This window comes from Durio zibethinus, chromosome 16 (assembly GCF_047325235.1).
Source record: "Durio zibethinus cultivar Kanyao isolate XHJ-2024 chromosome 16, ASM4732523v1, whole genome shotgun sequence".
Classification (NCBI taxonomy): domain Eukaryota; kingdom Viridiplantae; phylum Streptophyta; class Magnoliopsida; order Malvales; family Malvaceae; genus Durio; species Durio zibethinus.
The window spans coordinates 3,456,537-3,528,625 of NC_143177.1; the positions used below are offsets into that span (position 1 = coordinate 3,456,537).

Here is a 72,089-nt window from a genome sequence, read left to right on the forward strand (position 1 = left end):
ATTTTAAGAGATTAAAAAAATTAGCTTTTTTTGTAATTTAAGATTATGAAAATTTAAAAATTCATCTTACTTTAGAAAATTTTCATTTCACTATACTCTTTCGTTAAATATGGGTATTGAATGGAAATGATTTAATTATAATATATATATATATATATTTATAGATTTTTGCTTTTAAAAGGAAAAAAGATACAAAAAGGAAAAGTGAAAATGATAATATTAAATACATATAGGATTTATAAATTTTACAATTTAATTTATTTATTTTACTATTTTTAAATTTAATATTTTTATCAAGACAATAACTTAACTTAATTAATAAAAATGAATATATATTTTTTTCTTGTACAATAATTGCTTAAAACATGGGCTTGAAGGGATGATTAATAATAGAATTTTTGTATAGTTTTTTTCTTTTAAAAAGATAAAAGACACATAAAAACTATTTAAAAAAGTGTTCTTATAAGATATGAATTTGAATGGAAACTAGGGGTTTAATATAACATTGATAAATATTATAAAACCCGAAATAAATCTTATTTAGGTTTTGAGTATCTTTGAAATTTATTAGTCATATAAAACATTTTAACTTAGTTAATAAATGTTTATATTTGTCTTCTTATACATCTATTGTTTAATTAAAATATGGGTTAGAATGATTATTTATATAGTAAAAATTTTTATAAGCAAAACAGAATGTGGATAGTGTTTATATTATATTATATTATATAAACTCGAATGGATTTTAAGAGTTTAATGTCAATTTTAGAATTTTTTGGTTAATTAAATTTATTTATTTATTTTCATATTTCATTTGTAAATAAATTCTTTTCAAAACAACTTAAATAGTTCTTTTACTTTTTTCATTTGCACTTATAGTTAAAAACATGAATTAGAGCAATAACTTATAATAATAGAATTTTCATTTGAATTCTTCCTTTAAAAAAATATAAAGAAGGAACACATTAAAATATTAATATTTTAAATATATGTGAACTTGGATCAATTATTGGGGTTTAATGCTAAATAACAAAATCCACACTTCCTAAGATAAAGTACCTTTTAACGGTGGCATTGATTAGTGAGCATAAAATCATGTTAAAGTTCTTACATTATTAGACAATTTATGTTTTTATTAATTAGCAAAAAAGATAATTGTTTTTTATATTTTTTTAATCCACATTTATAACTTAAAACTTGGTTTGAACTATAAATTTTCGTTTATAAAAGGCATAAGTATAATTGAAAAGAAAGAAAATTTTCATATTAAATAAATTTGAAGTTAAATGAACACTAGAGATTAAATGCCAAATTCATAAATTTCATCATTTAAGTTTTATAATTTTATTTAGAGTAAAATAAAATATAGTGTGAAAAAGTACTCTAAGAAACTTTTCTACCTACTAGGGGCTGATATTTGCGTTCTTATAAGATTGATATGTTCATTAAAAGGATTATTTTTTTTAAAAGATAAATAAATCTAATAATTGAATATTAAATTTTTTACCTTTTCACATTATTTAAGTATAGTTAATTATTAAAATCTCTTATACCTTTTTTTTTAAAAAATTTGTTTGTATCTCATTATTTTAGAAATTGATAAATCTTCAAGTTTAATTGCAATATTGGTAATTTTCAACAAACCACTAGAATTTCTTAAAGAAAATTTAATTTATAACAAATAAAAATATATACCATGTAAAAAATACTTTAATGATATTCTAATGTTATAAATGTTTTTCATTATCCAACTAAGTTTTTTTAACCAAGTGTTGCAATATCAATTTTTTAATGTATCATTTAAAATTAAAATTGAATATATCTTTGCAAAATTTTAAAACGATATGTTAAATAAATTATTATAATGAAATTAATATTTGTAGGACTACTATTGTAAATATATCTCTTCACCAATTAGAAATTTATTATTAATTACACAATTGATTGGGGTAATTTAATTGATTGTGTTTTTCTTTGTTTTTAATTGTGTATTATGTTTTTGTGGTAATTTATTAGTAATGGTAATTTATCAATTATATTTACAATCAAATTAATTGTGGTAATTATGTATTAATAAATTACCATAATTAATTTATTAATAATCAAATTAATTGTGTTTTTAATTAAAAAAATTAATAAATTACCACAATTAATAGATAAATATTATTTGAAAAAAAAGTAAAGCCAAAAGGTTAAAAAAATAATACACAATCAATTTAATATATATCTATTTAAAATGGTGAAAATCAAAAGATAAAAAAATCAATTATCATAAATACATGTTGTTTTTATTAAAATCGAAAAAATTAAAAGGTAAATAAAGCTTAAAAAACATGGTTAGAGATCACAATTAATCAAATTTCAAATAAGTGAATATTTTCTTCAATACTATAAAAAACCATTAGACAAGAAAACCCAAAAGGCAAAATCAATGATCATAATTAATAGCTAAATATTATTTTTAAAATAGAAAAAATTGAAAAGATAAATAAAGCAAAAAATACATAAATAATTGTTACAATTAATAGATAAATATTATTTTTAAAACTTAAAAAACAAAAAGGTGAAGAAAGCTAAAAACACCAATTATTACAATTAATTATTAAAATTTAATTGATATATATTGTCCAATTAATTTTATGGTCATTAATGAACATATTTATTGATAACTTCAATTTAAGATATGTTTTTAAAAGTATAAGTAATTTGCTTGTCCCTTAAAATTTTAAAAATTTTATTTTGTGGAATAAGTTATTTGAATTTTTATGCCATATTAAAATATTAAAGAAGTTCTGTTATAACAAATATTTAATTAAAATTTCTATATATTCTAATTTTATCCTCTAATAATTCATAAAATTATAATAAGAATTATTTTTTTACATTTATTATTGTTTTAATTGGATAATCAAATTTAATTTTTTTTTATTTGGTTAATTTATTTACAAATAATTATAAGTGCTCTTTAGCTTCTACTATTTATTTTTTTCACTTTAAAACTTTTTATGGGATTTGATAAAGTTGAGTCTCACATTTTGTTAATTAAAATAAAAAATATTTTATCTAAGTTTTAAAACTAATTATTTAGTAACATGTCTTTTTAGCATTAAAATTGCAAATTAATCAATATGATTTACAAGATCAATTTTTATGTAAGGTGTAGTGAATTTTTATTTTGAATAAATTTTTAGATGCAATTATATTAAAACTTAGAAACATGTTATTTTCTTAATGTTTGTGTGTTCTTGTTTCATGTAGAAGATGTAATTTGATTAAAAATTTCATAAATAACATTTAGATTAAATTTTAATAGAGCAAAATCACTCAAATGTAATTAATATAAACCAATTTAAAGAATTTTAATCCTAATATTTTTATAATGAATTTCAACTGCAATATGATTAGATTCAACTCCTCAAAAGTAAATTGTTTTAAAAAATATAAATTTTAATGCAATTATAAATTCTAGGAATTTATAATCCATCTTATTATTCAAATTAACGAGATAGCATGCGAACGCATGATATTTTCATTAACATTTTCCACACTTAATTTCGGATTTGTATTTTTCAATATATAGTTTGTACCTTTTGAAATAGTAATAAAGTATTCTTTTCTCTTTAAATAAATAAAACATGTCGTTTATCTAAAGAATAAAATTTAAATAGAACAAATATGTGATACAAATAATATTTTTTTCATACATCAAATAAATAAAAAATAATAAAACTAGCATTTGTATTCAAATTGTTATGACAAAGGAAACAATTTAATCCATCTTTCTATTAAGATTTACATATTTATATTTAAAATTCAAGTACAATTGTTTTCATCTTAATCCCGTGTGTATTCCATTATCATACATAACCAAAACTCTTTTCATTAATTTAAAATGCAAGTTCAATTTTATTTGAAATCATATAATATTATTATATTAATAATTAATATAAAATTAAAAAAAATATGTTTTTAAAATTTTAATAATAAACATGACTAAATGGATAGTTCGGATCAATCAAAATTTTCAAGGTGTTCATTAAATGGGCTTAGTTTTTATATAATTTTTCTTAGATATCTCAATAAAAAAAGAAGTTATCTACATATTTTATAATTATTGATTCAGGTATTTAGACTTGGGATTAATTTTTTTTGTGGTGGAATTAACAATTCAGTCTCTAACAAGAAACCTGAATTAAAAAAAAAATTATTATTTTCCTTTAAAAGTGTATCTTGATAAAAGGAAAAAAAAACATGGAAATATACTTTCTCTGGATTATATAAGTTTATATTAAAACATAATAAGGATCAGTAGAAAAAAAAAACATAACTGAAACTGCAGCAATATGTTTGAACTTACAGAAATTAATCATTGTTTTGATCCTAATAATGTCATAATTTTAACACTGAATGGAAGATCCCAGTGACAGGATAATCATTGAAAATACAGCAGCTAACAAGGTAACAGATGATTGAATACTGGCCTCGTCCTTCTTGAAAAGACAGTAAATTTATACATGTGTTTCATTAAGAACCCAACCGGTGAATGGAAAAGAGAGGCGTTTAATATTTATATCGTGAGCATGACTGAACCTGAGAAACTCAGACCTCAAATACAAAGAAAAAAACTAACAATTTCTGGTTCAGCCAAAAAAATCCTGATTTGGGTCGGCTGCGGGGTGTTATAGTCATTGGTTTTAGCCTTTCTAGGTCTAAGCCCGATTCAGTGGACTATACAGAATAGACCAATGGCCATCATGTATGTTTCGGGTCATCAGCATGAGAACGCAAGATACTAAATTGGATTCTCACCCCAAAAAATTTAGTATGCTCGGGCATAAGCCAGTTTTTACTGATAATTTATATATGAAATGAAAATTCTGAGACTTGTAGCTCGTTCTTCAGGTATCAAAGAACATAGAATTATGCATAAAGAATGTCAAAAGTATCCATAATCTTTCAATTTCTTCCATTAGATGAAATCAAATATAGCCTATTTGGCATGTCCCTAATTCCCAACTATCTTAAGGCGCACATATTTGCACTAGTGATTCGTGTGATACACTATATGGACTCAAATCACAAAAAAAAAAAAAACTAGACTGAAATTTCACTCAATGTTCCAAATCTTCAACCAACTCGCAAATGTTGTAGTTGGGACGGGTAAGCCTCAATTATTTTCATCAGTGTTGGATGGACCAGAAGTCTGCATTCTGAGCATCTCTAATTGCATCTCCAATTCAAAGTTCTTTTGCCTTTCATGCTCCAACTCCAACCTCAACTTCTCAATCAACTGCACCAATTGATCTTCCCTGTTGATCACTTCCCCTCCAAGCAGGCTAATCATATATGTCACCTTCTGCATTTGATCATCCAAACTCTTTTTCAATGTCATCAGGTAACCCACTACTGTTTCTGCATTAAAAGTACTGTCAACTCCAGACTCATTCCCTGCAATTCGCTCAATGCCAGACTCTTCTTCACCATGAGAACCATCATTTACCCCCTCCCCAACACCCCCTGGTGAACTAATCAAACTTGACTCAGCCTCTGGTAAATTCAAATTTGATCCCCCAGGATTAGCCGATCCATCCGAGTCACCTGCCTTTACTGGAATGATCGTTTCGCCACCAAAACGAACCTGTTTCCCAATTGGATCGTCTTTGGACTCGCTGGTGAATACAGGGTCAAGCTCGAACGCATCTTCATTGAAGTTCCACCCACTAATCCTTCTATGTTTAACAAGCTGAGACCCTGATTCCCCATCAACATCTTCATAATCTACTCCAACATCAACACCCTCCCTAAGAATCTTGCTTACCCTGAACCGCTCTTCAACACTGGGCAATCCATGCAACACATGCTCGACAAGAAAATCCAAACCTTTGCAACTTTTAAAAAAGGAATGTTTCAAAAGCTTCTCTGCCGAGGGTCGCTTCCCAGGATCTTGATCAAGACAAGAAGCAACCATATCTTTAAAGGCCTTTGAAAAGTTTTTGGTCTTACCTTTCTTGCTATTATTTTCAGAATCAGGAAATGTAAACCGCTTGGTAATCTTCATGATCAAAGACTTTGAAGGAGGTAGATAAGATAAAGGAGGCCTTCCATGGGCTAATTCTAGCGCGGTTATACCAAAAGACCATATATCAGCCTTAAAACTATACCCTGTATTTGAGTGTATCACCTCTGGTGCCATCCAATATGGGGTTCCCGACTCATCAGTAATAACCAACGGTGATGAAGATGTCGATGAACACGATTCGTGACCTGAACTCAACTCATAAGTCGAAGCTGAAAACCCAAAATCCGCAAGCTTAACACACCCAATTGAGTCCATCAAAATATTGCCAGCCTTTATATCTCTATGCAAATGCCCTTGGATGTGAAGATATGACAATGCATTGAGGGTTTCTTTGAGAACAATGGCAATGCATTGCTCTGACAAACCGTCGGGGAAAGAAGATGAGATTATGGATTGTAAAGAACCGCCAGACATAAATGGCATCACCACCCAGAGACGTCTGTCAACGGTGAAGGAGCAATGAGCATTGAGGATGTTGTGGTGTGAAAGAAGTGACATGTTGTTGCTTTCACGTCGAATGTTGTCGAAATCAGCCGTGGGCTGATCAAGATCAATGGCTTTGATGGCAACAACAATTGAATTCATGGGAACACATTCGGCTTTGTAAACTACGGCACTAACGCCAGCCCCGATTTCATCAATAATCTTGTAAGACTCCGAATCTAATGGAAATTGAAGCTTGGGATGACCTTCTTCTTCACAGGCCATGAGGTTCTTTGGATCTTTTCCCTTCTTTTTTGAGTGAAAGGCTTTGAGAATTCTTGATGTTGTTGTTGTTTGGGATACGGTTTTCTTGCAGGATTCTTGAAGAATAAAGAAAGACGAGAGAAAGAGAAAGGAAAAAAATGGGGTTTTAGGCGGTTTTCTTGTGAGGTTTGAAAAGGAATGACTTTGTTATAGCTAGCAATGATTTATATATCCTCGAGAGGGTAAAGAAGATGCATGTGAATTTAGATTTATAGCTGCTTCACCTAAGAGAAAGAGAGTGAAATTCAGGCTTCCGGCATTCAACACAATACAAAGGGGCAAAGGCCGAAGGTCATAGCCCAAAGGCGATGGGATTTTGGTTGTTTTGGGCATTCGGAGTAATCTGTGTATTAGCCTAGCAGAGCAGGAGGCATTTTGTAGTTTACAAGAATGGGTCTCGCGCTACATTGTAGTTTTCTTTTTTTTAATTAAAAATTATAAAAATGGTAATTTATTATAAATAAATTATTCAATTACAAATAATTTATTAAAAATATTATAAAATATATCATCCATATACACTTCTATTTCTTTATGGATCATCTCTTGAAAGAGAGTCACCATTGCTCTTTGATAAGTAGCACCAGCATTTTTCAACCCAAAAGGCATGATTTTGTAACAGAATGTCTCTCACATGGTCACAAATGTGGTTTTCTGTATATCATCTTGAGCTATCTTGATCTGATTATAGCCTGAGAAACCATCCATAAAGGAAAATGTGGAGTGCCTAGCAGTATTATCTACTAGAGTATCGATATGTGGTAGAGGAAAGTTATCTTTGGGACTTGCCCTATTTAGGTCTCGATAATCGACACACATTCTCACTTTTTCATCCTTCTTGAGAACTGATACTATGTTGGCTACCCTATCAGGATATTTTGCCACATCCAAAAATCCTTCATCAAATTACTTTTTTACCTCCTCTTTAATTTTCAGCAGCATCTCTGATTATATGCGCCTTAGTTTTTACTGTACTGGTTTAAATTCTAGTTTTAAAGGCAACTTGTGTTCTATAATATCAGTACTGAGTCTTGGCATATCCTGGTAAGACCATGTGAACACATCCACATATTCTTGGAGCAACTCTTCTAGCTTCTTCCTTTCAATTGGTAAAAGAGATGTGCCAACTTTGACCTCTCTTTTGTTCTCACCATTTTTCAAATTTACTGATTCGATAATTTTCTAGTGGGGTTCAATTGGCTTATCTTCATGTTTCATTAATTTTAATAAATCAGGAGGCAATGTGTAATTATCTGAATCTTTTTCATTATCAAGTTCATCAACATGAATTAAGTTTTCAAAATCAAATCTAAGATTATTGCCATGATTATCTTCATGTTCATTATTTAGGACCCTGCAAAAGGGTAAAATGAAGAGAATATTGGCACACAAAAATAGAATGGCTAGAAAATGATAAAAAAGCAAATGGAAAGCAAAATGAATATGAAAATAATAGAAGAAATGTGGATGCATCTTCAAAGTCTTTTATTAAAACAACAAACATAAAGACACCACAAAAGATCACCCAATGCTTATAAAAGCAATTAGAGATTTAAAGTTTCACATTACTTTTCAGAAGTTTTAAAGACAACATGCAGCTCTACTACTTTCTAGTTATTTAGCTCGAAATTTGTAGGATAAAGGTGCATGAACAATTCTTCATCTCAACTCTTCTTTTCTTTGTCATCCACCATTTGAATGGCTAGCTCAAAAACTTTTCCATGAATCCTACATTTATGGCTGTAGGTAGATCTGGGTAAATATATCCTTCCGAACGAAAAGAATCATAGAGGTATGGAATGACCATGGGCTCTAACTCCGGCTCATATCCCTTAAGATTAGCCATCCTTTTATTTTTCTTTTCATTCACCATTCTCACTTTGTCCCCTCTTATTGGCTTATACCTTAAGCCAAATCTGTCTTTCTTGTCATGTATGATCGATGGCTTCATGATTCATTGTAGGTTCTTCCCAAGTCCGACTTCAGGTCACCATCCCATATTGGTAAGCTGTTTGACAACCATTTAAGTTATCGTAGACAAGTGTGACGAATATAGTTTAGATCTCTCAGCCACTTATGCTGCGTTAGCAATCTTGAAAGATCTATATAAGCATTCTAGTGCTTCATCTACTGCTTCTACATAAAGAGTATTTACTGGTTGGGTGACCAATAAATCTTTTTCTCCTACTACACATATCAATTTTCCATCAACAATGAATTTGATTTTTTGATGTAATGAGGATGGAACAACACTTACCATATGGATCCATGGTCTACCTAATAAGCAACTGTATGAAGGAGAAATATCCATAACTTGGAATTTCACATTGAAAGTGCATGGGCCAATCTGCAATGACATTTTTATGTCTCCCAATACCTCTCTTCGAGTCTTGTCGAAGGCTCAAACTATCATATGACTATGTTTCATATAAGATTCATCAACATGGAGTTTTGCTAGAGTAGTCATAGGCATAACATTGATGGATGAGCTATTATCAATCAAAACCTTAGCCATTATATGACTCTTACATTTAACAGTAAAGTGGAGAGCCTTAGTATTTCCACGGCCTTCAAGAGGAATCATTTCATCACTAAAAGAGATATATTTTGTAATTGTCAGATTGCTAACAAGCTATTCCATATATTCTCAGAAGCATTGTGAGACACATATGCCTGAGTTAACACTTTCAACAGAGCATTATGGTGTGACTCTGAGCTGAGCAATAACGATAGTAGCGAAATTCTAGCTAGCATCTTGTTCAACTGTTCTATCATGCTATACTCGCTATGTTTTATTAGCTTTAAGAAATCACAAGCTTCACTCTTACAAACTGGCTTCTAAAATTCTTTTTCTGGGGCTGTGATAGGATTATTTTGACTTTTCTCTTCTTTTCCTACCTTTGCTTTCTCTTTCTTGGCTTTCTCTAAATCTTTTGGAGTATAACATCTCCCACTTCGGGTCATGCCTCCTACGTCCGTTATGTTTGCAGTATTTGGATTGACTATGACATTACAAATATACTTCCACGGTACTGCTTTATCATTTTGATATGGAAAAAGACTAAAAATTTTAATTGTCACCACTAGTCGGGGACTAACTTTTCTAGCTTTAATGTTGGCTTTTCATCATAATAGATAGTTATCGGTCTATGCACAAACTTATTCTTTGAATCAATGGTAGACACTTCAGTTTTCCCTAACTCTTTTTTTTCTTCGTAAAACTCTATCTAGCCTATATCCATCAACTTGTGCACCTTTTGATGAAATTGGTGACAACTCTCGATAGAATGCCCCAAAGCACCATTGTGATAATTACAGCTCTTAGTTGAGTTAATTGCTGTAGAGTAATTCTGAGATTCTATTGGCTTCAATATGTTAGCTTTAACTAAGGTTTCAAATACTTTAGCCATAAGAGTTTTGACCTCTTATATTCTTCTTTTCACATAGCTTGTTTACCTATCAACAAAACATTTATTGATGGCCTAGTATGATTCGGTAGAAGGTTCCTATTAACATTTGGAGTCCCTTGTTGGTTGGTATTATCGTAACGATTTTGGGACCGTCAGACGTAAATGAGTTTTAAAAATCGAAGTAAATGGGAGAGTCGCTACCAATCTTTGTTAGGGTGTGATTGGCCACCCAAAAGTTTATCTTTTTAATAAAACTGTAAAAGCGAGTTTAAAGTTTATCGAAAAGATGAATTTTGGTCTACGAAAATCAGGTTGGGTTTAGGAGTCGGTTACGTGAGGGAAGGATTAGCACCTCCACAATGCCCATAAATTGGTACCATTTAAGTACGCTCTATTTTTGATGTTGGATAAAAATTGTTTTAATTTGAAATTTAATATTAATTCCCTTTATTTGTAAAAATAAAATTTTACTAAAGCTCTTTATTTAGGAATATCGAGAAAATCTTGAAGTTAAATAATTATTTTAAAATTCTCCAACATCTTGACAGAATTTAAAATAATTCTTTTCGCTTAAGATTTAACACAATAATCCTTAAAATGAAATAACAGTCTTTATGGAAGATAATTGTTAGTGACTTTCCAACATCTAAGCAAAGTACCAAGAATTATTTCCTTCAGAATGTTATTTTTATTTTATTTTATAATATCACAAAAAAATTCTTTTTTTATTATAAAATATTTTATCATCGAACAGTCAATTGAAGAGAGAATAATGCAGACAATTATCGATGATAACATGTTAACGTATGTACGCTAATGAATGTTATGTAAGATGAGATGCAATTTAAAAGTTAGATTCTTAAGTATAATGAAACCACCCTGACTCTCTAACATCTAGGCAGAGCTTAGGTGCGACTGTTTATATTTAAGATCCTAATTTACTATTGTACTTTTTATTTATTAATCTTATTATTAATGTGAATTGAGAACTCGTGTGAAAAACTTAATGAAATGGAGTTTCCTGAATACCCCATCATTTATGCAGCATTCGGGAACAAATCATTTCATGTGAGATTTTCACACGTATCCTTAAAGTTTTAAAATAGATTTAGGGTAAAATTTTAGGGTTTAAGTTTAGGGTTTGGGGTCTAATTAAAACGTGAACATCTTTAAAAATCTTCATCATCTAGGTGGACTTTCGGAGCAAGTTCAATTTTTTATAATTTTTGAAAACTAATTAAAAATTTCTTATATATATATATTTTGAAAATTTATTAATAATAATTCTCTAACTTCTAGGCGAAATTATTTGTTTGAAAAAATATTTTTTATTCCCTCCAACATCTAGGCAAGAAAAATAAAAAGCTTATTCCATTATTATTACTATTTAAACATTTTTAATACATATATATTTCTTAGTTATTATCTTCATTTTATTATTATTAATAACAATTAGATATTTATCCTAATAAATTTAAACATTTATCATGCATAAATATAAAATAACAAAAATAATAATACATAAAAAAAAGTAAAAAAAAATTTTTTTTTACCTCAACCGGACCGGTCAATGCTGGTCTGGGTCAGTGTGACCGGTTCGACGGTTCAATTGGTGGTTCGGGTGACCAACGATTCAAACCGGTTCACTTGCGATTTGCTGGTGGTTCGTCTTAACCAGTTTAAGGCTGGCTGAGCGGGTCGTCGGGTCAGGTTGTGCGAATCTCGAGTCGGGTTCGATCCATGCGCGGATCCTCTATGCTTGAAAGGACGTTGTTTTGGTCCTATACTCAAAACGACGTCATTTTGCCCTAATGTTTTCTATAAAAGTTAGATTTTTTTTGCGTCAGTTTGTTTCATTCACCGAAAAAAATGGGTTCTGGGTTCTCTGGGTTCATCAAAATCTAGTGTCGGGGCTGCGTCGACCGTCGTACGGATCGTTGTCGACGATGGTTGCCGGTGATCGAAAAATGGTCAAAAAGTCACCAGAACTTCCTCTCGACGCCCTCTTTCCAGATCTGAGGTCCGTTCGGCTTGAAAGTGCCTTGACCGTCATGAATCTGCCTTCGAAGTTTTTTATCTCTTTTTTTTTTTTACTTTTTTTTGGACGACTTAAACTGATGATTTCTCCTTCTTGTTTCAAACGGCTGTGGCGCTGAGGTTTTTCCCTGCGGGGAGGACTGTGTTGTTTTTTTTTTATGTTTCTGTTTTCTTTGGTTAGATTTATTTGGGTATTTAGGGGGTGAGTTTTTTTTTCTGTCTGAGAGATTTTTGGTATGGTAGTGTGTTTCTACTGTTCTAGTGAGGGGATCCAAGAGTTTTAGCCAGATTTGAAATAAGGGAGAAGCTAGTGTTTTATATGGTTGAAACGGTGGTTGCGTGTGTTGATCGAGTGAAAGGACTTGACGAGGGGGTGTTATGATGGCTGGGGTGTGGCAGGCGTAGGTGGTCAACGGTGCCGTGCACGGCACCCGTTGGTACCACCCATTTCTTCTTCTGTTTATCTTCTTTCCTTTTTTTAAAAATTTTTTTAAATTTTTTAAATTTTTTAAATTTTTTAAATTTTTTAAATTTTTTAAAATTTTAATCTTTTTTAAATTTTTAATTAATTAATTTTTTAATTATAGAAATGTAGACCCAGATAAAATTCGATGTCTACAGCTGTCTCTCTTTGCACATTACTGAAAATCAGTAATAGGGCAAAGATAAAGACAACGATTTTGTCCGAAGCTAACTAACTAAATAAAAATGATTAAAATTAAACCATGAGTTGAGAAACTATAGGAATGACTGGAATTAAACCGCAAGTTAGAAGATGACGTTAACTTGGATTGAATCACAAGTCTGAAATAAGAAGACCGGGATTGGACCACGAGTCAGAAGATAATAACAATCGAGATTAAACTACGATTTTAAATTAAAGAGATCGGGATTGAATCACGAATCGAAAGATAAAGCGACTGGGATTAAATCACAAGTTAGAAAATAATGTTAACTTCGATTGAATCACAAGTCTGAAAATAAGAAGACCAGGATTGAACCACGAGTCAGAGGATAACAATAATCGATGTTAAACTATGATTTTAGATTAAAAAGATCGGGATTGAATCGTAAATTAGAGGATAAAGAGACCGGGATTAAACCGCAAGTCAAAAAATGACATTAACTTGGATTGAATCATAAGTCCGAAAATAAGAAGACTGGGATTGAACCACGAGTAAGAGGATAACAATAATCGAGATTAAACTACGATTTTAGATTAAAGAGATCGGGATTAAACCACGAATCAAAAGATAAAGAGATCGAGATTAAACCGTAAGTAAGAAAATGACAACAATCGAGATTAAACTGTGACTTTGAATTAAAGAGATCGGGATTAAACTGTAAATCGAAGAGATAAAAGATCAAGATTAAATCGCGAGTCAAAGGATAACAACAATTGAGATTAAACTATGACTTTGAATTAAAAAGATCGAGATTGAATCACGAATCAAAAAATATAAGATCGAGATTAAACTGCGAGTCAATGGATAACAACAATCGAGATTAAACTATGATTTTAAATTAAAGAAATTGGGATTGAATCACGAATCGAAGAATAAAAAGATCGGAAACAAATCGTGAGTCAAAGATTAAGGATGACTAGGACTGAACTGCAAGTCAGGAAAATATATAAGAATGAGTTGTGGTTGAGAAATAAGAGATTGGGTACTTCATAGACCAATAATTTTGATTTTAAAATTATGCTAACATACCATCTTCAAGGCCATCATTTTTGTTTCCAAAAAGAAACATATTGATTCTTCCTGATGTCTCATAAATAAACTTTCTATGCAACTTATCAAGAGGTATGTAATGCGTGTGATGATTATGATGAATGAAAAAGCTAAGATGCCTTCAACGAATTATATCATGCATTTTCATCCAAGTTATTTCAACTTTTGGTTTTTTCAAACTTTTAAAATCAGCTTCCAATAATCTCATCTTTTCAACTTTTGACCAGAATTCCCTATTTCATGATGGACCCATTTGGCTTTTAATCGCTCAAAAATCCCTTTTTTATTCTTTATCCCCTTTCTCTTCTTTGTCTTCAGTAGTCAATCAATTTTATTTCATTCTTTCTACCCCCACATTATTATTTTTGTCATCCTTATATTGCATTCTCTTTTTGAGCGGTGCATTGGTCTATTATGAACTTTATCAATCATTATTATAATTTTAAATGACAAATGCAATGATTTCAGGTTCAAAATTAAGTGTGAAACAAAGTCAATAATGGGGTATTTTAGGTTTAAAAAGATAAGGATAAGCCTTTCGGGACACAAAGAACAGTTAACTCAAAAGTATTTCAAGAACCAAATTATCAATTCTCTAGATAATGAACATTTGAATGACCTTGGCCTGCTCAGACCAAGTCTTTTCTAAAAACTCATTACATTTATGATCTTGTCGCCTGTGATTTCATATGACCAATCATTGCCCTACATCTTTGACTAATGAGAACTCATCCCCTAAAAGTCATCTCTTTTAATTTTGGTGACAATTCATCCATTCGGTGCCACCCTTTCATTCTCTGAAAAACTTTATTCGAGCTCCACCTTCATTCAAGCTGCCTTTTCAAGTTTTAAGCTCAAATGACCCCCATTTGATTCAAATTGCCCTTTTCGGGTTTTCAATTTGAATCACTTCTTTTTTTTTGTTTTTTTGTTTTTTTAAGCAAAATATTTCTTCACAGTGTCTGAACTTACAGGATTTAGTAATTCACCTCCATCCATTTCTGCAAGGATCAGAGCTCCACCAGAAAAAACTTTTTTTACCACATATGGACCTTTCCAATTAGGGGTCCATTTTCTTCTATTGTCATGCTGACATGGCAAAATCCTTTTCAAAACCAATTCACCCTCGCGAAAGCATCGAGGTCATATCTTTTTGTCATGTACTTGTATGACTCTTCTTTGATACATTTGTCTATAACTGAGTGCTAAAAGCTTTTTCTCTTCAATAAGATTCAGTTGCTTGAAACGATCTTGAGCCCATTTTGCCTCATCCAATTTTGTCTCCATCAACACCTTCAGAGAAGAAATTTTTACCTCAATCGGTAATACAGCTTCCATCCCATACACTAGTGAAAATAGGGTGGCCCTTGTGGAGGTTCGGATTGATGTTTTATAGGCAAGCAGAGCAAAAGGTAACTTTTCATGCCAATCATTGGATGTGTCAGTCATTTTTCCCAATATTCTCTTGATGTTCTTATTCACAGCTTCCACTACACCATTCATTTTTGGGTGATATGGTGCTGAATGATGATGCTTGATCTTGAACTACGCACATAACTCTTTCATCATTTTATTGTTCAAATTGCTAGCATTATCTAAGACGATCCTTTTCGGGAGCCCATATCGACATATTATCTCTCTTTTTATAAATCTACACACTATTGATCATGTAATACTAGCATACGAAGCTGCTTCTACTCATTTTGTAAAGTAATTGATTATCACAAAGATAAATTGATGCCTATTTGAAGCTTTTGAGGTTATGGGTCCGATCACATCCATTCCTCACATAGAGAAAGGCCATAGGGGTGCTAAGAGGTGAAGCGGGATGGAGGAGAATGAATTTTGTCGCATAAATTTGACATTTATGACACTTTCTAGCATAACTGATGCAATCATTTTCCATTGTAGACCAATAGTAACCAGCTCTCATGATTTGTTTGGCCATCATATGCCCATTAGCATGTGTCCCACAAATTTTTTTGTGTACTTCTTCAAGTATCATTCTTGCTTCCACAGCATCGACACACCTTAGCAAAATCTGATCTCGACTCTTTTTATACAAGATTTTTCTATCAAGCATAAAACCTATTGCTAATCTTTGAATGATCCTTTTATCATTTTTTGAAGCCTGTGCTGGGTAGTTTTGACGCTTGATATACTGTACAATGTCATAGTACCATGGTTGTCGATCTACCTCTTTTTCCACATTTGAATAGTGGGCTGGTGAAACTTTCATTTGTACTCTAATGGGCTGGATTCCCATACTATTATTTAACTTAAACATTGCTGCCAAAGTAGCCAAGGCATCAGCAATCTAGTTTTCTTCTCGAGGAACATGCTAAAATTGAATCTTTTTAAAATGTTTCCTCAAGCCAGCTATGTGCTTTTGGTATAACACTAGTTTTGAGTCCTTGGTCTCCCATTCATCTTTCAGTTGATAAATAACCAAGGCTGAATCCGTATATACTTCTAGTGTTTCAATTTTCTTTTCAATGGCCATCTGTAACCCCATGACACATGCCTCATATTCAGTAACATTGTTCGTGCAATTGAAGTCTAATCTTACGGTATATGGGTAATAATTTCCTTTCGGGGATATTAGCACTACCCCAATGCCATGCCCCATTATATTGGATGCCCCATCAAAAAATATTTTTCATACTTATATTATAGGCTTTTTATCTTCATCCTATACGATTGCCATCAAATCTTCATTTGAAAACTCAAACTTCATAGGTTCATAATCTTCTGTAGTTCGATCAACAAGAAAATCAGCAATTACACTCCCTTTTATAGATTTTTATGTTACATACATAATATCATATTCTGAGAGCATGACCTGCCATTTCCTGCCTGATAAAGATGGTTTTTCAAAAATGTACTTGAGGGGATCCAATTTTGATATTAGCCACATCGTATGGTAGAGCATGTATTACCTGAGTCTACGAGTAGTCCAAGCCAAGGCACAACATATTTTTTTTATTTGAGGGTACTTAGCCTCGTACTCTGTGAACTTTTTACTCAAATAGTATATAGCATGCTCTTTCTTACCAGTTTCATCTTTTTGCCCCAATACACATCCCATCGATTTTTCTTGAACCGTTAGATATAAAATCAACGATCTTTCTGTAACTGGTGGGACCAACACCGGTGGGCTTATCAAATACTCTTTAATCTTTTCAAATGCATTTTGGCATTCTTCATCCCATTCACCAGGATTATTTTTACGAAACAGCTTGAAGATTGGATCACATTTCGAGGTAAATTAGGATATGAAGCAAAAAATATAATTCAATTACCCCAAAAAGCCTCTCACTTCCCTTTGCGTGCATGGTGCTGACAATTCTTGAATAGCTTAAATTTTATCAGGGTCTACTTCTATACCTCTTTCACTGACTATAAACCCTAACAATTTTTTAGATTTAACAGCAAATGTGCATTTGGTTGGATTCAGCTTGAGCTGGTATCTCTGTAATCTTTCAAAGAGCTTTTTGAGATTAACAACATGATCTTCACTTTCTTAAGACTTAGCTATCATATCATCAACGTATACCTCTATCTCTTTATGCATCATATCATGAAAGAGAGTGACCATCGCCCTTTGATATGTGGCACCGACATTCTTTAGCCCAAAAGGCATAACTTTATAGCAAAACGTGCCTCACATTATCACAAATGTAGTTTTCTCCATATCTTCACGAGCCATTTTAATCTGATTATAGCAAGAGAACCCGTCCATGAATGAAAAAGTGGAGTGCTTAGTAGTGTTATCCACAAAAGTATCAATATGTGGCAATGGAAAATTATCCTTTGGGCTAGCCCTATTTAAATCTCGATAGTCCACACACATTCTAACTTTTTCATTTTTCTTAGGAACTTGGACTATATTGGTTACCCATTCAGGGTGTCTGGCTACTTCTAAGAAACCAACGTCAAATTACTTTTTTACTTCTTCTTTTATCTTCAGTAACATTTTTGGCTTCATGTGTCTCAAATTTTGCTGTACTGATCGACATTTTAGTATTAAAGGTAGCTTATGCTCAACCACCTCTGTGCTAAATCCTGGCATATCCTGGTAAGACCATGTAAATACATCCATGTATTCTTGCAGTAGATTCACCAACTTTTGCTTCTCAATCGGTGATAGTGAAGTATCGATCCTAACTTCTTTCTTATTGTCATCATCTCTCAAATTTAATGGGTCAATTGATTCCTGGTGGGGTTCTATAATTTTCTTCTCTTGTTCCATCCATTTCAACAGATCATGAGGTAAATCATAGTCTTCTGAATCAACATCATTATCAAGCTCGCTAATGTGAGTCAAATTTTCAAAATCAAACCCAATGTTATTGCCTTAGTCATCCATAATGTTCATTATTAGAAAACCTGAAAATAGGTACAATCACAAAAAAATATATATATTGATCTTGGCAAAGGCAAAGAGAATGGTAATGAAAGAAAGGAAAAATGAAAAATAGAGAACATGGTATAAGTGAAATGCATTGCATTCATCATTTTATTAAGACAATGAAAATAAGCCCATACACTTAACCTCCGCATGCTCTTGGGCAGAAGTAATTGGAATTTTTGGGTTTAAAGGTTCAAGGACAACAAAAAAAGTACACAATTCTTTGAGTCTCTTAAAAAGGAAAAAAAATCTTTTCATCTTGTATGACTCCTTCATATGCTTCCACTTGAAGTTGTGAGAAAACTTTCTCTAATCCCATTACCAGTTCTCCTTGTTCAACTCCTGTCGACCCAAGATAGATATGCCCGGTTGAACGAAAAGTTTCATATAAATAAGGGAACACCATTTCCCCATCAATCGAATTATGTCCTTTGAGGCATGCCATTCTTTTTTTTTTCTCTAGCATTACATTCTTTTTATCAACGATCGTAGGCTTATAGCCTAACTCCCACCTTTCTTTATTTTCAACGAGCATAGTGTTCTTGTAATTTCTGGTAGAGCTTTCCCTAAACCTTGTCCAACTCGTCAACCCTTGCCAACAGTCTGCTTGATCACCATATTTGTGGCTTTTGACAATTGAAGGATCAATATCTTTGACCCTTCTTTTATATAAGTAACGTTTGCTACTTCAAAAGCTCTGAAAGAACATTCGATAGCTTTTTTTGCTACCTCAACGTAAGGAGTTGTTAAGGTCTTTATTACCAATAAGTCCTCTTTACCATTTACACAGACTTGTTTTCTTTTCATGATAAATTTTACCTTCTGATGTAGATATAAAGGTATAACTCTAGTCGTGTGAATCCAAGGTCTTCCAAGTAAACAACTATATGCAAGAGTTATGTCCATTACTTGAAATATGACATTGAAGGTATAAGGACCAATTTGTAATGGGATCACTATATCATTAATTACCTATCTTCGCGTCTCGTCAAATGCTCTTACAATCATATGGTTATTTCGTATGTGAGAGGGGTCCACTGAAAGCTTTGACAATGTTGTCCAAGGTATAACATTAATAGACAATCCATTGTCAATCAGCACTTTGGCCATAGTGTGGGACTTACACTTGACAGTAAAATGTAAAGCTTTAACACTACCATGTCCTTTTAGAGAGATTTCATCATCATTGAAGGTGATGAAATTAAGGGCTATAATATTTTCAACCATGTGATCAACCTTCTCAACAGAAATATTATGCTCGACATAAGCTTGGTTGAGCACTTTCAGCAAAGTATTCTTATGCGGTTTAGAATTCAGTAATAGCGACAGTAAAAAAATACGTGCTGGTAGTTTATTTAATTGATCCACCACACTGTACTCATTGTGTTTGATGATCTTTAGAAACTCACATGCTTCTTTTTTTGATGTCGATTTGTTAACTTGCACTTCTGAGCTTACCATCGGTTGATAATCTTGGCTTTCCCTTGTGTCTTCTTCTCCTATCTTGTCTTTCCTTTTTTTGGCCCTTTCTAACATTTCAGGAGTATAAATACAACCACTTCGGGTCATTCCTCTTATTCTTGCTATGTTGGTGGTATTCTCCATGCTTAGATTATTCGAGGTCATATTAGGCCCTCCCATCACTACATCATAATCGTATTGCCATGGGACTGCTTTGTCGATCTGATAAGAGAATGGACTAGGGACATAAATAGTCATTGGTGTCTTAGAAGAGAAAATGGTTTTCTCAGTTAGGGGCTCTTACTTCTCATCATAGTAAACAGTGAGGGGTTTATGGATAAAAGACTTGCTATGATGCTCTTCACCCACTGTATTCACATTATTTCCATCACATTCATCATAGAACTCAATGATGGCCTCATCCATCAAGCTTTGCAATCTTTGCTTAAAGACCTCACAACTTTGGATCGAATGTCCAATTGTTTTCTCATGATATTTGCAAAAATAGTTAGGGTCTTCATGACTTCCGTTGTCATCCAAAAATAATGGTTGAATCATGCTCGTCTTATACAAACAGTCATACACCCATTCAAAAGGGGTCCTCACTTCATTTGTACATCTTTTGATCTTCACATATTTTCCCCTATCCACTATATTGATTTTCCCTTCGGTGTGATCCGGTAAAGGGTTTCCACTAACATTTGGCTTGAATTTGGTATAAAAAGACAAAAGCCCATCATTTATCAAACCTTGCACCTTGTGTTTAAATACCGTGTAATTTTTAGTGGAGTGTCCTACAACTCCGTAATGATAATCGCACTTGGCGTTAGGGTCATACCAACTTAGGTAAGGTGGTTTTAATGGTTTTGCATAAGTAAGAGCGACAAGGTGGCCTCTCATTAATTGAGGGTACAAATCGGTATACAACATGGAAATTGGGTCAAAATGAGGTCTTTCTCAATTGTTATTATTCTGTGAGTTTTTTTAATTGCTGTTTGAGTAAGTTGGTCGGGTAAATGGTTGAGCTGGAGGTGCAGAGGTGTAATTGGATGGTTAAGGGCTAAAACTTGGTCTAGGTAATGGTTGTTGGGGTGCTCGGTAATGGTATGGTTGTTGAGAGATTTGGTTTGTGGTAGGGTAGTAAGAGGGGTATAGATTATACGAGACAAAAGAATGGTATGGGGGATTTCTGTGAGTGACAGCATGTGTCTCCTACTCTTTCTTCCTTAAAGTTGTTGTTTTCTTTTCAGACCCTTCAATTTTACCACTTTTGATAGTATTCTCTATCATTTCCCCTGAGATTACCATGTCAAAAAATTTTTTCGTGGCATTTCCTACCAATCTATCATAATACGGGGCCTTCAGTGTATTGACAAATAGCACAGTTATCTTTTTTTTAGTCAGTGACGATTGGACCTGAGCTATTGCATCTTTCCATCGATGTGCGTATTCTTTGAAGGTTTTTATCGATTTTTTCTCCATATTTTGTAATGACAGCCTATCAGGGGCTGTATCCAAGACGTGCTTGTACTGGGTAAAAAAAACTTTGGCCAAGTCTTTCCATGAACGGATCTTACTCTGATCTAACTGCACATACCATTTAACTGCTGAACCGGTCAAACTATCTTGGAAACAATGTATCAATATTTGTCGTTATGGGTATGACCCATCATCTTTCTACAAAATATGATGATATGAGTAGAAGGACACTCTATCCCATCATATTTTTCAAAATCTGAGGTCTTGAATTTTGGTGGGATAACCAAGTCAGGCACTAGGCTGAGCTCGTTGGTGTCAATAATCTCATAAATGTCATTACCTTCAATTGTTTTGAGCCTCTCTTCGAGTTGGTCGTACTTGTCTTAAATTTTTGAATTTATAACAGGGTCGTCAAGATTTGGTACCATGATGGGATCGACTGGGATGGGTCTCGAATTAGTATTCAAGTGGGTCGGTTACTGACTTGCAGAATGATTGACATAGGGGTATGGCTGTGCACTTGGTGGTTGTATGTGTATACCTCGAGAAACTTGAACCTGAACCTAAGGTAGAGTGAATCCCGAAGGGTATAATGGCTCTTCCATATTAACCTCATCTTTTATCCTTGATGTGTCAGTGACTCATTTTCCTTTCATTGATCCAATCAACAGTTGTCTTAATTTAGTCATTTGTGCTTCAATGCTTTGTTGTATTTTCATCACTCTTTCTTGTATCTCTTTCTGTGCCCTTTTGAACCTTTCAAATCTAGCTGTATTCTCTTCTTCCATGGCTCGAGTCTGAGAACGAGTATTATATCTATACGAAATTGGCAGATTTTGGTTCCTTGGCTTTGCTATCCTTGAGCCTTAGTTTATTAACCATGAATTAGATCGCATGATATAATGTCGTTGATATTGTTGTTAATATGAAAATGCATGCATGAAATGAATGAAATGCAAAATAAGGTACTATCTTAGATCGATCGAAACAAAAAGAAACTTTCATTAACCATATGAGTCTTTATACATCATCCAATCATTCTTGCATTAAAGCCATAAAAACATTTGATTTGAGCATATTGCTCCCTAGCTTCATAAAAAAAGTGCAATAATCTTTGACTGTGGCTTTGGGTTGGTACAATCTCCCATTCTAGTGCTTTCGCCTTTTCAACCATGTTGCTTACTTTTCGAACAGCCTTGTAGATTTGAGCAGTCAGATGTTCGATGTATTGCTGCCTCTCTAAATTTTTTGCTCTTTACATCTCTCGAGCATCTACCTTCATATTGCAAGTGCGAGCTTAATAATCATCTCTCTTACCACTCAGTCAAAATCTTGTCTATGTGACTCTGATTGCTTGTTAATTAAAGCTCAAAGCTCATTAATTCATGCTCTAAGGCTTTTTTCTCACTTTGCAAATTAGAGTTCTTGTTTTGTTCCCTCCTTAGTTTAGTTTTTTGCTTCTCACTTTCTCTTTGGTGCCTTTCTACCTTTTCAGAAGCTCCTAAAAATTTTTCTTTCCATTGATGCTGTTTTTTAGTGAGTGTGGAGATCATTTCTTTGTTCTCTCGAGCTCTGTTCTTCCAATATTCCACCATATCTCGTAGTTCTTCCACATCTTTCTTGGATCCCTTCAAAAGTTTATCATCCAACCTCAATTTCTTATTTTTTTATGTAGATTTTATAGATCCTCTTTCAATACTTTTCGTTCTTTAGTCAACTTCTTTACTGCATCATTTTTCATCATTAAATCATATCTTAGTTAGTTAACCTGATCCATCATAGCCATCTTTTCTTTCTCTAACCTTTTTCTTTCAATCTTAAACTCTCGTTAAGCGATCTCAAAAGTTGACAATACCGGTACTGAAATAGGAGTTGGCAACTTTTTTGAAATGTCGACTGGTAGAGGCTTAATTTCATTAACCCTTTTCATCCTTCAAGTAAGGTAACCTTCAGCAATATTATCTGCGAATCTAGTTGGGCTCATCGGTTAACCTGCTTTCATGCTTTGATGATTTCACAAACCCTTTTCACATAATCGGGTGTTTCATAATCAAACTCGAGTGAACCGAGCTCATAAGTCATACGGATGAATTATCGTGAATCATATTATCTTTGAACCATAAGGGGCACGTAACTCACTGCCCCTCATATTCCTAACAAAGGTACCTATGGCTCATCTCTATAACTATATAAGATGGCCATCGAAAGCATCCATGGTGCCCTCTATGTTATATCCTCACTGGTGAGCTTCAGAAAGAATGCCAACCATTGACCTTTCATCTAATATTTCCTCTATTCTTTAGCAATAAACTCTTTGATAGGACTGAAATGAATGGAGAATGGCTGAAATGATATCTTTTCTTTTCTCAAAAAATGACTTCTAAGCCAGAAAAAAAAGCTATTAAGCACACCCCATAAATCGTCTTTCACCCTTTCTTTGACAAAAATTAAGTGATCTAATAGTCTCTGCCAAAATAGTTGGTGAAGGGTTTATACCTTTATCTAATTTCTCAAAGAAATCAACCACCGATGCTTCTATATGTCCTAAAATTTTAGGGAATATCATCAATCCATATACGACCAAAGCAAACACATCCAACCCTTGATTAGTATCAATATACTTTTTTATGTACTCGAGCAAAAAAGTTGATGGAATGGTCTCAACCCTATTCTTTTCCTTCTTGTGCTTATCTATATCTTCAACCTCTATTTGCATGATCTTAGCTAACTTCTTTCTATATCCCGTAGGCTTATGCTCTTTTCAATAGATCTTATCTTGATTGGTAGACTCTACTCGGAGCAAAGAAGAATATTTTTCGATCGTAGGGGCAAAGTCTTCTTGGTTGAATATAAAGCATCGATAAGATGGATCCTAAAATTTTATTACGGCTCTCGTCAGCTGTTCATCAACATTCACTAACATAAGCAGTGCCACATCCTCATATTTCTTGGAAAAAGATTTTTTTTTTCTCTGTTCTCCACTGTTTCCAAATGGCTTCCAATTCTGATATATTATTTTGACTGAGATCCATATGCACTGACTGTGGTAACACCGACATGTGACCGTCTACTAAGCAATCTCTTTCTTTCTTCTAAGTACCTTCTGAATGGCTCTTGACCTCTAAGTAGCTCTTACACACATACGACATCCTTTAGGTTTTTTGAAAGTTTTCCTTGCTGAAGATCGATCCAAAACAATACCCTCTAGAAATATAGTACCTATATGATGCATGCAACAAAATTGAAGATAATAAAATAATTCAATAATGTAAATAAAATAAATAAATAAAAATGGGTAAATGAATGAACAGAATATACATAGTGTCCTAATTTAGATAATTTTTTCGTAAAAGGGACAGTATGGCTCTATCCTAAAGTTGGATTTTACGGCTCACTATATGCTGGGTTAAAATTTAAGTGTCTAAAGGTTCTCAGACTATTCTTCACATCATCATCCATTATAGACTAGTAAGGCTCCCCGATCCTCACCCATTACAGGCTACTAATGGAACGGGTTCAATCTGAGTGAAAGTGTTTCGCTAGTAAATGCGAAGGTTGTCACCTCACGAGAGCATAACTACTTCACTTCCTCCTAAAAGGGATAGAGCTCAGGTCTAGAGCTCATGCATGAATATGCAAAGTGTGTGCAAAATAATGTATTAATTAAAATAACATGAATAAATCATAACCACCAAATCAAAATAAATTAATAACTAGCATACAATTTTTTTTATTCATTGACATATATATTTTTGAAAAATCAAAATAACGAACATTAAATGAAATGTCAAATAAAACCAATTAAACCCAACAATTCTTAATAGCGTATAATTAAAAGTTTTGGCTTGACTCTCGATTTTAGTCTCCAGCGGAGTCGCCAAGTTATTGTAACGGTTTTGGGACCACCAAACGTAAATGAGTTTTAAAAATTGAAGTAAATGGGACAGTCGCCACCAATCTTTGTTAGGGTGTGATTGGTCACCCAAAAGTTTATCTTTTCAATAAAACTGTAAAAACGGGTTTAAAGTTTATCGAAAAGATGAATTTTGATCTACGAAAATCAGGTTGGATTCAAGAGTCGGTTACGTGTGGGGAAGGATTAGCACCTCCACAACGCCCATAAATTGGTACCATTTAAGTACACGCTATTTTCGATGTTGAATAAAAATAGTTTTAATTTAAAATTTAACATTAATTCCCTTTATTTGCAAAAATAAAATTTTACTAAACCTCTTTATTTAGGAATATCGAGAAAATCTTGAAGTTAAAGAATTATTTTAAAATTTTCCAACATCTAGGCAGAATTTAAAATAACTCTTTTCACTTAAGATTTAACACGATAATCCTTAAAATGAAATAACAGTCTTTATAGAAGATAATTGCTAGTGACTCTCTAACATCTAGGCAGAGTACCTAGAATTATTTCCTTCGAAATATTTTGTTATTTTATTTTATAATATCACAAAAAAAATTCTTTTTTTAAAGTATTATTCTCTTTTTATTATAAAATATTTTATCATCGAACAATCAATTGAAGAGAGAATAACGTAGATAGTTATCGATGATAACATGCTCTAACGTATGTACGCTAATGAATGTTATGTAAGATGAGTTGCAATTTAAAAGTTGGACTCTTAAGTATAATGAGACCACCCTGACTCTCCAACATCTAGGCAGAGCTTAGGTGCGACTGTTTATATTTAAGATCCCAATTTACTATTATGCTTTTTATTTATTAATCTTATTATTAATGTGAATTGAGAACTCGAGTGAAAAACTTAATGAAATGGAGTTTCCTAAATACCCCATCATTTATGTAGCATTCGGAAACAAACCATTTCATGTGAGATTTTCACACATATCTTTAAAGTTTTGAAATAGATTTAGGGTAAAATTTTAGGGTTTATGTTTAGGGTTTGGGGTTTAATTAAAACGTGAACATCTCTAAAAATCCCCATCATTTAGGCGAACTTTCGGAGCAAGTTCAATTTTTTATAATTTTTGAAAACTAATTAAAAATTTCTTATATATATTTTTTAAAAATTTATTAATAATAATTCTCCAACATCTAGGCGAAATTATTTATTTGGAAAAATATTTTTTATTCCCTCCAACATCTAGGCAGGGAAAATAAAAAGCTTATTCCATTATTATTACTATTTAAACATTTTTAATACATATATATTTCTTAGTTATTATCTTATATTATCTTCATTTTATTATTATTAATAACAATTAGATATTTATCCTAATAAATTTAAACATTTATCATGCATAAATATAAAATAACAAAAATAATAATATATAAAAAAAAGAAAAAAAAAATTTTTTTTTTACCTGAACCGGACCGTTGACGCTGGTCCGGGTCGGTCTGACCGGTTCTGCGGTTCGATCGGTGGTTCGAGCAACCAGCGGTTCAAACCGGTTCACTAGCGGTTTGCTGACGGTTCGTCTGAACCGGTTCAAGGCTGGCTGAGTGGGTAGTCGGGTCGGGTCGCGTTGATCTCGAGTTGGGTTCGGTCCACGCACGGATCCTCTATGCTTGAAATGGCATCGTTTTGGTCCTATGCTCAAAACGACGTCGTTTTGCCCTTATGTTGTCTATAAAAGTTAGATTTTTTTTTGTGTCAGTTTGTTTCATTCATTGAAAAAAAAATGGGTTCTGGGTTTTTTGGGTTCGCCGAAATTTGGTGTCAGGGCTGTGTCGACCGCCATGTGGGTCACCATCGACGGTGGTTGCCGTTGACCGAAAAATGATCAGAAAGTCACCAGAACTTCCTTTCGACGCCCTCTTTCTAGATCCGACGTCCGTTTGGCCTGAGAGTGCCTTGACCGTCGCGAATTTGCCTTCAAAGTTTTTGATCTCTCTTTCTTTTTTTTTCTTTTTTTTTGGACGGCTAAAATTGATGATTTCTCCTTCTTGTTTCAGGCTGCTGTGGCGCTGAAGTTCCTCCCTGTGAGGAAGACTGTGTTGTTGTTTTTTTTTTGTGTTTCTGTTTTCTTTGGTTAGATCTGTTTGGGTATTTGGGGGATGAGTTTTTTTTTGTCTGAGAGATTTTTGGTAGGGGAGGGTGTTTTTGTTGTTCTAGTGTGGGGATCCGAGAGTTTCAGCCAGATCTAAAATAAAGGAGAAGCTAGTGTTTTATATGGTTGAAACAGTGGTTGCGTGTGTTGATGGAGAGAAGGGACTGGACGAGAGGGTGTTTTGATGGCTGGGGTGGTGGCAGGCGTGGGTGGCCAGCGGTGCCATGCACGGCATCCGTTGGCACCAGCCATTTTTTTTTTGTTTGGATTTTCTTCCGTTTGGCTTTTCTGTTTGTCTTCTTTTTTTTTTCTTTTTTTTATTTTTTTTTAATTTTTTAAATATTTTAAAATTTTAATCTTTTTTAATTTTTAATTAATTAATTTTTTAATTATAAAAATGTAGACTCGGACAAAATTTGGTGTCTACAGGTATCAAAGTTTAACACCTCTTCATTAATTAACCCTTGCACTTTGCACTTCAAAATAGTACAGTTCTCAGTGGAATGACCTGGATTCCAATAGTGATAATCACAATGCGAATTAGGATCATACCATTTGAGGAACGAAGGTTTCAAAGGTTCAACAATAATAGGAGCAAGTAAATGTTTCTCAACAAGTCAGGGATACAAATCTGTGTATGTCACAGGAATGGGATTGAAAGTGAGTTTTTTTTAGATATTTTTTAGGGCTCTTGGACCACATTAGGTCTCCATTCTGGTTTTTTAAGTACAGTAAGACGGTTATAGGAATAAGTGGGTGTCCGAAAAGATGGCTGAAAATGAGATAGATAAGTTGATAGTTGTAGTGGTTGGTATGGTTGATATGGATAAGGGATAGATGTAACATTGTTTATAGAAAGGTAATAGGTTTGGTAAACTGGTACAGAGTAGGACGTGAAACCTCTGAACTGTTACCCCATATAGTTTACTGCTTGGGCTTCATTTTCTTTCTTTTTAGGAGCTCCACCTTTTTTTACTCTACTTGTTTCTCCTATATCGAGCTTACCATTCTTTATAGCACTTTCGATAATCTCACCCCATATCACCATATCTGTAAAGTTTTTGGTTGCATTACCTATCAATCTCTTATTATATGGTGCTTTCAGAGTATTCACAAATAAAACAGTTATCTCTTTCTCGATGAGAGGAGGTTGGACTTGTGTAGTCACATCTCTCCATTTTTGTGCATACTCTTTGAAGTTTTCAGTTGTTTTTTTTTCATACTTTGTAGAGATAGACGATTTGGAACCAGATCCGTGACATGTCGATATTATGTAAGGAATGCCTTTGTAAGCTCTTCCCAAAAATGAATACGAGTCCTATCTAATTGAACATATCATCTAGCTGCAGAACCTGTAAGACTATCTTGAACTGTGTGCATAACAACTTCTCATCATAAGCATGTGGTGTCATCATTCGACAATATATGGTTATATAGGTCATCGGGCATTTTGTGCCATTATATTTTTTAAATTTAAGGACCTTGAATTTAGGCGAAATGACCATATCAGAGACTAAACAAAGTTCGGTTGCATCTATGGAACCATAAAAATTCATTCCTTCCACTGCTCTAAGCCTTTTTTCTAATAACTTCATTTTTTCCTGGGCACTATTATCTTCCACTTTCTCAGATATCTTTATCCTTAGCTTTTCTTTTTCTTTGGGATCATCCAAATCAAGAACTAGGATTGGCTCGGGTGGTTTTTCCATCATAACAAGATTAACAAAATTTTAAAATTATCCCAGAGCAGGTGTGGATGTCATTTCTGGATAAAGATGGGGATATCCATCGGGAAGAGGAATTTGTACTCTAGTTTTTTAAGAAGGTTGAGTCGGTTGTGGCTCAAACCCTGGAAGGTAAATAGGATCCATTATGTTTGGCGATTGCTTTTGAAAGTTGAGATTTTCTTCTACTATTTTTCTTTTGTCAAGTTTTCTGAGCATATCCATTATTGTATTAAGATCTCTTCTTAGTTCTTTTTGAGCTTTCTCGATTCTTTCAAATCGACTGGTCTGTTCTTGTTCCATAATTCTTGTTTGAGTCCTGGTGTTGTATGAATGACTAGTGGGTTGAGTAAAATTTTTGAAGGACGAGCTATTCTTAAACCTTTATTACCATAAATTTTTAAAAAAATCAGAACGCCGTGTCTCGAAAATTTTATTTTTTTTGAAATTTTTTTTGGAAAAAAACAAAAAATGGTGCGAATGATGTATGAATGCAAGTAAAAAATATTTGCTCATGGATAAATTTCAATACTAGAAATTTTTATTGATTCCATACAACTTTGATTACATAAGATTTATTATCCTAGAATTATATCCATAGAAGCGTTTGACTTGCTCATAATGGTATTTTGCTTCGTCTAGAAAGTTTACTAGGCACTGTCCATATTCTCCTACAAGATTGACTTCTTGCTTAATGCTTCTACCTTTTCAACCATCTTTCGTGCTTTTTTTACTGCCTTACAAACTTGACTGGTTACATGCTTTATGTACTGTTACCTTCTTAAACTTTCTGCTTTCCACATCATACGAGCATCTCTTTCTGAATCACATGTGAAGATCTAATCTTTTTCCCTTCTATGCCACTAATCTATCATTACTGAAATATGGTTCTTGTGATCTTGCAATTGTAGCTTCAACCCTCAGATTATCCGATGAAATGATTTTTTCTCATTTAGTACTTCAAAGTGCTTTCTTTTCTCTTTTGCAAGCATGGCTTTCAACCTTTCCTTTTCTTTTTGGCATTTCACCAATCTTGCTAAGGTTGTAGAGAATAACCTCTTCCAATTCTAGCATTCTTGAGAAATTCTAGTGGTCTCTTATTGCTTTTCTTGAGCTTTGCCTTTTCATTAGTTTATTTCTTCTTGGAGTTCATCCACTTTGTGTTACCGACTAAGGTAAGACTTAGTGACTTTTTCAGTTTTGAATTGGATTCGTAACCTCTTATTTTTTTGGTGTAGATATTTCAAATCACTGTTAGTCACATCTTATTCAATTATGACATTCTTGATAAATTTTAGTGGTCTTCTCTTACTTTTCTTGAGCTTTGCCTTTTCATTGGTTTATTTTTTCTTGGAGTTCATCCACTTCGTGTTACCGACTAAGGTAAGACTTAGTGACTTTTTTAATTTTGAATTAGATTCGTAACCTTTTGTTTTTCTGGTGTAGATATTTTAAATCACTATTAGTCACATCTTATTCTTTTATGGTTTTTTTTAATCTGCTCCCTTGTATATCTGCTTCATACTTTAGTTGTCCCACCTTCTCACGAAGTCTCAAATTTTTTCTTTTCATTTCTTCTTTTTCAGCTTCTAATTCTTTCTTCACAAGCTTAACTTCTGATAATTGAACTTCTGTTGAAAGATTAGCTGATTGGTGTAAGCTATCATCAAAAGATAGTACTATGTTTCTAGGCCACCTTACTTTCCAAATCTGATAATCAGGAGTGACTTTGTCGATGAGAGGCCCTAATCTTATTCTTTGTGTTTTCTTTCATGCTTGGATTGACTGCTCTGAGGTTCTTGGTGAATTCGATCCCCCATAAATGAATTCACTTGGGCTAAACCATGAGTGGCAAGAACAAATTGCTTTGCACCAAATTGCCTAAGCACCATTAATAGAGCGTAACTTACAATACCCCATAATCTTAACAATGGTATCCACAGCTCATTTCCTCCATGATACAACAAAGGCACTCGAGGCATCCAAGGTGCCATCTATTCAATTTCATCATCGGTAATCTTTTGTAAGAAAAGGACCCATTCTTCATTAATTTTCAATGTTGGCCATTGACTCTTGCAGAACTCTTCGATTGGTGCTTTGTTTAATAGATATGGCTTTGAAAATGCATTTTTCTCACATTTAAAATGACTTCTAACCCACACATATAATAGCAGTGCACATTCTATGAACCATCCCTTTCTATTTCATCGATAAAAATTCAATGATCGAATGGTTTCTGTTAAGGCTACTGATGAGGGATTAATTGCTTGGATTTCAATTTGCTCAAAAAAATCCATCACAGTTATCTCAATGTAACCCAAAGTCTTTGAAAAGATTATCATGCCATACAATGATAAAGCAAGCACAGCCATGCCTTTGTCATCATTTAAATGCTCCTAAATTAAGTTTTGGAGAAAGTCCCAACGAATGCCAAGATGTTTACCTTTAGGTTTCGTAAAGGAATCGATGGTTTCCACTTTAACCCCCACAAGCTTGGCCAACTTTTTACGATAACCTGATTTTGGCTTTCGGGTGAATACTTTATCTAGACACTGTAATTTTATCTCGAGCAAAATTGAATATTCTTCAATAGTTGGCATCAAATCTTTTCAATTAAAAGTGAAGCATCTATAGGATGGATCCTAAAATTGTATAGCTACCCTTATCAATTGCTCATCGATCACTACTGAAATGAGGGATGCAATATACCCGTACTTTTTACAAAAGCTTTTTTTTTCTTCATTTAGTTGTCCCTAGATAGCAGCTAAATCTTTTAAATTATTCTGTGTGAGATCCAAATGCACCTTCTTAGGCAACTTTGACACATAGTCGATAGGCAAGCAATTTTCATTATTTTGTTGGGTTTCTTTTGATCAAACATATACTTCATTATATGGCTCACATAAGACACTGATTGAAGATGAGCAAATCTGAACTTCTACGGGATCCATAAAAACTTCTTGGGGAGAAATATATCCTGGAGCAAATATCTCGATGTAGAACTGTATGATATGATTTATGTAAAAAAAAATTGAGTTAGTGTGAAGATAAGGTTTGAAAACAAATTTTTTTTTTGAGATTTTTTGTTTTGTTTTGTATTACACATAACTTTTATTCTTAGGTATTTCCTAAAAGAAGGTAGACGAGGTTGTACCTAAGGTTGGTTCCTAAGCTTATTACATGCTGAGTTTGGATTGACACGTGTCTAAAGGTTCCCAAATTATTCCTCACTCTCATCCATGCTGGACTAGTAAGGGACCCCGATCCTCACCCATTACAGGCTATGAACGGAAAGGATTCAATTTGAGTGAAAGTATTTCACTTGCCATTGTGGAGGTTATCACCTCACCAGGGCATAGGTACTTTACTTCCTCCTATAAAGGATAAAGCTTGGGTATAGAGCTCATGCATGAGATACAGCATGCCATTATGTGTGCAAATGTATCCTAATTTATTGAGAGTAATATATACAGAAAAATAAAGTATATAAAAAAAAAACATAGTAAAAGAAATATATGTGAACTTTTTTGTTTTTGATTTGTTTTTTTTTTACTTGTTTTTTGGTTAAAAATGAAAAATAAAAATTTAAGAAATCAATTAGGACTGTTTAAATCAAAATTTTAGGATAACGCGTAGTTAATTTTGGCCTGACTCTTAAAAACAAATGTCTTCCCAGTAGAGTCGCCAAGCTGTCGTAACGATTTTGTGTCCGCCCGATAAATTTGAAAACGAAATAAAAAATAATAGAGTCACCATCAATCTTTTTTGGCTAGGTGCGATTGGCCACCTACTAAAACATATCCTTTTAATAAAGTTTTAAAATTAATTAAAATTTATTAAAAAGATAATTTTACGATTTACGAAACAGTTTGGGTTCGAGAGTCGATTACGCGTGGGGAAAGATTAGCACCCCCATAGCGCCCGTTAAAAGCAGTACCAATTAACGACGTGTTATCCTTTGATTTTGATAGAAATAGTCTAATTTTCAGTGTTCGAAAAATAAATTTCTTGATTTTTTATTTATTAAAAAAAATTATTCTCGAGAAAAATGAATTAAAACCTTTTTATTGAAATAATTCTTAAAATGTTTCAGTACGTTGGTAACATTAGAAGAACTCTTTCTCACCTAGAGATTTCTTAGGCATCGCTTTTCGGAATACCTTAGAATCTCATCTTAAGAGGTCTGAATTTACTTTTCGTAAAAATTATGTCATGTATGCAATGCAGAATGTTATCATATTGATGCACACATTTTATTCTCTTTTTTTTAAAAGTTTTATTAATTATTTTATTAATATTTATTTTTAATTGAAATTTTGAAAAAAAAAGAATTTAATTATATTGAAGATTTTCTATAAATATTCCAATACACTGGTAATATTTTACAAAAAATCTTCTCACCTAGGGATTTCTTAAAGCATCTTTACTCAAAATACTTTAGAATCCCATCATCGGATAAAATTTCTTTTCTTCTCATTTTTATTACTTATATTTTTAATTTATTAATCAATTTTTATTTATTACTTTTAAAAAAAGAATTTTTATTGTATTGAAATTTTTTTTTATAAATACTCCAATACACTGGTAGTATTTAAAAAAAAAATCTTCTCACCTAGAGATTTTGTAGGCATCACTACTTGGAATACCTTTGAATCTCATCGTCGGATAAAATTTTCTTTTCTTATTTTTTTATCAATTTTATATTATTAATTAATATTATAAAACAATAAAAAGTTATTTTGGTAAATTTAAACATTTTTATATGCATAAATATCAATAATAATAATTAAAATAACAAAAATAATATATATAAAAAAATTTAAAAAAAATTTAAAAAATTTTTTTTTACCTAAATCGGATCGGTCAACGATTCGATCAACGCGGGTCAGGTCGAATCGATGGCTCGGTTCAGTCTGGCGATTCAAGGATGGTTCGACGGTTCAGGGACAGTTCGGCTTGGCCTAGTCGATGGTCAAAAGGGAGAATGGGTCATCGGGTCGGTTGCATAGATCTCGGGTCAGGTTATGGGTAGACACGCGAATCTTCAGGTCTCAAAACGATGTCGTTTTGGGCATTGGTGAAATGACGTCGTTTTGGGCATTAGTGAAACGACGTCATTTTGGGTTTTGGCCGCTTATATAAAACTAAAATTTTTTTTCGGTCATTTCTTATTCTCCCCACAAAAAAAAAAAAAACTTCCCTTTTCTCTCAAACAAAAAAAAAACCAGGGGACCTGTCGATCATAATCGTCGCCACGCCACCGCCGTTCGTCGGTCACCGGCCCCATCATTGGTGGTTGAAAAATCTCAAAAAATCTTAAAAAATCCTCATTATCCCCCTAAACATAGATCTGGGCTTGGTTTCACTTGAAAGTATCCCAAACAACTCAGATCGACCTTCGAAGTTTCGACCAAAAAAATAATTTTTTTGTGTGTTTTTCTAGTTTGCCTTTTTTTGTGTAGGTGTATTTTGGTGTTGGGTTCCCCGTTCCAAGGGACTGTTTCTCCTTTTTTTTTTGCTTTCTGCAAAAAAGTTTTTCGACAGAAAGCTTTATTTTTTTGTAGTTTTTTTTCTCAACTTATTTTGGTTTTTTTTTCTCCTCCTTTTTTCGCGGATTACAAGTTCTATTTATAGAGCTTGCTGGGATTCAAATCCCAGATCTTTAAGGATTCGAGTCCCAGTTTTTCAACTGGTGTGATAAGTTCATATTCATGCGTTGGCTAGTGTCGGCAGCTGTTAGTGATGGTTTTGGATTTTAGGGAGAGTGCATTTAATGCACTCATCCTTAGTCAACTTGAATCGGATAAGGAAGAAAAAGAAAAAAAAAAGAAAAAAAAAGAAAAAAAAAAGAAAAAAGAAGAAAAAAATTAAATAAATAATAATAATAATAATAATAATAATAATTAAAAAATTATGTTTACAGAAACACATTAAAATATTAATATTATAAATATATGTGAACTTGAATCAATTATTGGGGTTTAATGCTAAATAAAAAAATCTACACTTCCTAAGATAAAGTCCCTTTTAACGGTGGCATTGATTAGTGAGCATAAAATCATGTTAAAGTTCTTATATTATTAGACAATTTATGTTTTTATTAATTAGCAAAAAGATAATTGTTTTTTTATATTTTTTAATCCACATGTATAACTTAAAACTTAGGTTTGAACTATAAATTTTCGTTTATAAAAGGCATAAGTATAATTGAAAAGAAAGAAAATTTTTATATCAAATAAATTTGAAGTTAAATGAACAATAGAGATTTAATGCCAAATTCATAAATTTCATCATATAAGTATTATAATTTTTTTTAGAGTAAAATAAAATATAGTGTGAAAAAGTACTCTAAGAAACTTTTCTACCTACTAGGGGCTGATTTTTGCATTCTTATAAGATTGATATATTCATTAAAGTGATTATTTTTCTTTTAAAAGATAAATAAATCTAATAATTGAATTTGAATTTTTTACCTTTTCACATTATTTAAGTATAGTTAAGTATTAAAATCTCTTATACTTTTTTTTAAAAAATTTGTTTGTATCTCATTCTTTTAGAAATTGATAAATCTTCATGTTTAAATGCAATATTGGTAATTTCCAACAAACCACTAGAATTTCTTAAACAAAATTTAATTTATAAAAAATAAAAATATATACCATGTAAAAAATACTTTTAATGATATTCTAATGTTATAAATGTTTTTCATTATCCAACTAAGTTTTTTTAACCATGTGTTGCAATATCAATTTTTTAATATATCATTTAAAATTAAAATTGAATATATCTTTACAAAATTTTAAAACCATATGTTAAATAAATTATTATAATGAAATTAATATTTGTAGGACTACTATTGTAAATATATCTCTTCACCCATTAGAAATTTATTAATTAATTACGCAATTGATTGGGGTAATTTAATTGATTGTGTTTTTATTTGTTTTTAATTGTGTATTATGTTTTTGTGGTAATTTATTAATAATGGTAATTTATCAATTATATTTACAATCAAATTAATTGTGGTAATTAGGTATTAATAAATTACCATAATTAATTTATTAATAATCAAATTAATTGTGTTTTTAATTAAAAAAATTAATAAATTACCACAATTAATAGATAAATATTATTTGAAAAAAAAGTAAAGCCAAAAGGTTAAAAAAATAATACACAATCAATTTAATATATATCTATTTAAAATGGTGAAAATCAAAAGATAAAAAAATCAATTATCATAAATACATGTTATTTTTATTAAAATCGAAAAAATTAAAAGGTAAATAAAGCTTAAAAAACATGGTTAGAGATCACAATTAATCAAATTTCAAATAAGTGAATATTTTCTTCAATACTATAAAAAACCATTAGACAATAAAACCCAAAAGGCAAAATCAATGATCATAATTAATAGCTAAATATTATTTTTAAAATAGAAAAAATTGAAAAGATAAATAAAGCAAAAAATACATAATTAATTGTTACAATTAATAGATAAATATTATTTTTAAAACTTAAAAAACAAAAAGGTGAAGAAAGCTAAAAACACCAATTATTACAATTCATTATTAAAATTTAATTGATATATATTGTCCAATTAATTTTATGGTCATTAATGAACATATTTATTGATAACTTCAATTTAAGATATGTTTTTAAAAGTATAAGTAATTTGCTTGTCCCTTAAAATTTTAAAAATTTTATTTTGTGGAATAAGTTATTTGAATTTTTATGCCATATTAAAATATTAAAGAAGTTCTGTTATAACAAATATTTAATTAAAATTTCTATATATTCTAATTTTATCCTCTAATAATTCATAAAATTATAATAAGAATTATTTTTTTACATTTATTATTGTTTTAATTGGATAATCAAATTTAATATTTTTTTTATTTGGTTAATTTATTTACAAATAATTATAAGTGCTCTTTAGCTTCTACTATTTATTTTTTTCACTTTAAAACTTTTTATGGGATTTGATAAAGTTGAGTCTCACATTTTGTTAATTAAAATAAAAAATATTTTATCTAAGTTTTAAAACTAATTATTTAGTAACATGTCTTTTTAGCATTAAAATTGCAAATTAATCACTATGATTTACAAGATCAATTTTTATGTAAGGTGTAGTGAATTTTTATTTTGAATAAATTTTTAGATGCAATTATATTAAAACTTAGAAACATGTTATTTTCTTAATGTTTGTGTGTTCTTGTTTCATGTAGAAGATGTAATTTGATTAAAAATTTCATAAATAACATTTAGATTAAATTTTAATAGAGCAAAATCACTCAAATGTAATTAATATAAACCAATTTAAAGAATTTTAATCCTAATATTTTTATAATGAATTTCAACTGCAATATGATTAGATTCAACTCCTCAAAAGTAAATTTTTTTAAAAAATATAAATTTTAATGCAATTATAAATTCTAGGAATTTATAATCCATCTTATTATTCAAATTAACGAGATAGCATGCGAACGCATGATATTTTCATTAACATTTTCCACACTTAATTTCGGATTTGTATTTTTCAATATATAGTTTGTACCTTTTGAAATAGTAATAAAGTATTCTTTTCTCTTTAAATAAATAAAACATGTCGTTTATCTAAAGAATAAAATTTAAATAGAACAAATATGTGATACAAATAATATTTTTTTCATACATCAAATAAATAAAAAATAATAAAACTAGCATTTGTATTCAAATTGTTATGACAAAGGAAACAATTTAATCCATCTTTCTATTAAGATTTACATATTTATATTTAAAATTCAAGTACAATTGTTTTCATCTTAATCCCGTGTGTATTCCATTATCATACATAACCAAAACTCTTTTCATTAATTTAAAATGCAAGTTCAATTTTATTTGAAATCATATAATATTATTATATTAATAATTAATATAAAATTAAAAAAAATATGTTTTTAAAATTTTAATAATAAACATGACTAAATGGATAGTTCGGATCAATCAAAATTTTCAAGGTGTTCATTAAATGGGCTTAGTTTTTATATAATTTTTCTTAGATATCTCAATAAAAAAAGAAGTTATCTACATATTTTATAATTATTGATTCAGGTATTTAGACCTTGGATTAATTTTTTTTGTGGTGGAATTAACAATTCAGTCTCTAACAAGAAACCTGAATTAAAAAAAAAATTATTATTTTCCTTTAAAAGTGTATCTTGATAAAAGGAAAAAAAAACATGGAAATATACTTTCTCTGGATTATATAAGTTTATATTAAAACATAATAAGGATCAGTAGAAAAAAAAAACATAACTGAAACTGCAGCAATATGTTTGAACTTACAGAAATTAATCATTGTTTTGATCCTAATAATGTCATAATTTTAACACTGAATGGAAGATCCCAGTGACAGGATAATCATTGAAAATACAGCAGCTAACAAGGTAACAGATGATTGAATACTGGCCTCGTCCTTCTTGAAAAGACAGTAAATTTATACATGTGTTTCATTAAGAACCCAACCGGTGAATGGAAAAGAGAGGCGTTTAATATTTATATCGTGAGCATGACTGAACCTGAGAAACTCAGACCTCAAATACAAAGAAAAAAACTAACAATTTCTGGTTCAGCCAAAAAAATCCTGATTTGGGTCGGCTGCGGGGTGTTATAGTCATTGGTTTTAGCCTTTCTAGGTCTAAGCCCGATTCAGTGGACTATACAGAATAGACCAATGGCCATCATGTATGTTTCGGGTCATCAGCATGAGAACGCAAGATACTAAATTGGATTCTCACCCCAAAAAATTTAGTATGCTCGGGCATAAGCCAGTTTTTACTGATAATTTATATATGAAATGAAAATTCTGAGACTTGTAGCTCGTTCTTCAGGTATCAAAGAACATAGAATTATGCATAAAGAATGTCAAAAGTATCCATAATCTTTCAATTTCTTCCATTAGATGAAATCAAATATAGCCTATTTGGCATGTCCCTAATTCCCAACTATCTTAAGGCGCACATATTTGCACTAGTGATTCGTGTGATACACTATGTGGACTCAAATCACAAAAAAAAAAAAAAACTAGACTGAAATTTCACTCAATGTTCCAAATCTTCAACCAACTCGCAAATGTTGTAGTTGGGACGGGTAAGCCTCAATTATTTTCATCAGTGTTGGATGGACCAGAAGTCTGCATTCTGAGCATCTCTAATTGCATCTCCAATTCAAAGTTCTTTTGCCTTTCATGCTCCAACTCCAACCTCAACTTCTCAATCAACTGCACCAATTGATCTTCCCTGTTGATCACTTCCCCTCCAAGCAGGCTAATCATATATGTCACCTTCTGCATTTGATCATCCAAACTCTTTTTCAATGTCATCAGGTAACCCACTACTGTTTCTGCATTAAAAGTACTGTCAACTCCAGACTCATTCCCTGCAATTCGCTCAATGCCAGACTCTTCTTCACCATGAGAACCATCATTTACCCCCTCCCCAACACCCCCTGGTGAACTAATCAAACTTGACTCAGCCTCTGGTAAATTCAAATTTGATCCCCCAGGATTAGCCGATCCATCCGAGTCACCTGCCTTTACTGGAATGATCGTTTCGCCACCAAAACGAACCTGTTTCCCAATTGGATCGTCTTTGGACTCGCTGGTGAATACAGGGTCAAGCTCGAACGCATCTTCATTGAAGTTCCACCCACTAATCCTTCTATGTTTAACAAGCTGAGACCCTGATTCCCCATCAACATCTTCATAATCTACTCCAACATCAACACCCTCCCTAAGAATCTTGCTTACCCTGAACCGCTCTTCAACACTGGGCAATCCATGCAACACATGCTCGACAAGAAAATCCAAACCTTTGCAACTTTTAAAAAAGGAATGTTTCAAAAGCTTCTCTGCCGAGGGTCGCTTCCCAGGATCTTGATCAAGACAAGAAGCAACCATATCTTTAAAGGCCTTTGAAAAGTTTTTGGTCTTACCTTTCTTGCTATTATTTTCAGAATCAGGAAATGTAAACCGCTTGGTAATCTTCATGATCAAAGACTTTGAAGGAGGTAGATAAGATAAAGGAGGCCTTCCATGGGCTAATTCTAGCGCGGTTATACCAAAAGACCATATATCAGCCTTAAAACTATACCCTGTATTTGAGTGTATCACCTCTGGTGCCATCCAATATGGGGTTCCCGACTCATCAGTAATAACCAACGGTGATGAAGATGTCGATGAACACGATTCGTGACCTGAACTCAACTCATAAGTCGAAGCTGAAAACCCAAAATCCGCAAGCTTAACACACCCAATTGAGTCCATCAAAATATTGCCAGCCTTTATATCTCTATGCAAATGCCCTTGGATGTGAAGATATGACAATGCATTGAGGGTTTCTTTGAGAACAATGGCAATGCATTGCTCTGACAAACCGTCGGAGAAAGAAGATGAGATTATGGATTGTAAAGAACCGCCAGACATAAATGGCATCACCACCCAGAGACGTCTGTCAACGGTGAAGGAGCAATGAGCATTGAGGATGTTGTGGTGTGAAAGAAGTGACATGTTGTTGCTTTCACGTCGAATGTTGTCGAAATCAGCCGTGGGCTGATCAAGATCAATGGCTTTGATGGCAACAACAATTGAATTCATGGGAACACATTCGGCTTTGTAAACTACGGCACTAACGCCAGCCCCGATTTCATCAATAATCTTGTAAGACTCCGAATCTAATGGAAATTGAAGCTTGGGATGACCTTCTTCTTCACAGGCCATGAGGTTCTTTGGATCTTTTCCCTTCTTTTTTGAGTGAAAGGCTTTGAGAATTCTTGATGTTGTTGTTGTTTGGGATACGGTTTTCTTGCAGGATTCTTGAAGAATAAAGAAAGACGAGAGAAAGAGAAAGGAAAAAAATGGGGTTTTAGGCGGTTTTCTTGTGAGGTTTGAAAAGGAATGACTTTGTTAAAGCTAGCAATGATTTATATATCCTCGAGAGGGTAAAGAAGATGCATGTGAATTTAGATTTATAGCTGCTTCACCTAAGAGAAAGAGAGTGAAATTCAGGCTTCCGGCATTCAACACAATACAAAGGGGCAAAGGCCGAAGGTCATAGCCCAAAGGCGATGGGATTTTGGTTGTTTTGGGCATTCGGAGTAATCTGTGTATTAGCCTAGCAGAGCAGGAGGCATTTTGTAGTTTACAAGAATGGGTCTCGCGCTACATTGTAGTTTTCTTTTTTTTAATTAAAAATTATAAAAATGGTAATTTATTATAAATAAATTATTCAATTACAAATAATTTATTAAAAATATTATAAAATATATCATCCATATACACTTCTATTTCTTTATGGATCATCTCTTGAAAGAGAGTCACCATTGCTCTTTGATAAGTAGCACCAGCATTTTTCAACCCAAAAGGCATGATTTTGTAACAGAATGTCTCTCACATGGTCACAAATGTGGTTTTCTGTATATCATCTTGAGCTATCTTGATCTGATTATAGCCTGAGAAACCATCCATAAAGGAAAATGTGGAGTGCCTAGCAGTATTATCTACTAGAGTATCGATATGTGGTAGAGGAAAGTTATCTTTGGGACTTGCCCTATTTAGGTCTCGATAATCGACACACATTCTCACTTTTTCATCCTTCTTGAGAACTGATACTATGTTGGCTACCCTATCAGGATATTTTGCCACATCCAAAAATCCTTCATCAAATTACTTTTTTACCTCCTCTTTAATTTTCAGCAGCATCTCTGATTATATGCGCCTTAGTTTTTACTGTACTGGTTTAAATTCTAGTTTTAAAGGCAACTTGTGTTCTATAATATCAGTACTGAGTCTTGGCATATCCTGGTAAGACCATGTGAACACATCCACATATTCTTGGAGCAACTCTTCTAGCTTCTTCCTTTCAATTGGTAAAAGAGATGTGCCAACTTTGACCTCTCTTTTGTTCTCACCATTTTTCAAATTTACTGATTCGATAATTTTCTAGTGGGGTTCAATTGGCTTATCTTCATGTTTCATTAATTTTAATAAATCAGGAGGCAATGTGTAATTATCTGAATCTTTTTCATTATCAAGTTCATCAACATGAATTAAGTTTTCAAAATCAAATCTAAGATTATTGCCATGATTATCTTCATGTTCATTATTTAGGACCCTGCAAAAGGGTAAAATGAAGAGAATATTGGCACACAAAAATAGAATGGCTAGAAAATGATAAAAAAGCAAATGGAAAGCAAAATGAATATGAAAATAATAGAAGAAATGTGGATGCATCTTCAAAGTCTTTTATTAAAACAACAAACATAAAGACACCACAAAAGATCACCCAATGCTTATAAAAGCAATTAGAGATTTAAAGTTTCACATTACTTTTCAGAAGTTTTAAAGACAACATGCAGCTCTACTACTTTCTAGTTATTTAGCTCGAAATTTGTAGGATAAAGGTGCATGAACAATTCTTCATCTCAACTCTTCTTTTCTTTGTCATCCACCATTTGAATGGCTAGCTCAAAAACTTTTCCATGAATCCTACATTTATGGCTGTAGGTAGATCTGGGTAAATATATCCTTCCGAACGAAAAGAATCATAGAGGTATGGAATGACCATGGGCTCTAACTCCGGCTCATATCCCTTAAGATTAGCCATCCTTTTATTTTTCTTTTCATTCACCATTCTCACTTTGTCCCCTCTTATTGGCTTATACCTTAAGCCAAATCTGTCTTTCTTGTCATGTATGATCGATGGCTTCATGATTCATTGTAGGTTCTTCCCAAGTCCGACTTCAGGTCACCATCCCATATTGGTAAGCTGTTTGACAACCATTTAAGTTATCGTAGACAAGTGTGACGAATATAGTTTAGATCTCTCAGCCACTTATGCTGCGTTAGCAATCTTGAAAGATCTATATAAGCATTCTAGTGCTTCATCTACTGCTTCTACATAAAGAGTATTTACTGGTTGGGTGACCAATAAATCTTTTTCTCCTACTACACATATCAATTTTCCATCAACAATGAATTTGATTTTTTGATGTAATGAGGATGGAACAACACTTACCATATGGATCCATGGTCTACCTAATAAGCAACTGTATGAAGGAGAAATATCCATAACTTGGAATTTCACATTGAAAGTGCATGGGCCAATCTGCAATGACATTTTTATGTCTCCCAATACCTCTCTTCGAGTCTTGTCGAAGGCTCAAACTATCATATGACTATGTTTCATATAAGATTCATCAACATGGAGTTTTGCTAGAGTAGTCATAGGCATAACATTGATGGATGAGCTATTATCAATCAAAACCTTAGCCATTATATGACTCTTACATTTAACAGTAAAGTGGAGAGCCTTAGTATTTCCACGGCCTTCAAGAGGAATCATTTCATCACTAAAAGAGATATATTTTGTAATTGTCAGATTGCTAACAAGCTATTCCATATATTCAACAGAAGCATTGTGAGACACATATGCCTGATTTAACACTTTCAACAGAGCATTATGGTGTGACTCTGAGCTGAGCAATAACGATAGTAGCGAAATTCTAGCTAGCATCTTGTTCAACTGTTCTATCATGCTATACTCGCTATGTTTTATTAGCTTTAAGAAATCACAAGCTTCACTCTTACAAACTGGCTTCTAAAATTCTTTTTTCTGGGGCTGTGATAGGATTATTTTGACTTTTCTCTTCTTTTCCTACCTTTGCTTTCTCTTTCTTGGCTTTCTCTAAATCTTTTGGAGTATAACATCTCCCACTTCGGGTCATGCCTCCTACGTCCGTTATGTTTGCAGTATTTGGATTGACTATGACATTACAAATATACTTCCACGGTACTGCTTTATCATTTTGATATGGAAAAAGACTAAAAATTTTAATTGTCACCACTAGTCGGGGACTAACTTTTCTAGCTTTAATGTTGGCTTTTCATCATAATAGATAGTTATCGGTCTATGCACAAACTTATTCTTTGAATCAATGGTAGACACTTCAGTTTTCCCTAACTCTTTTTTTTCTTCGTAAAACTCTATCTAGCCTATATCCATCAACTTGTGCACCTTTTGATGAAATTGGTGACAACTCTCGATAGAATGCCCCAAAGCACCATTGTGATAATTACAGCTCTTAGTTGAGTTAATTGCTGTAGAGTAATTCTGAGATTCTATTGGCTTCAATATGTTAGCTTTAACTAAGGTTTCAAATACTTTAGCCATAAGAGTTTTGACCTCTTATATTCTTCTTTTCACATAGCTTGTTTACCTATCAACAAAACATTTATTGATGGCCTAGTATGATTCGGTAGAAGGTTCCTATTAACATTTGGAGTCCCTTGTTGGTTGGTATTATCGTAACGATTTTGGGACCGTCAGACGTAAATGAGTTTTAAAAATCGAAGTAAATGGGAGAGTCGCTACCAATCTTTGTTAGGGTGTGATTGGCCACCCAAAAGTTTATCTTTTTAATAAAACTGTAAAAGCGAGTTTAAAGTTTATCGAAAAGATGAATTTTGGTCTACGAAAATCAGGTTGGGTTTAGGAGTCGGTTACGTGAGGGAAGGATTAGCACCTCCACAATGCCCATAAATTGGTACCATTTAAGTACGCTCTATTTTTGATGTTGGATAAAAATTGTTTTAATTTGAAATTTAATATTAATTCCCTTTATTTGTAAAAATAAAATTTTACTAAAGCTCTTTATTTAGGAATATCGAGAAAATCTTGAAGTTAAATAATTATTTTAAAATTCTCCAACATCTTGACAGAATTTAAAATAATTCTTTTCGCTTAAGATTTAACACAATAATCCTTAAAATGAAATAACAGTCTTTATGGAAGATAATTGTTAGTGACTTTCCAACATCTAAGCAAAGTACCAAGAATTATTTCCTTCAGAATGTTATTTTTATTTTATTTTATAATATCACAAAAAAATTCTTTTTTTATTATAAAATATTTTATCATCGAACAGTCAATTGAAGAGAGAATAATGCAGACAATTATCGATGATAACATGTTAACGTATGTACGCTAATGAATGTTATGTAAGATGAGATGCAATTTAAAAGTTAGATTCTTAAGTATAATGAAACCACCCTGACTCTCTAACATCTAGGCAGAGCTTAGGTGCGACTGTTTATATTTAAGATCCTAATTTACTATTGTACTTTTTATTTATTAATCTTATTATTAATGTGAATTGAGAACTCGTGTGAAAAACTTAATGAAATGGAGTTTCCTGAATACCCCATCATTTATGCAGCATTCGGGAACAAATCATTTCATGTGAGATTTTCACACGTATCCTTAAAGTTTTAAAATAGATTTAGGGTAAAATTTTAGGGTTTAAGTTTAGGGTTTGGGGTCTAATTAAAACGTGAACATCTTTAAAAATCTTCATCATCTAGGTGGACTTTCGGAGCAAGTTCAATTTTTTATAATTTTTGAAAACTAATTAAAAATTTCTTATATATATATATTTTGAAAATTTATTAATAATAATTCTCTAACTTCTAGGCGAAATTATTTGTTTGAAAAAATATTTTTTATTCCCTCCAACATCTAGGCAAGAAAAATAAAAAGCTTATTCCATTATTATTACTATTTAAACATTTTTAATACATATATATTTCTTAGTTATTATCTTCATTTTATTATTATTAATAACAATTAGATATTTATCCTAATAAATTTAAACATTTATCATGCATAAATATAAAATAACAAAAATAATAATACATAAAAAAAAGTTAAAAAAAATTTTTTTTTACCTCAACCGGACCGGTCAATGCTGGTCTGGGTCAGTGTGACCGGTTCGACGGTTCAATTGGTGGTTCGGGTGACCAACGATTCAAACCGGTTCACTTGCGATTTGCTGGTGGTTCGTCTTAACCAGTTTAAGGCTGGCTGAGCGGGTCGTCGGGTCAGGTTGTGCGAATCTCGAGTCGGGTTCGATCCATGCGCGGATCCTCTATGCTTGAAAGGACGTTGTTTTGGTCCTATACTCAAAACGACGTCATTTTGCCCTAATGTTTTCTATAAAAGTTAGATTTTTTTTGCGTCAGTTTGTTTCATTCACCGAAAAAAATGGGTTCTGGGTTCTCTGGGTTCATCAAAATCTAGTGTCGGGGCTGCGTCGACCGTCGTACGGATCGTTGTCGACGATGGTTGCCGGTGATCGAAAAATGGTCAAAAAGTCACCAGAACTTCCTCTCGACGCCCTCTTTCCAGATCTGAGGTCCGTTCGGCTTGAAAGTGCCTTGACCGTCATGAATCTGCCTTCGAAGTTTTTTATCTCTTTTTTTTTTTTACTTTTTTTTGGACGACTTAAACTGATGATTTCTCCTTCTTGTTTCAAACGGCTGTGGCACTGAGGTTTTTCCCTGCGGGGAGGACTGTGTTGTTTTTTTTTTATGTTTCTGTTTTCTTTGGTTAGATTTATTTGGGTATTTAGGGGGTGAGTTTTTTTTTCTGTCTGAGAGATTTTTGGTATGGTTGTGTGTTTCTACTGTTCTAGTGAGGGGATCCAAGAGTTTTAGCCAGATTTGAAATAAGGGAGAAGCTAGTGTTTTATATGGTTGAAACGGTGGTTGCGTGTGTTGATCGAGTGAAAGGACTTGACGAGGGGGTGTTATGATGGCTGGGGTGTGGCAGGCGTAGGTGGTCAGCGGTGCCGTGCACGGCACCCGTTGGTACCACCCATTTCTTCTTCTGTTTATCTTCTTTCCTTTTTTTAAAAATTTTTTTAAATTTTTTAAATTTTTTAAATTTTTTAAATTTTTTAAATTTTTTAAAATTTTAATCTTTTTTAAATTTTTAATTAATTAATTTTTTAATTATAGAAATGTAGACCCAGATAAAATTCGATGTCTACAGCTGTCTCTCTTTGCACATTACTGAAAATCAGTAATAGGGCAAAGATAAAGACAACGATTTTGTCCGAAGCTAACTAACTAAATAAAAATGATTAAAATTAAACCATGAGTTGAGAAACTATAGGAATGACTGGAATTAAACCGTAAGTTAGAAGATGACGTTAACTTGGATTGAATCACAAGTCTGAAATAAGAAGACCGGGATTGGACCACGAGTCAGAAGATAATAACAATCGAGATTAAACTACGATTTTAAATTAAAGAGATCGGGATTGAATCACGAATCGAAAGATAAAGCGACTGGGATTAAATCACAAGTTAGAAAATAATGTTAACTTCGATTGAATCACAAGTCTGAAAATAAGAAGACCAGGATTGAACCACGAGTCAGAGGATAACAATAATCGATGTTAAACTATGATTTTAGATTAAAAAGATCGGGATTGAATCGTAAATTAGAGGATAAAGAGACCGGGATTAAACCGCAAGTCAAAAAATGACATTAACTTGGATTGAATCATAAGTCCGAAAATAAGAAGACTGGGATTGAACCACGAGTAAGAGGATAACAATAATCGAGATTAAACTACGATTTTAGATTAAAGAGATCGGGATTAAACCACGAATCAAAAGATAAAGAGATCGAGATTAAACCGTAAGTAAGAAAATGACAACAATCGAGATTAAACTGACTTTGAATTAAAGAGATCGGGATTAAACTGTAAATCGAAGAGATAAAAGATCAAGATTAAATCGCGAGTCAAAGGATAACAACAATTGAGATTAAACTATGACTTTGAATTAAAAAGATCGAGATTGAATCACGAATCAAAAAATATAAGATCGAGATTAAACTGCGAGTCAATGGATAACAACAATCGAGATTAAACTATGATTTTAAATTAAAGAAATTGGGATTGAATCACGAATCGAAGAATAAAAAGATCAGAAACAAATCGTGAGTCAAAGATTAAGGATGACTAGGACTGAACTGCAAGTCAGGAAAATATATAAGAATGAGTTGTGGTTGAGAAATAAGAGATTGGGTACTTCATAGACCAATAATTTTGATTTTAAAATTATGCTAACATACCATCTTCAAGGCCATCATTTTTGTTTCCAAAAAGAAACATATTGATTCTTCCTGATGTCTCATAAATAAACTTTCTATGCAACTTATCAAGAGGTATGTAATGCGTGTGATGATTATGATGAATGAAAAAGCTAAGATGCCTTCAACGAATTATATCATGCATTTTCATCCAAGTTATTTCAACTTTTGGTTTTTTCAAACTTTTAAAATCAGCTTCCAATAATCTCATCTTTTCAACTTTTGACCCTAATTCCCTATTTCATGATGGACCCATTTGGCTTTTAATCGCTCAAAAATCCCTTTTTTATTCTTTATCCCCTTTCTCTTCTTTGTCTTCAGTAGTCAATCAATTTTATTTCATTCTTTCTACCCCCACATTATTATTTTTGTCATCCTTATATTGCATTCTCTTTTTGAGCGGTGCATTGGTCTATTATGAACTTTATCAATCATTATTATAATTTTAAATGACAAATGCAATGATTTCAGGTTCAAAATTAAGTGTGAAACAAAGTCAATAATGGGGTATTTTAGGTTTAAAAAGATAAGGATAAGCCTTTCGGGACACAAAGAACAGTTAACTCAAAAGTATTTCAAGAACCAAATTATCAATTCTCTAGATAATGAACATTTGAATGACCTTGGCCTGCTCAGACCAAGTCTTTTCTAAAAACTCATTACATTTATGATCTTGTCGCCTGTGATTTCATATGACCAATCATTGCCCTACATCTTTGACTAATGAGAACTCATCCCCTAAAAGTCATCTCTTTTAATTTTGGTGACAATTCGTCCATTCGGTGCCACCCTTTCATTCTCTGAAAAACTTTATTCGAGCTCCACACTAATTCAAGCTGCCTTTTCAAGTTTTAAGCTCAAATGACCCCCATTTGATTCAAATTGCCCTTTTCGGGTTTTCAATTTGAATCACTTCTTTTTTTTTGTTTTTTTGTTTTTTTAAGCAAAATATTTCTTCACAGTGTCTGAACTTACAGGATTTAGTAATTCACCTCCATCCATTTCTGCAAGGATCAGAGCTCCACCAGAAAAAACTTTTTTTACCACATATGGACCTTTCCAATTAGGGGTCCATTTTCTTCTATTGTCATGCTGACATGGCAAAATCCTTTTCAAAACCAATTCACCCTCGCGAAAGCATCGAGGTCATATCTTTTTGTCATGTACTTGTATGACTCTTCTTTGATACATTTGTCTATAACTGAGTGCTAAAAGCTTTTTCTCTTCAATAAGATTCAGTTGCTTGAAACGATCTTGAGCCCATTTTGCCTCATCCAATTTTGTCTCCATCAACACCTTCAGAGAAGAAATTTTTACCTCAATCGGTAATACAGCTTCCATCCCATACACCAGTGAAAATAGGGTGGCCCTTGTGGAGGTTCGGATTGATGTTTTATAGGCAAGCAGAGCAAAAGGTAACTTTTCATGCCAATCATTGGATGTGTCAGTCATTTTTCCCAATATTCTCTTGATGTTCTTATTCACAGCTTCCACTACACCATTCATTTTTGGGTGATATGGTGCTGAATGATGATGCTTGATCTTGAACTACGCACATAACTCTTTCATCATTTTATTGTTCAAATTGCTAGCATTATCTAAGATGATCCTTTTCGGGAGCCCATATCGACATATTATCTCTCTTTTTATAAATCTACACACTATTGATCATGTAATACTAGCATACGAAGCTGCTTCTACTCATTTTGTAAAGTAATTGATTATCACAAAGATAAATTGATGCCTATTTGAAGCTTTTGAGGTTATGGGTCCGATCACATCCATTCCTCACATAGAGAAAGGCCATAGGGGTGCTAAGAGGTGAAGCGGGATGGAGGAGAATGAATTTTGTCGCATAAATTTGACATTTATGACACTTTCTAGCATAACTGATGCAATCATTTTCCATTGTAGACCAATAGTAACCAGCTCTCATGATTTGTTTGGCCATCATATGCCCATTAGCATGTGTCCCATAAATTTTTTTGTGTACTTCTTCAAGTATCATTCTTGCTTCCACAGCATCGACACACCTTAGCAAAATCTGATCTCGACTCTTTTTATACAAGATTTTTCTATCAAGCATAAAACCTATTGCTAATCTTTGAATGATCCTTTTATCATTTTTTGAAGCCTGTGCTGGGTAGTTTTGACGCTTGATATACTGTACAATGTCATAGTACCATGGTTGTCGATCTACCTCTTTTTCCACATTTGAATAGTGGGCTGGTGAAACTTTCATTTATACTCTAATGGGCTGGATTCCCATACTATTATTTAACTTAAACATTGCTGCCAAAGTAGCCAAGGCATCAGCAATCTAGTTTTCTTCTCGAGGAACATGCTAAAATTGAATCTTTTTAAAATGTTTCCTCAAGCCAGCTATGTGCTTTTGGTATAACACTAGTTTTGAGTCCTTGGTCTCCCATTCATCTTTCAGTTGATAAATAACCAAGGCTGAATCCGTATATACTTCTAGTGTTTCAATTTTCTTTTCAATGGCCATCTGTAACCCCATGACACATGCCTCATATTCAGTAACATTGTTCGTGCAATTGAAGTCTAATCTTACGGTATATGGGTAATAATTTCCTTTCGGGGATATTAGCACTACCCCAATGCCATGCCCCATTATATTGGATGCCCCATCAAAAAATATTTTTCATACTTATATTATAGGCTTTTTATCTTCATCCTATACGATTGCCATCAAATCTTCATTTGAAAACTCAAACTTCATAGGTTCATAATCTTCTGTAGTTCGATCAACAAGAAAATCAGCAATTACACTCCCTTTTATAGATTTTTATGTTACATACATAATATCATATTCTGAAAGCATGACCTGCCATTTCCTGCCTGATAAAGATGGTTTTTCAAAAATGTACTTGAGGGGATCCAATTTTGATATTAGCCACATCGTATGGTAGAGCATGTATTACCTGAGTCTACGAGTAGTCCAAGCCAAGGCATAACATATTTTTTTTATTTGAGGGTACTTAGCCTCGTACTCTGTGAACTTTTTACTCAAATAGTATATAGCATGCTCTTTCTTACCAGTTTCATCTTTTTGCCCCAATACACATCCCATCGATTTTTCTTGAACCGTTAGATATAAAATCAACGATCTTTCTGTAACTGGTGGGACCAACACCGGTGGGCTTATCAAATACTCTTTAATCTTTTCAAATGCATTTTGGCATTCTTCATCCCATTCACCAGGATTATTTTTACGAAACAGCTTGAAGATTGGATCACATTTCGAGGTAAATTAGGATATGAAGCAAAAAATATAATTCAATTACCCCAAAAAGCCTCTCACTTCCCTTTGCGTGCATGGTGCTGACAATTCTTGAATAGCTTAAATTTTATCAGGGTCTACTTCTATACCTCTTTCACTGACTATAAACCCTAACAATTTTTCAGATTTAACAGCAAATGTGCATTTGGTTGGATTCAGCTTGAGCTGGTATCTCTGTAATCTTTCAAAGAGCTTTTTGAGATTAACAACATGATCTTCACTTTCTTAAGACTTAGCTATCATATCATCAACGTATACCTCTATCTCTTTATGCATCATATCATGAAAGAGAGTGACCATCGCCCTTTGATATGTGGCACCGACATTCTTTAGCCCAAAAGGCATAACTTTATAGCAAAACGTGCCTCACATTATCACAAATGTAGTTTTCTCCATATCTTCACGAGCCATTTTAATCTGATTATAGCAAGAGAACCCGTCCATGAATGAAAAAGTGGAGTGCTTAGTAGTGTTATCCACAAAAGTATCAATATGTGGCAATGGAAAATTATCCTTTGGGCTAGCCCTATTTAAATCTCGATAGTCCACACACATTCTAACTTTTTCATTTTTCTTAGGAACTTGGACTATATTGGTTACCCATTCAGGGTGTCTGGCTACTTCTAAGAAACCAACGTCAAATTACTTTTTTACTTCTTCTTTTATCTTCAGTAACATTTTTGGCTTCATGTGTCTCAAATTTTGCTGTACTGATCGACATTTTAGTATTAAAGGTAGCTTATGCTCAACCACCTCTGTGCTAAGTCCTGGCATATCCTGGTAAGACCATGTAAATACATCCATGTACTCTTGCAGTAGATTCACCAACTTTTGCTTCTCAATCGGTGATAGTGAAGTATCGATCCTAACTTCTTTCTTATTGTCATCATCTCTCAAATTTAATGGGTCAATTGATTCCTGGTGGGGTTCTATAATTTTCTTCTCTTGTTCCATCCATTTCAACAAATCATGAGGTAAATCATAGTCTTCTGAATCAACATCATTATCAAGCTCGCTAATGTGAGTCAAATTTTCAAAATCAAACCCAATGTTATTGCCTTAGTCATCCATAATGTTCATTATTAGAAAACCTGAAAATAGGTACAATCACAAAAAAATATATATATTGATCTTGGCAAAGGCAAAGAGAATGGTAATGAAAGAAAGGAAAAATGAAAAATAGAGAACATGGTATAAGTGAAATGCATTGCATTCATCATTTTATTAAGACAATGAAAATAAGCCCATACACTTAACCTCCGCATGCTCTTGGGCAGAAGTAATTGGAATTTTTGGGTTTAAAGGTTCAAGGACAACAAAAAAAGTACACAATTCTTTGAGTCTCTTAAAAAGGAAAAAAAATCTTTTCATCTTGTATGACTCCTTCATATGCTTCCACTTGAAGTTGTGAGAAAACTTTCTCTAATCCCATTACCAGTTCTCCTTGTTCAACTCCTGTCGACCCAAGATAGATATGCCCGGTTGAACGAAAAGTTTCATATAAATAAGGGAACACCATTTCCCCATCAATCGAATTATGTCCTTTGAGGCATGCCATTCTTTTTTTTTTCTCTAGCATTACATTCTTTTTATCAACGATCGTAGGCTTATAACCTAACTCCCACCTTTCTTTATTTTCAACGAGCATAGTGTTCTTGTAATTTCTGGTAGAGCTTTCCCTAAACCTTGTCCAACTCGTCAACCCTTGCCAACAGTCTGCTTGATCACCATATTTGTGGCTTTTGACAATTGAAGGATCAATATCTTTGACCCTTCTTTTATATAAGTAACGTTTGCTACTTCAAAAGCTCTGAAAGAACATTCGATAGCTTTTTTTGCTACCTCAACGTAAGGAGTTGTTAAGGTCTTTATTACCAATAAGTCCTTTTTACCATTTACACAGACTTGTTTTCTTTTCATGATAAATTTTACCTTCTGATGTAGATATAAAGGTATAACTCTAGTCGTGTGAATCCAAGGTCTTCCAAGTAAACAACTATATGCAAGAGTTATGTCCATTACTTGAAATATGACATTGAAGGTATAAGGACCAATTTGTAATGGGATCACTATATCATTAATTACCTATCTTCGCGTCTCGTCAAATGCTCTTACAATCATATGGTTATTTCGTATGTGAGAGGGGTCCACTGAAAGCTTTGACAATGTTGTCCAAGGTATAACATTAATAGACAATCCATTGTCAATCAGCACTTTGGCCATAGTGTGGGACTTACACTTGACAGTAAAATGTAAAGCTTTAACACTACCATGTCCTTTTAGAGAGATTTCATCATCATTGAAGGTGATGAAATTAAGGGCTATAATATTTTCAACCATGTGATCAACCTTCTCAACAGAAATATTATGCTCGACATAAGCTTGGTTGAGCACTTTCAGCAAAGTATTCTTATGCGGTTTAGAATTCAGTAATAGCGACAGTAAAAAAATACGTGCTGGTAGTTTATTTAATTGATCCACCACACTGTACTCATTGTGTTTGATGATCTTTAGAAACTCACATGCTTCTTTTTTTTTATGTCGATTTGTTAACTTGCACTTCTGAGCTTACCATCGGTTGATAATCTTGGCTTTCCCTTGTGTCTTCTTCTCCTATCTTGTCTTTCCTTTTTTTGGCCCTTTCTAACATTTCAGGAGTATAAATACAACCACTTCGGGTCATTCCTCTTATTCTTGCTATGTTGGTGGTATTCTCCATGCTTAGATTATTCGAGGTCATATTAGGCCCTCCCATCACTACATCATAATCGTATTGCCATGGGACTGCTTTGTCGATCTGATAAGAGAATGGACTAGGGACATAAATAGTCATTGGTGTCTTAGAAGAGAAAATGGTTTTCTCAGTTAGGGGCTCTTACTTCTCATCATAGTAAACAGTGAGGGGTTTATGGATAAAAGACTTGCTATGATGCTCTTCACCCACTGTATTCACATTATTTCCATCACATTCATCATAGAACTCAATGATGGCCTCATCCATCAAGCTTTGCAATCTTTGCTTAAAGACCTCACAACTTTGGATCGAATGTCCAATTGTTTTCTCATGATATTTGCAAAAATAGTTAGGGTCTTCATGACTTCCATTGTCATCCAAAAATAATGGTTGAATCATGCTCGTCTTATACAAACAGTCATACACCCATTCAAAAGGGGTCCTCACTTCATTTGTACATCTTTTGATCTTCACATATTTTCCCCTATCCACTATATTGATTTTCCCTTCGGTGTGATCCGGTAAAGGGTTTCCACTAACATTTGGCTTGAATTTGGTATAAAAAGACAAAAGCCCATCATTTATCAAACCTTGCACCTTGTGTTTAAATACCGTGTAATTTTTAGTGGAGTGTCCTACAACTCCGTAATGATAATCGCACTTGGCGTTAGGGTCATACCAACTTAGGTAAGGTGGTTTTAATGGTTTTGCATAAGTAAGAGCGACAAGGTGGCCTCTCATTAATTGAGGGTACAAATCGGTATACAACATGGAAATTGGGTCAAAATGAGGTCTTTCTCAATTGTTATTATTCTGTGAGTTTTTTTAATTGCTGTTTGAGTAAGTTGGTCGGGTAAATGGTTGAGCTGGAGGTGCAGAGGTGTAATTGGATGGTTAAGGGCTAAAACTTGGTCTAGGTAATGGTTGTTGGGGTGCTCGGTAATGGTATGGTTGTTGAGAGATTTGGTTTGTGGTAGGGTAGTAAGAGGGGTATAGATTATACGAGACAAAAGAATGGTATGGGGGATTTCTGTGAGTGACAGCATGTGTCTCCTACTCTTTCTTCCTTAAAGTTGTTGTTTTCTTTTCAGACCCTTCAATTTTACCACTTTTGATAGTATTCTCTATCATTTCCCCTGAGATTACCATGTCAAAAATTTTTTCGTGGCATTTCCTACCAATCTATCATAATACGGGGCCTTCAGTGTATTGACAAATAGCACAGTTATCTTTTTTTTAGTCAGTGACGATTGGACCTGAGCTACTGCATCTTTCCATCGATGTGCGTATTCTTTGAAGGTTTTTATCGATTTTTTCTCCATATTTTGTAATGACAGCCTATCAGGGGCTGTATCCAAGACGTGCTTGTACTGGGTAAAAAAAACTTTGGCCAAGTCTTTCCATGAACGGATCTTACTCTGATCTAACTGCACATACCATTTAACTGCTGAACCAGTCAAACTATCTTGGAAACAATGTATCAATATTTATCGTTATGGGTATGACCCATCATCTTTCTACAAAATATGATGATATGAGTAGAAGGACACTCTATCCCATCATATTTTTCAAAATCTGAGGTCTTGAATTTTGGTGGGATAACCAAGTCAGGCACTAGGCTGAGCTCGTTGGTGTCAATAATCTCATAAATGTCATTACCTTCAATTGTTTTGAGCCTCTCTTCGAGTTGGTCGTACTTGTCTTAAATTTTTGAATTTATAACAGGGTCGTCAAGATTTGGTACCATGATGGGATCGACTGGGATGGGTCTCGAATTAGTATTCAAGTGGGTCGGTTACTGACTTGCAGAATGATTGACATAGGGGTATGGCTGTGCACTTGGTGGTTGTATGTGTATACCTCGAGAAACTTGAACCTGAACCTAAGGTAGAGTGAATCCCGAAGGGTATAATGGCTCTTCCATATTAACCTCATCTTTTATCCTTGATGTGTCAGTGACTCATTTTCCTTTCATTGATCCAATCAACAGTTGTCTTAATTTAGTCATTTGTGCTTCAATGCTTTGTTGTATTTTCATCACTCTTTCTTGTATCTCTTTCTGTGCCCTTTTGAACCTTTCAAATCTAGCTGTATTCTCTTCTTCCATGGCTCGAGTCTGAGAACGAGTATTATATCTATACGAAATTGACAGATTTTGGTTCCTTGGCTTTGCTATCCTTGAGCCTTAGTTTATTAACCATGAATTAGATCGCATGATATAATGTCGTTGATATTGTTGTTAATATGAAAATGCATGCATGAAATGAATGAAATGCAAAATAAGGTACTATCTTAGATCGATCGAAACAAAAAAAAACTTTCATTAACCATATGAGTCTTTATACATCATCCAATCATTCTTGCATTAAAGCCATAAAAACATTTGATTTGAGCATATTGCTCCCTAGCTTCATAAAAAAAGTGCAATAATCTTTGACTGTGGCTTTGGGTTGGTACAATCTCCCATTCTAGTGCTTTCGCCTTTTCAACCATGTTGCTTACTTTTCGAACAGCCTTGTAGATTTGAGCAGTCAGATGTTCGATGTATTGCTGCCTCTCTAAATTTTTTGCTCTTTACATCTCTCGAGCATCTACCTTCATATTGCAAGTGCGAGCTTAATAATCATCTCTCTTACCACTCAGTCAAAATCTTGTCTATGTGACTCTGATTGCTTGTTAATTAAAGCTCAAAGCTCATTAATTCATGCTCTAAGGCTTTTTTCTCACTTTGCAAATTAGAGTTCTTGTTTTGTTCCCTCCTTAGTTTAGTTTTTTGCTTCTCACTTTCTCTTTGGTGCCTTTCTACCTTTTCAGAAGCTCCTAAAAATTTTTCTTTCCATTGATGCTGTTTTTTAGTGAGTGTGGAGATCATTTCTTTGTTCTCTCGAGCTCTGTTCTTCCAATATTCCACCATATCTCGTAGTTCTTCCACATCTTTCTTGGATCCCTTCAAAAGTTTATCATCCAACCTCAATTTCTTATTTTTTTATGTAGATTTTATAGATCCTCTTTCAATACTTTTCGTTCTTTAGTCAACTTCTTTACTGCATCATTTTTCATCATTAAATCATATCTTAGTTAGTTAACCTGATCCATCATAGCCATCTTTTCTTTCTCTAACCTTTTTCTTTCAATCTTAAACTCTCGTTAAGCGATCTCAAAAGTTGACAATACCGATACTGAAATAGGAGTTGGCAACTTTTTTGAAATGTCGACTGGTAGAGGCTTAATTTCATTAACCCTTTTCATCCTTCAAGTAAGGTAACCTTCAGCAATATTATCTGCGAATCTAGTTGGGCTCATCGGTTAACCTGCTTTCATGCTTTGATGATTTCACAAACCCTTTTCACATAATCGGGTGTTTCATAATCAAACTCGAGTGAACCGAGCTCATGAGTCATACGGATGAATTATCGTGAATCATATTATCTTTGAACCATAAGGGGCACGTAACTCACTGCCCCTCATATTCCTAACAAAGGTACCCATGGCTCATCTCTATAACTATATAAGATGGCCATCGAAAGCATCCATGGTGCCCTCTATGTTATATCCTCACTGGTGAGCTTCAGAAAGAATGCCAACCATTGACCTTTCATCTAATATTTCCTCTATTCTTTAGCAATAAACTCTTTGATAGGACTGAAATGAATGGAGAATGGCTGAAATGATATCTTTTCTTTTCTCAAAAAATGACTTCTAAGCCAGAAAAAAAAGCTATTAAGCACACCCCATAAATCGTCTTTCACCCTTTCTTTGACAAAAATTAAGTGATCTAATAGTCTCTGCCAAAATAGTTGGTGAAGGGTTTATACCTTTATCTAATTTCTCAAAGAAATCAACCACCGATGCTTCTATATGTCCTAAAATTTTAGGGAATATCATCAATCCATATACGGCCAAACCAAACACATCCAACCCTTGATTAGTATCAATATACTTTTTTATGTACTCGAGCAAAAAAGTTGATGGAATGGTCTCAACCCCATTCTTTTCCTTCTTGTGCTTATCTATATCTTCAACCTCTATTTGCATGATCTTAGCTAACTTCTTTCTATATCCCGTAGGCTTATGCTCTTTTCAATAGATCTTATCTTGATTGGTAGACTCTACTCGGAGCAAAGAAGAATATTTTTCGATCGTAGGGGCAAAGTCTTCTTGGTTGAATATAAAGCATCGATAAGATGGATCCTAAAATTTTATTATGGCTCTCGTCAGCTGTTCATCAACATTCACTAACATAAGCAGTGCCACATCCTCATATTTCTTGGAAAAAGATTTTTTTTTCTCTGTTCTCCACTGTTTCCAAATGGCTTCCAATTCTGATATATTATTTTGACTGAGATCCATATGCACTGACTGTGGTAACACCGACATGTGACCGTCTACTAAGCAATCTCTTTCTTTCTTCTAAGTACCTTCTGAATGGCTCTTGACCTCTAAGTAGCTCTTACACACATACGACATCCTTTAGGTTTTTTGAAAGTTTTCCTTGCTGAAGATCGATCCAAAACAATACCCTCTAGAAATATAGTACCTATATGATGCATGCAACAAAATTGAAGATAATAAAATAATTCAATAATGTAAATAAAATAAATAAATAAAAATGGGTAAATGAATGAACAGAATATACATAGTGTCCTAATTTAGATAATTTTTTCGTAAAAGGGACAGTATGGCTCTATCCTAAAGTTGGATTTTACGGCTCACTATATGCTGGGTTAAAATTTAAGTGTCTAAAGGTTCCCAGACTATTCTTCACATCATCATCCATTATAGACTAGTAAGGCTCCCCGATCCTCACCCATTACAGGCTACTAATGGAACGGGTTCAATCTGAGTGAAAGTGTTTCGCTAGTAAATGCGAAGGTTGTCACCTCACGAGAGCATAACTACTTCACTTCCTCCTAAAAGGGATAGAGCTCAGGTCTAGAGCTCATGCATGAATATGCAAAGTGTGTGCAAAATAATGTATTAATTAAAATAACATGAATAAATCATAACCACCAAATCAAAATAAATTAATAACTAGCATACAATTTTTTTTATTCATTGACATATATATTTTTGAAAAATCAAAATAACGAACATTAAATGAAATGTCAAATAAAACCAATTAAACCCAACAATTCTTAATAGCGTATAATTAAAAGTTTTGGCTTGACTCTCGATTTTAGTCTCCAGCGGAGTCGCCAAGTTATCGTAACGGTTTTGGGACCACCAAACGTAAATGAGTTTTAAAAATTGAAGTAAATGGGAGAGTCGCCACCAATCTTTGTTAGGGTGTGATTGGTCACCCAAAAGTTTATCTTTTCAATAAAACTGTAAAAACGGGTTTAAAGTTTATCGAAAAGATGAATTTTGATCTACGAAAATCAGGTTGGATTCAAGAGTCGGTTACGTGTGGGGAAGGATTAGCACCTCCACAACGCCCATAAATTGGTACCATTTAAGTACACGCTATTTTCGATGTTGAATAAAAATAGTTTTAATTTAAAATTTAACATTAATTCCCTTTATTTGCAAAAATAAAATTTTACTAAAGCTCTTTATTTAGGAATATCGAGAAAATCTTGAAGTTAAAGAATTATTTTAAAATTTTCCAACATCTAGGCAGAATTTAAAATAACTCTTTTCACTTAAGATTTAACACGATAATCCTTAAAATGAAATAACAGTCTTTATAGAAGATAATTGCTAGTGACTCTCTAACATCTAGGCAGAGTACCTAGAATTATTTCCTTCGAAATATTTTTTTATTTTATTTTATAATATCACAAAAAAAATTCTTTTTTTAAAGTATTATTCTCTTTTTATTATAAAATATTTTATCATCGAACAATCAATTGAAGAGAGAATAACGTAGATAGTTATCGATGATAACATGCTCTAACGTATGTACGCTAATGAATGTTATGTAAGATGAGTTGCAATTTAAAAGTTGGACTCTTAAGTATAATGAGACCACCCTGACTCTCCAACATCTAGGCAGAGCTTAGGTGCGACTGTTTATATTTAAGATCCCAATTTACTATTATGCTTTTTATTTATTAATCTTATTATTAATGTGAATTGAGAACTCGAGTGAAAAACTTAATGAAATGGAGTTTCCTAAATACCCCATCATTTATGCAGCATTCGGAAACAAACCATTTCATGTGAGATTTTCACACATATCTTTAAAGTTTTGAAATAGATTTAGGGTAAAATTTTAGGGTTTATGTTTAGGGTTTGGGGTTTAATTAAAACGTGAACATCTCTAAAAATCCCCATCATTTAGGCGAACTTTCGGAGCAAGTTCAATTTTTTATAATTTTTGAAAACTAATTAAAAATTTCTTATATATATTTTTTAAAAATTTATTAATAATAATTCTCCAACATCTAGGCGAAATTATTTATTTGGAAAAATATTTTTTATTCCCTCCAACATCTAGGCAGGGAAAATAAAAAGCTTATTCCATTATTATTACTATTTAAAAATTTTTAATACATATATATTTCTTAGTTATTATCTTATATTATCTTCATTTTATTATTATTAATAACAATTAGATATTTATCCTAATAAATTTAAACATTTATCATGCATAAATATAAAATAACAAAAATAATAATATATAAAAAAAAGTAAAAAAAAAAATTTTTTTTACCTGAACCGGACCGTTGACGCTGGTCTGGGTCGGTCTGACCGGTTCTGCGGTTCGATCGGTGGTTCGAGCAACCAGCGGTTCAAACCGGTTCACTAGCGGTTTGCTGACGGTTCGTCTGAACAGGTTCAAGGCTGGCTGAGTGGGTAGTCGGGTCGGGTCGCGTTGATCTCGAGTTGGGTTCGGTCCACGCACAGATCCTCTATGCTTGAAATGGCATCGTTTTGGTCCTATGCTCAAAACGACGTCGTTTTGCCCTTATGTTGTCTATAAAAGTTAGATTTTTTTTTGTGTCAGTTTGTTTCATTCATTGAAAAAAAAATGGGTTCTGGGTTTTTTGGGTTCGCCGAAATTTGGTGTCAGGGCTGTGTCGACCGCCGTGTGGGTCACCATCGACGGTGGTTGCCGTTGACCGAAAAATGATCAGAAAGTCACCAGAACTTCCTTTCGACGCCCTCTTTCTAGATCCGACATCCGTTTGGCCTGAGAGTGCCTTGACCGTCGCGAATTTGCCTTCAAAGTTTTTGATCTCTCTTTCTTTTTTTTTCTTTTTTTTTGGACGGCTAAAATTGATGATTTCTCCTTCTTGTTTCAGGCTGCTGTGGCGCTGAAGTTCCTCCCTGTGAGGAAGACTGTGTTGTTATTTTTTTTTTTGTGTTTCTGTTTTCTTTGGTTAGATCTGTTTGGGTATTTGGGGGATGGGTTTTTTTTTTGTCTGAGAGATTTTTGGTAGGGGAGGGTGTTTTTGTTGTTCTAGTGTGGGGATCCGAGAGTTTCAGCCAGATCTAAAATAAAGGAGAAGCTAGTGTTTTATATGGTTGAAACGGTGGTTGCGTGTGTTGATGGAGAGAAGGGACTGGACGAGAGGGTGTTTTGATGGCTGGGGTGGTGGCAGGCGTGGGTGGCCAGCGGTGCCATGCACGGCATCCGTTGGCACCAGCCATTTTTTTTTTGTTTGGATTTTCTTCCGTTTGGCTTTTCTGTTTGTCTTCTTTTTTTTTCTTTTTTTTTTATTTTTTTTTAATTTTTTAAATATTTTAAAATTTTAATCTTTTTTAATTTTTAATTAATTAATTTTTTAATTATAAAAATGTAGACTCGGACAAAATTTGGTGTCTACAGGTATCAAAGTTTAACACCTCTTCATTAATTAACCCTTGCACTTTGCACTTCAAAATAGTACAGTTCTCAGTGGAATGACCTGGATTCCAATAGTGATAATCACAATGCGAATTAGGATCATACCATTTAAGGAACGAAGGTTTCAAAGGTTCAACAATAATAGGAGCAAGTAAATGTTTCTCAACAAGTTAGGGATACAAATCTGTGTATGTCACAGGAATGGGATCGAAAGTGAGTTTTTTTTAGATATTTTTTAGGGCTCTTGGACCACATTAGGTCTCCATTCTGGTTTTTTAAGTACAGTAAGACGGTTATAGGAATAAGTGGGTGTCCGAAAAGATGGCTGAAAATGAGATAGATAAGTTGATAGTTGTAGTGGTTGGTATGGTTGATATGGATAAGGGATAGATGTAACATTGTTTATAGAAAGGTAATAGGTTTGGTAAACTGGTACAGAGTAGGACGTGAAACCTCTGAACTGTTACCCCATATAGTTTACTGCTTGGGCTTCATTCTCTTTCTTTTTAGGAGCTCCACCTTTTTTTACTCTACTTGTTTCTCCTATATCGAGCTTACCATTCTTTATAGCACTTTCGATAATCTCACCCCATATCACCATATCTGTAAAGTTTTTGGTTGCATTACCTATCAATCTCTTATTATATGGTGCTTTCAGAGTATTCACAAATAAAACAGTTATCTCTTTCTCGGTGAGAGGAGGTTGGACTTGTGTAGTCACATCTCTCCATTTTTGTGCATACTCTTTGAAGTTTTCAGTTGTTTTTTTTTTCATACTTTGTAGAGATAGACGATTTGGAACCAGATCCGTGACATGTCGATATTATGTAAGGAATGCCTTTGTAAGCTCTTCCCAAAAATGAATACGAGTCCTATCTAATTGAACATATCATCTAGCTGCAGAACCTGTAAGACTATCTTGAACTATGTGCATAACAACTTCTCATCATAAGCATGTGGTGTCATCATTCGACAATATATGGTTATATAGGTCATCGGGCATTTTGTGCCATTATATTTTTTAAATTTAAGGACCTTGAATTTAGGCGAAATGACCATATCAGAGACTAAACAAAGTTCGGTTGCATCTATGGAACCATAAAAATTCATTCCTTCCACTGCTCTAAGCCTTTTTTCTAATAACTTCATTTTTTCCTGGGCACTATTATCTTCCACTTTCTCAGATATCTTTATCCTTAGCTTTTCTTTTTCTTTGGGATCATCCAAATCAAGAACTAGGATTGGCTCGGGTGGTTTTTCCATCATAACAAGATTAACAAAATTTTAAAATTATCCCAGAGCAGGTGTGGATGTCATTTCTGGATAAAGATGGGGATATCCATCGGGAAGAGGAATTTGTACTCTAGTTTTTTAAGAAGGTTGAGTCGGTTGTGGCTCAAACCCTGGAAGGTAAATAGGATCCATTATGTTTGGCGATTGCTTTTGAAAGTTGAGATTTTCTTCTACTATTTTTCTTTTGTCAAGTTTTCTGAGCATATCCATTATTGTATTAAGATCTCTTCTTAGTTCTTTTTGAGCTTTCTCGATTCTTTCAAATCGACTGGTCTGTTCTTGTTCCATAATTCTTGTTTGAGTCCTGGTGTTGTATGAATGACTAGTGGGTTGAGTAAAATTTTTGAAGGACGAGCTATTCTTAAACCTTTATTACCATAAATTTTTAAAAAAATCAGAACGCCGTGTCTCGAAAATTTTATTTTTTTTGAAATTTTTTTTGGAAAAAAACAAAAAATGGTGCGAATGATGTATGAATGCAAGTAAAAAATATTTGCTCATGGATAAATTTCAATACTAGAAATTTTTATTGATTCCATACAACTTTGATTACATAAGATTTATTATCCTAGAATTATATCCATAGAAGCGTTTGACTTGCTCATAATGGTATTTTGCTTCGTCTAGAAAGTTTACTAGGCACTGTCCATATTCTCCTACAAGATTGACTTCTTGCTTAATGCTTCTACCTTTTCAACCATCTTTCGTGCTTTTTTTACTGCCTTACAAACTTGACTGGTTACATGCTTTATGTACTGTTACCTTCTTAAACTTTCTGCTTTCCACATCATACGAGCATCTCTTTCTGAATCACATGTGAAGATCTAATCTTTTTCCCTTCTATGCCACTAATCTATCATTACTGAAATATGGTTCTTGTGATCTTGCAATTGTAGCTTCAACCCTCAGATTATCCGATGAAATGATTTTTTCTCATTTAGTACTTCAAAGTGCTTTCTTTTCTCTTTTGCAAGCATGGCTTTCAACCTTTCCTTTTCTTTTTGGCATTTCACCAACTTGCTAAGGTTGTAGAGAATAACCTCTTCCAATTCTAGCATTCTTGAGAAATTCTAGTGGTCTCTTATTGCTTTTCTTGAGCTTTGCCTTTTCATTAGTTTATTTCTTCTTGGAGTTCATCCACTTTGTGTTACCGACTAAGGTAAGACTTAGTGACTTTTTCAGTTTTGAATTGGATTCGTAACCTCTTATTTTTTTGGTGTAGATATTTCAAATCACTGTTAGTCACATCTTATTCAATTATGACATTCTTGATAAATTTTAGTGGTCTTCTCTTACTTTTCTTGAGCTTTGCCTTTTCATTGGTTTATTTTTTCTTGGAGTTCATCCACTTCGTGTTACCGACTAAGGTAAGACTTAGTGACTTTTTTAATTTTGAATTAGATTCGTAACCTTTTGTTTTTCTGGTGTAGATATTTTAAATCACTATTAGTCACATCTTATTCTTTTATGGTTTTTTTTAATCTGCTCCCTTGTATATCTGCTTCATACTTTAGTTGTCCCACCTTCTCACGAAATCTCAAATTTTTTCTTTTCATTTCTTCTTTTTCAGCTTCTAATTCTTTCTTCACAAGCTTAACTTCTGATAATTGAACTTCTGTTGAAAGATTAGCTGATTGGTGTAAGCTATCATCAAAAGAGAGTACTATGTTTCTAGGCCACCTTACTTTCCAAATCTGATAATCAGGAGTGACTTTGTCGATGAGAGGCCCTAATCTTATTCTTTGTGTTTTCTTTCATGCTTGGATTGACTGCTCTGAGGTTCTTGGTGAATTCGATCCCCCATAAATGAATTCACTTGGGCTAAACCATGAGTGGCAAGAACAAATTGCTTTGCACCAAATTGCCTAAGCACCATTAATAGAGCGTAACTTACAATACCCCATAATCTTAACAATGGTATCCACGGCTCATTTCCTCCATGATACAACAAAGGCACTCGAGGCATCCAATGTGCCATCTATTCAATTTCATCATCGGTAATCTTTTGTAAGAAAAGGACCCATTCTTCATTAATTTTCAATGTTGGCCATTGACTCTTGCAGAACTCTTCGATTGGTGCTTTGTTTAATAGATATGGCTTTGAAAATGCATTTTTCTCACATTTAAAATGACTTCTAACCCACACATATAATAGCAGTACACATTCTATGAACCATCCCTTTCTATTTCATCGATAAAAATTCAATGATCGAATGGTTTCTGTTAAGACTACTGATGAGGGATTAATTGCTTGGATTTCAATTTGCTCAAAAAAATCCACCACAGTTATCTCAATGTAACCCAAAGTCTTTGAAAAGATTATCATGCCATACAATGATAAAGCAAGCACAGCCATGCCTTTGTCATCATTTAAATGCTCCTAAATTAAGTTTTGGAGAAAGTCCCAACGAATGCCAAGATGTTTACCTTTAGGTTTCGTAAAGGAATCGATGGTTTCCACTTTAACCCCCACAAGCTTGGCCAACTTTTTACGATAACCTGATTTTGGCTTTCGGGTGAATACTTTATCTAGACACTGTAATTTTATCTCGAGCAAAATTGAATATTCTTCAATAGTTGGCATCAAATCTTTTCAATTAAAAGTGAAGCATCTATAGGATGGATCCCAAAATTGTATAGCTACCCTTATCAATTGCTCATCGATCACTACTGAAATGAGGGATGCAATATACCCGTACTTTTTACAAAAGCTTTTTTTTTCTTCATTTAGTTGTCCCTAGATAGCAGCTAAATCTTTTAAATTATTCTGTGTGAGATCCAAATGCACCTTCTTAGGCAACTTTGACACATAGTCGATAGGCAAGCAATTTTCATTATTTTGTTGGGTTTCTTTTGATCAAACATATACTTCATTATATGGCTCACATAAGACACTGACTGAAGATGAGCAAATCTGAACTTCTACGGGATCCATAAAAACTTCTTGGGGAGAAATATATCCTAGAGCAAATATCTCGATGTAGAACTGTATGATATGATTTATGTAAAAAAAAATTGAGTTAGTGTGAAGATAAGGTTTGAAAACAAATTTTTTTTTTGAGATTTTTTGTTTTGTTTTGTATTACACATAACTTTTATTCTTAGGTATTTCCTAAAAGAAGGTAGACGAGGTTGTACCTAAGGTTGGTTCCTAAGCTTATTACATGCTGAGTTTGGATTGACACGTGTCTAAAGGTTCCCAAATTATTCCTCACTCTCATCCATGCTGGACTAGTAAGGGACCCCGATCCTCACCCATTACAGGCTATGAACGGAAAGGATTCAATTTGAGTGAAAGTATTTCACTTGCCATTGTGGAGGTTATCACCTCATCAGGGCATAGGTACTTTACTTCCTCCTATAAAGGATAAAGCTTGGGTATAGAGCTCATGCATGAGATACAGCATGCCATTATGTGTGCAAATGTATCCTAATTTATTGAGAGTAATATATACAGAAAAATAAAGTATATAAAAAAAAAACATAGTAAAAGAAATATATGTGAACTTTTTTGTTTTTGATTTGTTTTTTTTTTTACTTGTTTTTTGGTTAAAAATGAAAAATAAAAATTTAAGAAATCAATTAGGACTGTTTAAATCAAAATTTTAGGATAACGCGTAGTTAATTTTGGCCTGACTCTTAAAAACAAATGTCTTCCCAATAGAGTCGCCAAGCTGTCGTAACGATTTTGTGTCCGCCCGATAAATTTGAAAACGAAATAAAAAATAATAGAGTCACCATCAATCTTTTTTGGCTAGGTGCGATTGGCCACCTACTAAAACATATCCTTTTAATAAAGTTTTAAAATTAATTAAAATTTATTAAAAAGATAATTTTACGATTTACGAAACAGTTTGGGTTCGAGAGTCGATTACGCGTGGGGAAAGATTAGCACCCCCATAGCGCCCGTTAAAAGCAGTACCAATTAACGACGTGTTATCCTTTGATTTTGATAGAAATAGTCTAATTTTCAGTGTTCGAAAAATAAATTTCTTGATTTTTTATTTATTAAAAAAAATTATTCTCGAGAAAAATGAATTAAAACCTTTTTATTGAAATAATTCTTAAAATGTTTCAGTACGTTGGTAACATTAGAAGAACTCTTTCTCACCTAGAGATTTTTTAGGCATCGCTTTTCGGAATACCTTAGAATCTCATCTTAAGAGGTCTGAATTTACTTTTCGTAAAAATTATGTCATGTATGCAATGCAGAATGTTATCATATTGATGCACACATTTTATTCTCTTTTTTTTAAAGTTTTATTAATTATTTTATTAATATTTATTTTTAATTGAAATTTTGAAAAAAAAAGAATTTAATTATATTGAAGATTTTCTATAAATATTCCAATACACTGGTAATATTTTACAAAAAATCTTCTCACCTAGGGATTTCTTAAAGCATCTTTACTCAAAATACTTTAGAATCCCATCATCGGATAAAATTTCTTTTCTTCTCATTTTTATTACTTATATTTTTAATTTATTAATCAATTTTTATTTATTACTTTTAAAAAAAGAATTTTTATTGTATTGAAATTTTTTTTTATAAATACTCCAATACACTGGTAGTATTTAAAAAAAAAATCTTCTCACCTAGAGATTTTTTAGGCATCACTACTTGGAATACCTTTGAATCTCATCGTCGGATAAAATTTTCTTTTCTTATTTTTTTATCAATTTTATATTATTAATTAATATTATAAAACAATAAAAAGTTATTTTGGTAAATTTAAACATTTTTATATGCATAAATATCAATAATAATAATTAAAATAACAAAAATAATATATATAAAAAAATTAAAAAAAAATTAAAAAAATTTTTTTTTACCTAAATCGGATCGGTCAACGATTCGATCAACGCGGGTCAGGTCGAATCGATGGCTCGGTTCAGTCTGGCGATTCAAGGATGGTTCGACGGTTCAGGGACAGTTCGGCTTGGCCTAGTCGATGGTCAAAAGGGAGAATGGGTCATCGGATCGGTTGCATAGATCTCGGGTCAGGTTATGGGTCGACACGCGAATCTTCAGGTCTCAAAACGATGTCGTTTTGGGCATTGGTGAAATGTCGTCGTTTTGGGCATTAGTGAAACGACGTCATTTTGGGTTTTGGCCGCTTATATAAAACTAAAATTTTTTTTCGGTCATTTCTTATTCTCCCCACAAAAAAAAAAAAACTTCCCTTTTCTCTCAAACAAAAAAAAAACCAGGGGACCTGTCGATCATAATCGTCGCCACGCCACCGCCGTTCGTCGGTCACCGGCCCCATCATTGGTGGTTGAAAAATCTCAAAAAATCTTAAAAAATCCTCATTATCCCCCTAAACATAGATATGGGCTTGGTTTCACTTGAAAGTATCCCAAACAACTCAGATCGACCTTCGAAGTTTCGACCAAAAAAATAATTTTTTTGTGTGTTTTTCTAGTTTGCCTTTTTTTGTGTAGGTGTATTTTGGTGTTGGGTTCCCCGTTCCAAGGGACTGTTTCTCCTTTTTTTTTTGCTTTCTGCAGAAAAGTTTTTCGACAGAAAGCTTTATTTTTTTGTAGTTTTTTTTCTCAACTTATTTTGGTTTTTTTTTCTCCTCCTTTTTTCGCGGATTACAAGTTCTATTTATAGAGCTTGCTGGGATTCAAATCCCAGATCTTTAAGGATTCGAGTCCCAGTTTTTCAACTGGTGTGATAAGTTCATATTCATGCGTTGGCTAGTGTCGGCAGCTGTTAGTGATGGTTTTGGATTTTAGGGAGAGTGCATTTAATGCACTCATCCTTAGTCAACTTGAATCGGATAAGGAAGAAAAAGAAAAAAAAAAGAAAAAAAAAGAAAAAAAAAGAAAAAAGAAGAAAAAAATTAAATAAATAATAATAATAATAATAATAATTAAAAAAATGATGTTTACAGAAACACATTAAAATATTAATATTATAAATATATGTGAACTTAAATCAATTATTGGGGTTTAATGCTAAATAAAAAAATCTACACTTCCTAAGATAAAGTCCCTTTTAACGGTGGCATTGATTAGTGAGCATAAAATCATGTTAAAGTTCTTATATTATTAGACAATTTATGTTTTTATTAATTAGCAAAAAGATAATTGTTTTTTTATATTTTTTAATCCACATGTATAACTTAAAACTTAGGTTTGAACTATAAATTTTCGTTTATAAAAGGCATAAGTATAATTGAAAAGAAAGAAAATTTTTATATCAAATAAATTTGAAGTTAAATGAACAATAGAGATTTAATGCCAAATTCATAAATTTCATCATATAAGTATTATAATTTTTTTTAGAGTAAAATAAAATATAGTGTGAAAAAGTACTCTAAGAAACTTTTCTACCTACTAGGGGCTGATTTTTGCATTCTTATAAGATTGATATATTCATTAAAGTGATTATTTTTCTTTTAAAAGATAAATAAATCTAATAATTGAATTTGAATTTTTTACCTTTTCACATTATTTAAGTATAGTTAAGTATTAAAATCTCTTATACTTTTTTTTTAAAAATTTGTTTGTATCTCATTCTTTTAGAAATTGATAAATCTTCATGTTTAAATGCAATATTGGTAATTTCCAACAAACCACTAGAATTTCTTAAACAAAATTTAATTTATAAAAAATAAAAATATATACCATGTAAAAAATACTTTTAATGATATTCTAATGTTATAAATGTTTTTCATTATCCAACTAAGTTTTTTTAACCATGTGTTGCAATATCAATTTTTTAATATATCATTTAAAATTAAAATTGAATATATCTTTACAAAATTTTAAAACCATATGTTAAATAAATTATTATAATGAAATTAATATTTGTAGGACTACTATTGTAAATATATCTCTTCACCCATTAGAAATTTATTAATTAATTACGCAATTGATTGGGGTAATTTAATTGATTGTGTTTTTATTTGTTTTTAATTGTGTATTATGTTTTTGTGGTAATTTATTAATAATGGTAATTTATCAATTATATTTACAATCAAATTAATTGTGGTAATTAGGTATTAATAAATTACCATAATTAATTTATTAATAATCAAATTAATTGTGTTTTTAATTAAAAAAATTAATAAATTACCACAATTAATAGATAAATATTATTTGAAAAAAAAGTAAAGCCAAAAGGTTAAAAAAATAATACACAATCAATTTAATATATATCTATTTAAAATGGTGAAAATCAAAAGATAAAAAAATCAATTATCATAAATACATGTTATTTTTATTAAAATCGAAAAAATTAAAAGGTAAATAAAGCTTAAAAAACATGGTTAGAGATCACAATTAATCAAATTTCAAATAAGTGAATATTTTCTTCAATACTATAAAAAACCATTAGACAATAAAACCCAAAAGGCAAAATCAATGATCATAATTAATAGCTAAATATTATTTTTAAAATAGAAAAAATTGAAAAGATAAATAAAGCAAAAAATACATAATTAATTGTTACAATTAATAGATAAATATTATTTTTAAAACTTAAAAAACAAAAAGGTGAAGAAAGCTAAAAACACCAATTATTACAATTCATTATTAAAATTTAATTGATATATATTGTCCAATTAATTTTATGGTCATTAATGAACATATTTATTGATAACTTCAATTTAAGATATGTTTTTAAAAGTATAAGTAATTTGCTTGTCCCTTAAATTTTTAAAAATTTTATTTTGTGGAATAAGTTATTTGAATTTTTATGCCATATTAAAATATTAAAGAACTTCTGTTATAACAAATATTTAATTAAAATTTCTATATATTCTAATTTTATCATCTAATAATTCATAAAATTATAATAAGAATTATTTTTTTACATTTATTATTGTTTTAATTGGATAATCAAATTTAATAAATTTTTTTATTTGATTAATTTATTTACAAATAATTATAAGTGCTCTTTAGCTTCTACTATTTATGTTTTTCACTTTAAAACTTTTTATGGGATTTGATAAAGTTGAGTCTCACATTTTGTTAATTAAAATAAAAAATATTTTATCTAAGTTTTAAAACTAATTATTTAGTAACATGTCTTTTTAGCTTTAAAATTGCAAATTAATCAATATGATTTACAAGATCAATTTTTATGTAAGGTGTAGTGAATTTTTATTTTGAATAAATTTTTAGATGCAATTATATTAAAACATAGAAACATGTTATTTTCTTAATGTTTGTGCGTTCTTGTTTCATGTAGAAGATGTAATTTGATTAAAAATTTCATAAATAACATTTAGATTAAATTTTAATAGAGCAAAATCACTCAAATGTAACTAATATAAACCAATTTAAAGAATTTCAATCCTAATATTTTTATAATGAATTTCAACTGCAATATGATTAGATTCAACTCCTCAAAAGTAAATTTTTAAAAAAAATATAAATTTTAATGCAATTATAAATTCTAGGAATTTATAATCCATCTTATTATTCAAATTAACGAGATAGCATGCGAACGCATGATATTTTCATTAACATTTTTCACACTTAATTTCGGATTTGTATTTTTCAATATATAGTTTGTACCTTTTGAAATAGTAATAAAGTATTCTCTTCTCTTTAAATAAATAAAACATGTCGTTTATCTAAAGAATAAAATTTAAATAGAACAAATATGTGATACAAATAATATTTTTTTCATACATCAAATAAATAAAAAATAATAAAACTAGCATTTGTATTCAAATTGTTATGACAAAGGAAACAATTTAATCCATCTTTCTATTAAGATTTACATATTTATATTTAAAATTCAAGTACAATTGTTTTCATCTTAATCCCGTGTGTATTCCATTATCATACATAACCAAAACTCTTTTCATTAATTTAAAATGCAAGTTCAATTTTATTTGAAATCATATAATATTATTTTATTAATAAT

At 32.4% G+C, this 72,089-nt stretch overlaps 4 protein-coding genes across 4 annotated transcripts; all 4 read right to left on the minus strand.

The window, feature by feature from the left end:
* Positions 1–4,959: 4,959 nt before the first annotated feature.
* Positions 4,960–7,089, minus strand: LOC111298516 (serine/threonine-protein kinase BLUS1-like). The gene is made up of 2 exons (XM_089744997.1): positions 5,515–7,089; positions 4,960–5,448 (listed from the first exon to the last, which is right to left on the minus strand). The coding sequence occupies exons 1-2, from the start codon at positions 6,785–6,787 to the stop codon at positions 5,168–5,170; spliced, it is 1,554 nt and encodes a 517-aa protein (XP_089601123.1). The 5' UTR covers positions 6,788–7,089; the 3' UTR covers positions 4,960–5,167.
* Positions 7,090–15,152: 8,063 nt separating this feature from the next.
* On the minus strand, positions 15,153–15,512 carry LOC149514219 (uncharacterized). The gene has a single exon (XM_089745711.1). It carries the CDS (start codon positions 15,510–15,512, stop codon positions 15,153–15,155), a length of 360 nt encoding a protein of 119 aa, XP_089601837.1.
* A 23,547-nt stretch (positions 15,513–39,059) lies between these two features.
* On the minus strand, positions 39,060–40,967 carry LOC149514220 (serine/threonine-protein kinase BLUS1-like). The gene is made up of 2 exons (XM_089744998.1): positions 39,591–40,967; positions 39,060–39,524 (listed from the first exon to the last, which is right to left on the minus strand). Exons 1-2 carry the CDS (start codon positions 40,861–40,863, stop codon positions 39,244–39,246), a joined length of 1,554 nt encoding a protein of 517 aa, XP_089601124.1. The 5' UTR covers positions 40,864–40,967; the 3' UTR covers positions 39,060–39,243.
* Positions 40,968–49,228: 8,261 nt separating this feature from the next.
* Positions 49,229–49,588, minus strand: LOC149514221 (uncharacterized). Its single transcript, XM_089745712.1, has one exon. The coding sequence runs from the start codon at positions 49,586–49,588 to the stop codon at positions 49,229–49,231; it is 360 nt and encodes a 119-aa protein (XP_089601838.1).
* Positions 49,589–72,089: the final 22,501 nt, after the last annotated feature.

Coding starts and splice junctions, on each gene's coding strand:
- LOC111298516 (XM_089744997.1), bottom strand. CDS start 6,787: ATGGCCTGTGAAGAAGAAGGTCATCCCAAGCTTCAATTTCCATTAGAT. Junction 5,449..5,514: donor TTTGATTAGTTCACCAGGGG/GTGTTGGGGAGG, acceptor AGCGAATTGCAG/GGAATGAGTCTGGAGTTGAC.
- LOC149514219 (XM_089745711.1), bottom strand. CDS start 15,512: ATGAATGGTGTAGTGGAAGCTGTGAATAAGAACATCAAGAGAATATTG.
- LOC149514220 (XM_089744998.1), bottom strand. CDS start 40,863: ATGGCCTGTGAAGAAGAAGGTCATCCCAAGCTTCAATTTCCATTAGAT. Junction 39,525..39,590: donor TTTGATTAGTTCACCAGGGG/GTGTTGGGGAGG, acceptor AGCGAATTGCAG/GGAATGAGTCTGGAGTTGAC.
- LOC149514221 (XM_089745712.1), bottom strand. CDS start 49,588: ATGAATGGTGTAGTGGAAGCTGTGAATAAGAACATCAAGAGAATATTG.